Source organism: Suricata suricatta, chromosome 8, assembly GCF_006229205.1.
Source record: "Suricata suricatta isolate VVHF042 chromosome 8, meerkat_22Aug2017_6uvM2_HiC, whole genome shotgun sequence".
Taxonomy (NCBI): Eukaryota; Metazoa; Chordata; class Mammalia; order Carnivora; family Herpestidae; genus Suricata; species Suricata suricatta.
In genome coordinates this window covers 115,175,695-115,247,783 of record NC_043707.1, presented here as the reverse complement: position 1 = coordinate 115,247,783, position 72,089 = coordinate 115,175,695, and the positions used below count along the sequence as shown (strand labels likewise).

The 72,089-nt window shown below is 43.5% G+C and overlaps 2 protein-coding genes across 2 annotated transcripts in view; one reads left to right on the top strand and one right to left on the bottom strand.

Moving 5' to 3' along the window:
* Positions 1-16,830, top strand: part of TFAP2E (transcription factor AP-2 epsilon) — a 17,765-nt gene extending 935 nt beyond the window's left edge. Inside the window, 5 exon segments of the mRNA XM_029948825.1 lie at positions 429-480; positions 11,873-12,095; positions 13,448-13,566; positions 14,100-14,241; positions 15,911-16,830. Of these exon segments, the coding sequence (XP_029804685.1) occupies positions 429-480; positions 11,873-12,095; positions 13,448-13,566; positions 14,100-14,241; positions 15,911-16,193 (819 nt within the window). The 3' untranslated portion in view covers positions 16,194-16,830.
* Positions 16,831-23,999: 7,169 nt separating this feature from the next.
* On the bottom strand, positions 24,000-54,931 carry PSMB2 (proteasome subunit beta 2). Its single transcript, XM_029947674.1, has 6 exons — positions 54,737-54,931; positions 50,139-50,261; positions 47,881-47,951; positions 27,616-27,778; positions 26,076-26,125; positions 24,000-24,234 (listed from the first exon to the last, which is right to left on the bottom strand). Exons 1-6 carry the CDS (start codon positions 54,825-54,827, stop codon positions 24,127-24,129), a joined length of 606 nt encoding a protein of 201 aa, XP_029803534.1. The 5' UTR covers positions 54,828-54,931; the 3' UTR covers positions 24,000-24,126.
* Positions 54,932-72,089: the final 17,158 nt, after the last annotated feature.

The following is a 72,089-nucleotide window of genomic DNA, read 5'->3' as shown; positions in this document are numbered from 1 at the left end:
CGAGGTTTAGTCCCACGTCTGGGTCAGATGCTGCCTGGCCATTAAGGCGGCCTGGCACCGACTCAGTGCACGGTGCCGGGATGGCGGCAACCCTCGGTGTAGTAAATGGGCAGGGGTCCGACCACTCCCCTAGCTCTCCACTGGGCTGTGTGGGGCAACCATGTCCCCACTGGGACAGCCTGTGCGTGGAGCGAAGAGAGGCGAAAGAGTTGTCTGTCCAAGGTTCAAAACTCCCTTTTCACACGGCATGGCGAGGTATCTAGGGCTCCAGCCGCAGGGCGGCCCTGATCCTGCAGGTGACCACCCCAAGCGTAAGTGGTGAGCAGAGGGCAGAACAGACAGGACCAGGACCGGGGACTGTGGCGGCTTAAGAAGTGACAGGAGAATAGGTCCACAAGCACCCTTACCACTGCCTCTACTATTTGCAGGCCATGGATGAACCGGGAATGAGCCTTCTGGACCAGTCCGTAATCAAGAAAGGTAAGGGACAGAGTGCATCTGCCCAGGGCAGAACTGGGCGAGGCGGTGCAGGCGCCCCAGCCCCACCCCTTCTCCTCCTGCAGGGACCCATTTCGTTCCCCATCGAGCTTGCCTCCTGTGTGCCGCTGGGTTCAATGGCCAGCGGACCTTCTTACTAGTCCGTTAGAGGGGCAGCAAAGGCTGGGGTTCTGGCCAGAGCCTGGGCAGCTGGGCAGGTTGGTGTGTTGGCCCCAAAGCCTGCGGCCTGGGGTGGGCTGAGCCCGTCTTGCCCACTCTGCTCCTTGGGCCAGCCAAGCCATGCAGAAGAGCTTGGTCTCTTCCTACGGAGGGGAGGGCGCTCTCGTGGATCTGGAGTTAATTTGCAGAACAAGTTAAACTACTTTCCTGTTTCCTAAGAGGTGGGAATAGGGGTGCCATTCCCATGGATTTCATTAAACAATTTCCACACTACAGAACCTTACCATTTCCTAGCCTGGCCAGCTTTCCTTTCCAGCACCGCCTCGGGGTCCATTAGGGGGTGGGAGAAACTCCAGTTTCCCTGGAGAATCTTCTCTTCTTTCGGGAGCTTCTTTCCACGTTTAGGGTTATAGGAGTTGGGGTGTGAATATTAGTCTGAGTGCGGGAAGGCCAGGGCTGCCTGCTCCTGGATGTCCCATGTGAGTTCTGGATCCTGTACGAATCTATATGTTTCTTTTCTAGGCGTCTTTCTGGTATTTCTTGGTGTGTGTCTCTGTTGCTGAGTGTGTGATGTGTGTCTACTAGGTTGGTGTATATTTCTGAGTGTTTGGGGGTCTTTATGTGTGTATCAGTGTTTTTGTTGTGGCCAGGAATTGGTTTGTTTCTTTGTTTGTTTTTGGTCCTGAGGATCTCTAAGCATGTGAGGATCACTCCCTGTGTGTTTGGGGGGAAGGGGGGGTTGGTATCTCTGTACTAGTAAAAGACGGGATTGAGAACTGCCCTCCAGTGGATTTTCCAGCTTGGGGAACCGAGTTCTGGACATGCCAGGAAAAGGTGAGAAAGAGAGAAAAAAAGACACAGAGAGTCAGAGGGGTATAGGCTTTGGGCAGGCTCCTTAGATTTGGGGTGGGTGCCCTGGGAGGAATTCCATGAAGCCTGTAGTGCCTGGGGCTGCTCCTGTGGGATTTGGCTCCAGTTGTTTTTCAAAAGAGGGGAAAAAGAGTTAGGGAGAGAGAGGGAAGCAAATCATGATTGACTCTTGAATACTGAAAACAAACTGAGGACTAAAGCGGGAGGGGGAAAGGGGAAGGAGGTGATGGTCATGGAGGAGGGCACTTGTGGGGAAGGGCACTGGGTGTTATATGGAAACCAACTTGACAATAAACTATTAAAAAAAGAGAGAGTGAATTCAAGCCAGGAATTGTTTGCCCTCCCGTATTCTCAGGGGAGGCTGGGGCTGGGGCTGGGGTGGGGTTGGGGGCTGGACTTCCAGGACCTGGAACTGGGTTACCAGGGGCTGGGAGTTCTTTGGACAGCCTAGAGTGTGTGGGGGGTAAGATGAAGGGATAGGCTTCCTGGAACTTAGGGGAAAGGGGCCTCCAGGTATTGGGCTAAGTCACTTGGAGATAGGAATGTGGAGAGGACGCTGGGAACCGGCTTCCTGGAGTAGGTAGCTGAGGTGGCAGGCAGTGTGTTGGTTTAGTGGATTTTTGGAACCCGTCGTTAGGAAGAGCTCAGTCTGCAGTTGGCAAGAGCGTGCCGCTGGACCTCCAGTTCCCGACTTCTGCCCAGGCTAGGCTCCCCGAACCCCTCGGGGAGGCAGACCCCAGCGTTTGGGGAAGGAGCTTGGGACCCTCTGCTCTGGGGAAGGGTAAAAGGATCAGCTGGGGGCTCTGAGTACTTTAAACCCCAGTCTCCAAGCCAGAGCCAGGTCAGGAAACTGGCTGCAAGGAGCAACTGGAATTGCCCCGAGTTGGTTTCTCTCAAAGGACGTCAGCTGCCCTAAATTGCGGGTCCTAGATGTGCGCCGGAATCCCCAAGGGCGGTTTTAAGACTGCAGTAAGTGCGGCCAGGATCGTCCAGAGGGCTCACCGCTGGGAGGGTGTGGGCGCCGGTGCAGCGCGGGACGTCCCGGCCGCGGGAGCGCACAGCCGCCGCACCGCAGTGCCAGCCTGTCGGTGGGCGAGCGCAGCGAGGTGGAGCGCGGCTGCCTGGGCGCCCCAATCCGGACGACAAGTCACACAACCCGGAGCGCTGCAGCAAAGGGGTGAGAGCCCGGGACCCCTGCGGAGCGGAGGGCTCTGTTCCTTAGCCTCGAGCGTGGCCTTCCTCCCGCGCGCCGCGCCTTTGGAGAGGAGAGACCGTCAATGCCCGCGCTTTCGAGCTTTGCAAACGCCGAGGAGGCAGAGCTGGTCCCGGAGGTCCTGACCTGAGGGGCTGCCGGGGCAGGCGATGGCGCGGAGCCGCTATGGCTAAGCAGACGGCAGGGTTTAGAGCCTTGCGCGGAGCGGGCACTTTTCGCCTGGGCCTTCCGCTGTAGCTGCGGACTCCGGGGGGGTGGGGGAGGCGTGCATTAGCGTCCTTCTACGCCCTCAGGCCCTATGGATGACATCGAGGGCCCCAGTAATATCATAAAGACCTCTGACACCCGCCAAAGGCGGTGGGGGTCCCACCGGCCCGCCTGGGCCCTGGAATTACAGAAAGTCATTCTTGGCTAGCTGAAGCATCCGATTCCTCCAGCTCCTCCCAGCCCTGGAGGGAGCGGCAGCTGTGTCGCGGGCGGTTGAGATCCTGGGTGCGAAACGGAGGCAGCCCCAGCCCTACCCCAGAAGCAGCCTTCCTACCGTAGGGTGTCTCCGGGGGAGGGGGAGGGGTGTCTGGAACCTCTGGAGAGCCCAGACCTTGGTTGTAAAACTGTCTCTACTCTAGGCACTTGTCCTGGAGGGGAGGGGAAGCGAAGCCTCCGCCCCCACCACACACTTCCCCGTCCGCTGCCCCTTGCTGAGCGGTGTAAGTCCGGAGATGGCAGGTGGAGCCGAGGCCGAACCAAGGAGAGGCGAGGAGCCCTCCATTTTCTGCCCACGTTTGTTACCTACAGTTTTGCCATCTGTCCTAGGGGCACAGATAGCAGGCGGGAATGGTGGGGAAGACGGACCTGGATGGGAATATTTTCTAGCCAAGAAAGGTAGTGAGGAGGAATCTATACTGGCCGCTTGGGAGCTCAGAGGAAGAGCACTAAGTGCCTGAGGCTGGGGAGGTTAGGATGAGTCTCTCCAGGTGCATGGGTGTTCGTTGAATGAATAAGTGATGGGTTTTGAAGTCTGAGTGCACTGGGAGAGAGGGTATAGAAAGGATATTTGATATTTCACCGCACTAGGCATAGCATGTGCAAATGCCCTCCACTGTGGAAAATCCAGACAGGTTAAAAAGGTTAAAATCTGCAGGGTTTCTACAGCCATAGCTGGAGGGGAGTGGTTAAAATGAGAATTAAGATAAATACCTCCTCTCCACCAGTTGAGGGTGGGCTCCGTGGTCCAATCTCACTCAGGGTCTCCAGGGCAGGGGCTGAGGTAAATAGCCACCCTGTCCTCTGCTCTCCTGGGCTCTGGGGAAGAAAAGGGAGAGGAAGGGTCTGGATTTCTAAGTGAATCTCCACATGCTCAGGCCTAGGGTGAGGTAAGTGCACCACTCACCTCTGAGGCAAGGTTTAGATAAATAATATATTTTAAAATAAGAGGTACTGTCAAAAATCCATGATAAAACAAAAATCCAGGTTTTGCACAAAGACAGGGTCTGATCTGGCACTTCTACCTGCCTTCCAGGCTTCTGCCCCAGAAAGAAACTGAAAAACCAGTGCCCCTGCAGACAGAGTTTGGATGGCAGCTGAGGGCCACATGGGGCAGGGGAGTGAAGGTTAGCCAGAAGGAAACTTAGCCAGCAGGTCCCTCGAGGGGAGATGAGGAGGCTCTAGTGGGCTGGGAAGAGTGTTGATACCCCTCCTGTCTGCCTTTCTCCAGCTGCATCCGGCCTCCATGGGGACCAGTGTACCCTAAGTGTGGGCTAAGGAGCCACATACATCAGAATCCCTTCGTAGTGCTTATGTAAAATGCAGATTTCCGGGGCGCCTGGGTGGCTCAGTCGGTTAAGCCTCCGACTTCGGCTCAGGTCAGATCTCACGTTTGTGGGTTTGAGCCCGGCGTCAGGCTCTGTGCTGACAGCTAGCTCAGAGCCTGGAGCCTGCTTCCAGTTCTGTGTCTCCTTCTCTCCCTGCCCCTCCCCCTCTCATGCTCTGTCTCTCTCTGTATCAAAAATAAATAAAACATTAAAAAAATTAAAATGCAGATTTCCATGGCACCTGGGGGCTCCTCAGTTAAGTGGTTAAGTGTCCAACTTTGGCTCAGATCGTGATCTCACAGTTTGTGAGTTCAAGCCCTACGTCAGGCTCTGTGCTGACAACTCAGAGCCTGGAGCCTGTTTCAGATTCTATCTCCCTCCCACTCTGCCCCTCCCCCACTTGCGGTCTATCTCTCTCAAAAACAAATAAACATTAAAAAAATTTTAATGCAGATTTCCTGGGTACCACTCCATACCTACTGAGTGAGAATCCTTGGAAATATGGCTCTGAAACTTGCATTTTTTTTAAAAAAACAAATTTGTTGAAGTAAAACTTACATGCCTAAAATTCACCCATTTAAGAGTATAATTTGATGATTTTTTAGTAAATTTATAGACTTGTGTAGCCATTACCACAATCTGCCTTTTTTTAAGTATTCATTTATTTTTTGAGAGAGAAAAAGAGAGAGAGAGAGAGAGAGAGAGAGAGAGACTGTGAGTGGGGGAGGGGCAGAAAGAGGGGGACAGAGAAGATACGAAGTGAGCTCTGTGCTGACAGCAGGAAGCCTGCATGACGAGGGACTTGAACTCAACTAACTTAGCCACCCAGGTGGCCCCGCAATTTGTCTTAAGACATTTCCATCACCCCTCCCCCAAATTCCCTCATTCCCATTTGTAGTTAATTCTTATTCTTACTCCAAGCCTTAGATAACCACTGATCTATGTTCTTTCTATAAATTTGCCTATCCTGGACATTATATCAATGGAATATATAAATATGCAGACAGTGCACCAAGCTTCTTTTACTAAATATCATGTTTTTGAGGTTCATCCGTGTCATAGCAGGTGTGAGTTAGTTGGTTTCTTCCCGCATTGCTGAGCAGTACTCTGCTGCATGGAGGAAACACATTTCTTGTATCCATTCATCAGATGACACTTGGATTGTTTCCACTTTTTGGCTACTATGAATAATGCTGCTGTGATCATTCATATGCATGTCTTTGTGTGGACATATGTTTTCGTCCCTCTTAGGTAAATTCCTAGGAATGAAATTGCTGGGTGTTATGGTAAGTTTGTGTTTCATTTCTTAAGAGACTGGCATGCCATTTTCTAAAGGGGCTCTTTTCTTCTACATTTCCACTAGCAATGTAGGAGGGTTCCAGTTTCTCCACACCTTCACCTACACCTGACTGATTTATAATAGCCATCCTAGTGTGCCTCAGTATAGTTTTAATTTGAATTTCCCTAATGATTAACGATGTCGAGCACTTTTTCATGTGCTTATTGGCCATTCATGTATCATTTTTAGTGATATCTATTCACATATTTTGACCATTTTCCAATTGGGTTGTTTATATTATTATGGAGTTACAAGGCTTCTTTACATATTCTGGATACTCATCCTTGATCAGATATGTGATTTGCAAATATTTTCTTCAAGTTCATGGTTTGTCTTTTAATTTTCCTAAAAGTGTCTCTTTTTTATTTTTAAAAAATGTTTTATGGGAAGACAGGTGGTGGTGATGGTGGAGGGCACTTGAGGGGAAGAGCACTGGGTGTTGTATGGAAAACAATTTGACAATAAAATATTATGGAAAAAATGTTTTATGTATTTTTGAGAGAGAGAAACAGAGTACAAGTTGGAGGTGAGCAAAGAGAGAGAGAGGGAGACACGGAATCCGAAGCAGGATCCAGGCTCTGAGCTGTCAGCACAGCGCCCGACGCAGGGCTTGAAACCATGAACTGTGAGATATAACCTGAGCCAACGTCAGATGCTTACCCGACTGAGCCACCTAGGTGCCCCCCTTTAATAGTGTCTTTTGAGGTGCAAAAGTTTATAATTTTACTGAGTCCACTTTCTTTTATGGATCATGCTTTTAGGGTTGTATCCAGGAACTCGTTTCCTAGCAAAACAAAATTTTCTCCTATGTCTTCTTCTAGACAGAACTGAAATCTTACCCAGCCTTCTGGGGGAATCTGTTGCATAGTCTCCACATTCAGTGGTCAGCCAGTATCTACCACCCGTGGATGGAGTGTGTAGACAAGGTGTGAGTTTTTTCTGACAGGCTGAACAACGAGGAGCTCTTGTGTCTGTAGTAGGAGTGTGCATATGTAAGTGACTTCTGCCTGTGTGACAGGGGTGGGAGTTGGAGGGTGGGGAGGACACCATGAATAGACCACTTCAGCCTCAGAAGTCACTGTGGTGCGGGAGGCAAACTCCAGTGTCCCTGTTTTGCAGTCTGTGCTAGTTCAATTCCTACCTCCATGATGGTCCGTTTCTCATGCAACCCTTCCTAACTATGGGTTCCATCCCTCTTGCCATTAAAAAAATTTTTTTAATGCTTTTTATTTATTTTTGAGAGACAGAGAGAGACAGCATGAGCAGGGGAGGGTCAGAGAGAGAGGGAGACACAGAATCCAAAGCAGGCTCCAGGCTCTGAGCTAACTGTCAGCACGGAGCCCGACGTGGGGCTCGAACCCATGAACTGTGAGATCATGACCTGAGCCGAAGCCGGAAGCCGGACGCTTAACCAACTGAGCCACCCAGGCGCCCCTCTCTTGCCATTTTTGAAGGAAGAGGCTCTGAGGACGGGTGGGGGAAGCAGCAAAGTCTGTCATTCACATACACAAATACACGTCCACCTCTCACGCACCTACACTGGGCAACACCTGTATTTGCATAAACCCGGCATACACTGTATGTTTATATGGGGAGGAGCAAAAGCACTTGCAGATATCCATGTGCTGCCACATTCCTGCAACACCCACGAGGGCAGAAACTATGTCTGTGTACAGCTGGGGATCAGCGCTCCTTCGGTGAGTAAGTGTGCACATGAGCAACCTTGCTCGCTGCTCTGTCCATGACAGGCATCATGGTTTGTGTAGAGTCATTTTTGTGCCACACGTATGCTCACATATGTCCCTGTTTGCACATGCACAAACAGTCCCACATAGCCTCAGTCTCCCTCCCCTCTTATGGGGGCCTGGCCTCAGGGAGCTTTTGGTTGAATAGAAGTTGGGATGGAGGAGGTTGCTGGAGGAGAGAATTATCTGTTCTTCTGGCTACTCCCTCTGGCTAGGGGTCACAGGAGGAAGGATAGTCATTCTGCCCTTCTTTTTATTTTTAATTTATTAATTTGTAGGGGGTTTTAAAGTTAAGCTTGAGGCATAAGTAACCTTATGTGTGCATTTCTCTGAATTTTAACAAATATAAACATATAGTCATGTAACTACCACAGTCCAATATAGAATAGTTCCATTACCCCTAAAAAAGTCCCCTGAAGGCAGAGGGACAGAGATGAAGAGGGAGCCTGTGCACAGGAATGGGAGACACTGGGGTGGGAGGTGGAGATGGCTCCAATTGCCTGTCCAGTGTCCGTGTGTCTGTTGAGTTAGGGCATCTTTGCTCTGCACTCTGGGAGGGGGCTGGGATGAGGGAAAGGTCAACAAGGCAGGATCAGAGCCTTTTCTAATTAAAATGTTGATATTTTGTCACCAGGTATTTTTTACATTAATTCTTATTTTTAAAAAGATTGGATTAAGAAAAAAAGATTGGAGGGGCACCTGGGTGGCTCAGGCAGTTAAGCATCCAACTTTGGCCCAGGTCATGATCTCACAGTTCATGGGTTCGAGACCCGCGTCGGGCGCTGTGCTGACAGCTAGCTCAGACCCTGGAGTCTGCTTCCAATTCTGTGTGTGTCCCTCTCTCTCTGCCCCTCCCCTGCTCATGATCTGTCTCTGTCTCTCAAAAATAAATAAGTGTTAAAAATTTTTTTTAAAGATTGGATTAAACTACTGTTTATGGTGCTTGCTGAGTTTTTGGTGCCCCCTTAAATTTTGCTCTTGCAAATTTGCACTTGCCTCACCCTGGTTGGTCCTGCTCTGGGGACAGGGAACTTGCTTGGGGTAGGGTGTGTCCTGTTCATTCTCCCTACATTCTGCCGCCTCCCCTCCCCAGCCCTTTTCCACCTCTCCCATTCACCTCTTGGCCCCTCTCTAGTGCCTGAAAGGGGACCCCAGGAGGAAGGACAATTTTACCACTCATCACTAACAAAGGGATGAGGCTCTCCCGAAGCCCACCCTCTCCCCCAATCTGGGCAGTGGGCCATCACTCTTTTTCCCATTTCAGGTTTCAAGGGCCCTTGCTTCACTCATTTATCCCACATTCACTGATGCCCACTTACGCCAAGACCCTGCCCTCAAGGCATGCTAGCTGGGAGGGAAGCCTGCTGTGGAAGCAGACGCGAAGGTTCAGTGTGGTCAGGTCAGGGCTGGAGGGAGAGAGGGGGCTCGGGTCATGGAGCCAGGAAGCTTTGCCCTGGAACGGTGGCTGCACTGACACTTGGGAAGGAGGAGACCTGCTGGTGGTGGGGGATGGAGATGGACAGTGAGCTATTCTGTGGGGCTCAAAGAGCTCACACGCTGTGGTCCCCCATCCCAGGTGGCACTTCACTATGTACCATGTGGCCTGTGCTGGGTTTTTTTAATTTTTGGATTGGTCGTTAGGGTTCAAAGATCCAGAGATCCCACATAGAAATCCAGAATCCTGGTTTCATCAGCAAACAAACCAACCCGGAGTTCTGGCACTGTTGGTGTGTCCTGAGGGGTAACCCTCAGCCAAGTAGCGGCTTTCCATAGGGGGGCCCAGTCCCCCACACCTTGCTTACTTGTTACCTGTTGTGTTCCCCACTTTGAAGTCTAGAGCTGTGCTGTGTGGGAGCCACTAGGCACACGTGGTTATCGGGCACCTGAAATGTGGCTAGTCCAAATTAAGATGGTCTATAAATGCAAAGCATGCACTGAATTTTGAAGACTAAGTACAAGGAAAGAAGGTAAAGTGGCTCATTAATAATCTTTTAAATAGTGATTACATGTTTCCGTGAGAGTATTTTTGACACAAGGGGGAAAATAAAATATATTAAAATTAATCTCACATGTTTTTTAACTTAAAAATTTTTTTTTAATTTATTCATTTTTTAGAGACAGAGAGTGTGAGCAGGGGAGGGGCAGAGAGAGAGGGGGAGACACAGAATCCAAAGCAGGCTCCAGGCTCTGAGCTGTCAGCACAGAGCTCAACATGGGACTCGGAATCCATGAACCGTGAGATCATGACCTGAGCCTAAGTCAGAAGCCTAACTGCCTGAGCCACCCAGGCACCCCTTTTTTCACTCTTTTTAAGTGGGTACTAGAAAACTTGAATTTATATATGTGTCTCACAGTATATTTCTGCTGATCATTGTGGATCAAGAGCCTAGCGGACAAGTGCAGAACCAGGCAAGAGGGGCAGGCAGCGGCCAGAATACAAAGTGGGCGAAGGAGGGCATTATATGGAAGGCACTATGATGGCTAAGGATGTGAACTTTGGAGTCCGTGATCAGAGTTCAAGACCCATTTCTGCTCCCTACTTGCTGTAGCATCCATCCGACCCTCCCTGAACTTTTAGTTTCTTCAGTTTGGCATGGGGATGGATAAGACCTGTTCATGTAAAGCATTTGGTATACAGTTGGCACTCACCAAAGGATAGATGACATCATTCTGCCCAGCTATGACGCTGGGATTTGATTCACAGGGAAGTGATGGGCACCGATGGGTTCTAGTCTGTAGATTGATGTGTTTCAGAAAGATCCCTCTGAAGCAGGGGAGGGAGACCAGAACAGAGCTGTACCGAATTTCGGGCAGGAAGTGAGTGAGTGTCTGTGCACCTGTGGAGAAGTGACTGCATCCAGGGCCCAGTAGGAAAAATGAGAGCCTTAGGACATAGTGATGGACAGAGGGAGGTGGGAGAGGGCAGTGTGGAGGGCGACATTGGGGCTTCCAGCTGGGGGACCTGGTGGAGGGTGGGAATGCACATCCAGAGACGGAAAAGCTAGAGGGGCTCTGCCAGGCTGGGAACTGGTCAGCCTTCCTTATCTCTGCATTCCCTGGCACCCGGGGTTCAGCAAATAGTTGCTGAATGGCTGAGGGGTAAGAGTGCTTGCTGCCTTTGAGACCACAGTCCAGGGCTTGCTACTAGTTAGTCTAGCAGCTGTGTGATCCCAGGCATACTGCTTCACCTATCTGGGCTTCAGTCTCCCCATCTATAAAATGGGAATAGTAAACATAGCCCCCCTCATGGATTATTCTGAGGCTTCAGTGAAGCTATTCAAGTAAGCACAAAGCATAATGAGTGCTCAATTAACTGTTGGCCTCAGGCTTCCCACTAATCCTCACCCCCCATACCCACACACAAGGACGACCTTCTCTTCCAAGGTTCTCACTTCCTTGGAGGAAGAGAAGCCCAAATGGAACCATGTACTTCGATTATTCTCCCTTCCCCTTGAGGCCAAGCAGGAGGATGGAGGTTAGACCACTGGAAGAGCTTTCTTTCTGAGCCAAGAGTATCTAAGTGGGTTTGAGAAAAGAGATCCTTCCTTGCCCTACATAGCTTAGTAGATAGTTTTTGGGAAAAGGGCTGTGGAGTGTATCTCTTTATTCCCATATCCTTGAGCATCCCATAGTGACTTGTCAGGGAGGGGTCAGTGTCAGAGGCCATTAGAGCCTATAACCTTCCTGCCCTCAGCAGGTGGGACTCCAGAGTCTCTAGACCTTCACTGATCCGGGTGTGGAATGTGGAGATCACAAGAAGACAGGAAAAGTGGGGACTCCTTGCATTTGTGCAGACCTAGCTGGGTCCTGCTGCAGTGACTCGGGGATCCTGCTCTGTATTTCCAACCTTCTCTTTGGTTGCACCTGCCCAGACTCCAGGACTCTGCAGAAGCTTTCTGAGTTTTAACAAGGAGCCAGCCTCGCTCACCAAAGGGAATGCAGGTGCAGGAGCCATACAGCTCCAGGTTCCATTTTCACCACCCATTAGCTGAGTGGACTCGAGTGAGTCTGTTAACCTCAATGTGCCTCAGTCTCTTCTTTGGGAAGCAGGGACAGTAGGAGAGCTCTCAAGCGCTGGGATGCTTAGATGCGGCTGTGTGCCCCTGCGTGTGGCACAGTGCCCAGCACAGGTCAGTGCTCCCTCGATGCTCCCTCCACACAGCTGGCTAGTGCCTGTATCCTGTGGTCCCTGGCTCAGTGTTGTCTCTCTCTCCCTTGCTCTTGCTTTGTTCTGCAGTCCCCATCCCCTCCAAAGCCAGCAGCCTCTCAGCCCTCTCATTGGCTAAAGACAGCCTGGTTGGTGGCATCACAAACCCCAGTGAGGTCTTCTGCTCCGTGCCAGGCCGGCTCTCACTGCTCAGCTCAACGTCCAAGTACAAGGTGACGGTGGGGGAGGTCCAGCGGCGACTCTCACCTCCCGAGTGCCTCAATGCCTCCCTTCTGGGCGGTGTCCTTCGCAGGTAGGATGGCCAGCCCACAGTTCCCTGCCCAAATCCGTGGCCATTTGAGACTTTCTTAGGGGAGCAGAGAGGGGCCAGCCTCACCCCAGGCCACAGCCTCATCTCCATCTATGCCTCCTTGGGGAACTGTGCATGTTCTGGGGGGAAGTCCTGGGTCTTCATCAGCTCTTACAGGTCTGTGGGCTTGGGGGTGGGTATGGAGAAAGAAGCCTGGTCACAGAGAAGGGATGAAGAGCTTACCTTTGTTGGGCAGAATGGACAAGGCCTGATCTAGGGAAGAGAAAGTGCCATCTTCATCCCCTGCCCCAAGAGAGGGACCCCCAGACCCAAGGCCCATTTCCTTTGGAGCACAGACCTCTCTGGTGTGTTTGTGTTTTGAAGTCCATGGTCTGTCTTCAGAGTTGGGTGTCTGTCCCTCTCTGTGCACGTCCTTGTGCCTGTGTAGTATTTGTGCTTCAGGGCTGGGAGTTTTGATGTGACTGAGGACAGTGTGGGCGTGTGTGTGTGTGTGTGTGTAGTACGGGGGACAGCCAGAAGTGTATGTTTCCATGAGTGTGGGTTTCCTGTGTTACGTCTAGTGGGGTGTGTTGGCTGGAGTGTGTCCTGCTCTGTGTGTGACTGCATGGGCTCCTGGAGGTAGACGCATGTGTGGTTATAGGTCTGTAGCTCTGTGTGGAGGCTGCATTTGTACAGATGTGAGGGCATCTCTATTCCTGGTGTCTTTGAGCACCCCAGAGGGGCTTGTATGAGTCCATGACTGTCGGTACATATGTCCCTGGGACCCTGGTTTTGTGTGAACATGTGTTTCTGTGTCCTTGAGTGTCTGAGTCTGCGTGTGCCTGCACATGCCTGACTCTGGGTATGTGTGTGTGTCCTTATTGCCCTAGGTGTGTGTTCCTCTGTGTGCATGTTCATATATGTGTCCCTGGGTGACTGTGTGTGTACCACATGTGTCTCTCTGTGTGCATGTTCTGGCATGTTCTGCACATAGGTCTGTGTGTCCCTGGGTATCTGTGTATGGCTCAGCTGGTATGCTACAATGGGGAAAAAGGACCCCAAGATTCTGGCCTACCCTTCCCCACCCCAGGTTGTCCCTGCTGCTGAGAGGATTAGAGGGAAATGAATGGTTCTTGGAGCTGGGTGCTAGGTCCCCACCCCCACCTTGGCTGCAAAGCCAGTGAGGCCAGGAAGCTATTGACTGGGAACAGGTTGAAACAGGACCCTGAGCCGGGCCAGACCCAGGCCTTGGCACAGGCTGGTGGAGGCAGTAAGGCCCTGTTGGGGTTACTTAGCCATACACTTCTTTCTTGTCTTCATTGTTTATGTCTGTCTCTCTCTCGGTGCATGTCCAGGGCCAAGTCCAAGAATGGGGGCCGCTGCCTGCGGGAACGGCTAGAGAAGATTGGCCTCAATTTGCCAGCTGGCCGTCGCAAGGCCGCCAACGTAACACTTCTGACTTCACTCGTGGAGGGTGAGTGAGGCCTGAGGGCAGGTGTGAGTGTGAGCATGAGGGGAACTGTGTCACCCAGTGTGACGGTGTGTGACTGTCCCTGACACAAGAGAGTGGGTCGTATGTAAGTAAGCAGTGTGTGTGATACATGTGTATGGTCTTTATGTGCATGGGCATGCATACACATGCAGGTGCAAAGAGGTTATGAGGGATGGGGGGGCGTGGCCAGTGTTTGGAGGTGGTAAAGGGATGACTGGGTAAGAGTCCCTTTCCTGGAGTTTGAGAACTCAGTCATTTTGAGCCCAGGCTCTGGGATACATGGTGGCCTCAGCTGCCACCCCTGAGCTCAGAGCCCATCCCCTGTGGCCCCAAGGAAGGGCAATGGGATGAGGTCTGGGGCTGCTCCTGGAGGGAAACCATAGGAAGGTATCTATAGAAGTGGCATGGGGCGGAATGGCCCCTGGCCAGGGATCTGAGGTTCAAGGCTGTGCTCCAGGCTTAAAGGTACACCTGGCTGTAGTGACAGCTCATCACTCTGCCTCTCCTCCCCCCAGGAGAGGCCGTGCATCTGGCCCGAGACTTTGGCTATGTCTGTGAGACTGAGTTCCCAGCCAAAGCAGCTGCCGAGTACCTGTGCCGACAGCACGCTGACCCTGGGGAACTGCACAGCCGCAAGAGCATGCTGCTGGCCGCCAAGTGAGTGAGGGTGCCACGCATGGGTGCTTTGGGGCACCGTGCACAGGCTATCATGGGCGCCATGCACAGACACATGTAGGTGCAATGCAGACACAAACACCAAGCATGGGTACAATGGACACCACTCACGTGCACACGTGATGTGCAAGTGGCACCACAGGGCTACACATGGACACATGAACATATCTGGGTTCCATGCATCAGCAAAAATGGTGTCACAGACAGGCTTACGTAGGCCCATGTGTGGGTCCCACACCTCCATACACTGCCCCATGGCATCACCGGCCCCAGTCCCAACATGGTAGTCTTGCTTCCCCTGCCTGATCCTTGTGCATAGGCCCGTTTGCTCCAGTGATTTCCATCAGGGCACCAACACACACCCAGCTGCAAGTTGACCCTCCCTTGTCCTTGCTTCGCACTTTGCCCCTCTGCAAGTCCCCTCACTCAACCCTGGTCTCCTAGTGTCACTCCTAGACCTTCATCCCAGTGCCCCACCATTCCCTCAGCCTTCCTGCACTGCCCCTTTGCCCAAGAACCTTCAATGGCCCCCCAGCTACTGCCCTGATTTTCAAACTAGGTTCTATGCTATGCCTTAGAGTCTGTTTAATGAACTGGTATTCCATTCAGATTTAATTTTTTAAAGGGTCCCATTGCAAGAAGAGACAGAAAGAGAGAGGGAATGAGGGTTAAGTCCGGGCTCCATTGAGGACCCTACAATCTGGCCAGCACAAACCCTACCCACCGCAACTGACTTTCTCACTCTCTCTGCCCTCACACCTCCTGCTTAAAACAACATCCAGTCCCCCACCTAACATAGTCCTAAATACAGTCAGATCTTACCTCCACCTTTCTTTGGGGCTTCCTACACAGAAATGGAGTCACAGACTCAAGGGACTGCTATGTCTCCTGGGACCTTGGAGTTGATACCTTAGCTGGAGAAACATATCCAGGGCAGGGCCTCCCCTCAATCATTAACTCTTCCTGTGGCCCATTCATGTGTAAAATGCTGACCCAGTTCCATGGTGATGCAAAGGTGAGACAGGAGTTATGTTCTCCTGCCTGGCCACATGCAGGATGCAAAGAAATGAATAGTGGCCACAAACTGGAGCTAGAGTCAAGTCCCAGCTTAGTCACTTGGGCAGGTCACCAAACCTATCTGAAACCAGTTTTCTTATGTGATGAGGATGATAATAACAGTATGTATTTGTTGTGAGGATTAAGTGAGATGATGCATACAGTGTTCTTGGCATAGCATCTAGGCCTCAATTCATGTTCACTGCTATTATTTTAGTTCTTTGGCAGACTCTGGATTGTTCCCTACTTATTTCAAAGACAAACTTCTGTGAAGCACTGGGTGTTTGGGATGGGAGTCGGGGAGGGGATCAAGGAAAGCTTCCTGGATAAGGTGCTAGAGCTGGACTGTGAATGTGAGCAGGACATTCACAGGAAGAGGTTGTAGGGTCTTGGCACATGCCATTTACTAGCCGTGTGATATTGGGCAAGTCAGTTAATGTCTCTGAACTCATTTCCTTTCCAGTAAAATGGGTATGACCATCATTTACAGACTACTGACAGAGTCAGCAATCATGAAAATTGCCCTGCACACACTAGGTCCTCCTCTAGGCTCAGATATTTGTCCTCTAACCTCCACCCCCTCTTCCTCCACCAGGCAGATCTGCAAGGAGTTTGCAGATTTGATGGCTCAGGACCGCTCCCCGCTGGGCAACAGCCACCCAGCACTCATCCTGGAGCCCGGAGTACAGAGTTGCCTGACACACTTCAGCCTTATCACCCATGGCTTTGGTGGGCCCGCCATCTGTGCTGCCCTTACTGCCTTCCAGAACTACTTGCTGGAGTCACTCAAGGGGCTGGACAAGATGTTTCTAAGTGGTGTGGGCAGTGGGCATGGTGACACCAAGGCTTCAGAGAAGGATGCCAAGCACCGGAAATAACTGCTTCTTTCACTGCCTCATCCCGAAGGGTTTCCCAAGGCCTGAAATGAGGCCTTCGTTCCTGGAGGTGGGTCTGAAAGGATTAACAGGTGGAGTTCGAGTCAGGCCAGAAAGTGAACCTTCATCCAGAGACCAGGAGTGAGAGGTTGGAGAAGGGGAGGTGGCCTCTCTGTGGTGGTTTGTTGATAAGTTAAGGGCCCGGATGTCTGCCGCATGGGTGCAATTTTCTGACCCTTGATTTCTGAGAAGTTCTTGGACAGGAAATTGGCAAGGAGAAGCCTGGTCTTGGGGCTGAGCCCTGGGCCTCAGAGTGCCTGGGCAACGGTGGATTCTCTTAGGAGCCAAAATCTTGCTTTTTTTTACTGATGGCAGGAGGGAAATTGTTAAGAAGCCAGAGGTGCTAAGGAGTTGGTGCCCCTCATCCCAGAATCTCCTACCCCCAGAAAAGGGGTGCTGCCAGGAGTCCCCCAAGGTTCCTTGGAACCTTCCCACTCTTGGAAAGAAGTGGGCAGGAGGAACCCCCAAGGAGCAAAGATAGAGCACAAATTACAGAACTTGAATCCAGGCTGCACTTCACAGCCCTGTTGCTGTCTGTCCTATTTATTTATGTATGTTGTAATTAAATTTGAAAGTTTAAGAATGTTGAGTGCAACTTATTTATCCCAATGAGTGGAGGACTCAGTTCACTGTTTTCTGCTTACTCACCAAGATGTCCAGCAGGACCAGGATGGAGAGGGTGTTTTTGCTCGCAAAGGGCTGTGGGTGGGCTGGGAGGGAAGAAAGATTGTATCAGGGACCCTGAGGTTGTCACAGAGATTTTGTATTTGCTGTGGTTTCTCTTGACCCCGCAGTCCATGTACCTCTTTGACTCTCTAATTGCTTTCTCATTCTTAATAAAACCTTTTCATTGGGTATAAAACCTCCCTGTCCTTCTTCAGCCCAGGCCTGGATTTGCTTCTCAAGAGGGCAAGGGGCCTTTAAGGGGGAATCATCAGAAGGGGCTGTGGGCACCTCTGTGTGAAGGGGTGCAGAGTGGGTCTGTTTGCTTTGTCAGTGTCTGTTGTTTCTGTGTGTGTGTGAAGTGAATCACAGGTCTGTACGTGTACTTCTATGACTGGGTGGCCTGTGTGTAAATGTGTCAGTCTGGCTGTTAGGCCTGTGTGATATGTTACTGCGACCACTGGTGGTGGGTCTGTATGTGTCAGCATGAATGCTGGTGACTATGCGCGCGCGCGCGCGCGCGCGTGTGTGTGTGTGTGTGTGTGTGTGTGTGGCTAATTCGGCTCTATCTTGAGGATTTCATCCACTAGGCATCTTTTCTTTCCTGCATCCATCAGTCTTTACACAATCATCTACTACATCACTCCCCAAAGCACTCACATTCTAGATCTCTTGCCTTACAGAACATAAATCTTTCCCCCATTTATTCCCCTTGCAGTTAAAGTTTTTGAAAGATCACTACCTCTACCTCCACTTCCTCCCCACAATTCACTCTTCAACCCACTTCAATCTGGCTTGTACCCCCACCAGTCTCTCGAAATCCACTCAGCAGGGTCATCAATAGCCACAATGTCGAATCCAAAGGCCTTTTTCTCTGGACTTAGCAGTACTTGATACAGCTAACCACTTTCTCTTTTTTGAAACACTCTTCTCTGTGGCTTCCAACTTCCGGTTTTCTCTGACCTTCATGGTTCCAACTCGGGCTCCCTCTCTACTTGACCTCTGTTGGCCTTCCCAGGGGACTTCTGCCTGAACTTCAGGCTTGCATGTATATCAGGATGTCTGTCTAATGTCTCTACTGGATTGTCTAATAGGCATCTCAAATTATGTCCAAAGTGGAGCATGTGACTCAGGTTCTCAAATCTTGACCTCTTCCACACTTTCCCTCTCAGTAACCACTCCCCACTCGGCTGATCAAGCTGGAAACAAAGGAGTCCTATTTCTTTCCCTACACCCAATCCATCGGAAGGTCCATCCTCCTCTCTCTCTTCTGCCACTACCCTCATCCTCAGGACTACTGAAGTAATCTTTCAACTGGACTATTTTTACTGGTACACCTGCATACTAAGCCCTGCAATGACCTGGGTTTAGTCTGCCTCCAACATTATCTTAAACTATTCTCTTCATCATTCCCTTTGCTCTAGCCACACTAGTTTCCTTTTTGCTCCTGCAATCACCTCTTAGTTTTGTGCCCAGGGTCATCGCATTCACTGTTCTTTTTGCCTGGAAAACTCTTCCCCCAGTTCTTTGCAGGTGTGTGGTCAGAGAAAGATGCTGAGTGTTTGGCAGAGGTGAATGGAACATAAAGTCTAGGCAGCATCTCCTAGAGAAAGGGCCACAGATGTGATTTCTTTTCCCAAGAAGGTTCACTGCTTCATCCCACCCATATGAAAGGAGGAATGGAGGAAAGGCTGGAAGTATGTATCCTCTGCTTTAACCAAAGCCCTGGGCCTGGCAAGAGATACTTAACTACTAAAGCTGCTTGAGACTACAGGAAGTTAAGGGGATTAAATGAGATAACAGACATTTGGCACTTAAACAATGCTCAGCACATGGTAATAAACCAATAAAAGGATGTAAATATCTCTGAAGTGAACATGGAGGGAACCAGTTTATCATGAACTGTTCAGTGCTGGACAACTTTCCCTCAGTTAACCATGTAGTCCTCACCAAGTCCTATTTTAGAGATAAGAAAATTCTAGCTCAGAGCAACTTGACAAGGTCACACAGCAAGTAAGAGAGGCTCATACAGGTCTGTCTCCTCCACCCCTGCACTCCCAAGGCTCCACAAGCCCTCTGCAGAGGTGTTCTCAGGTCTGAGTAGAGCAAAAGTAGGTTCTCCAGCCCTTTGGGCCCTAAGGCTCTTGTCCTTGGTCAAGATGGTAACAGTGCAGAGGCAGGAGTATAGTGTGGAGAACATAAGTGGCATAAGAACCTTCTAATGAGGTCTCAGTATTTGATTCTTCCCAGTTAAATTTTGTTTGTTGTTTATTCCACAGCAAAACAAATTGTGTTTTAGCCCCTGACAAACTGGGTTTACCCCTAAGGAAAAGTAGATGATGATTAAAGAAAAAGTATATACCTGATGAGTGGATCAAGAAGACGTGGTATATATACACAATGGAGTACTACATGGCAATGAGGAAGAATGAAATATGGCCATTTGTAGCAAAGTGGATGGACCTCGAGGGTGTCATGCTAAGTGAAATAAGTCAGGCAGAGAAGGACAGATACCATATGTTTGCACTCATAGGTCTAACAGGACAAACCTAACAGAGGACCATGGGGAGGGGAAGGGGGAAAGAGAGCTGGGGAGAGTGAGGGACACAAACCATGAGAAACTATTGAATACTGAAAATGAACTGAGGGCTGAAGGGGGAGGGGGGGGCAGGGAAGGGGGTGATGGTCATGGTGCGAGGCACTTGTGGGGAGAAGCACTGGGTGTTATATGGAAACCAATTTGACAATAAATTATTATTTAAAAAAGCATATACAGATTACATGACTTTTTTGCAATGCAAGTAGCTGTGAATTAAACAGAGTATTTAGATTAGGTAAGCATCAGTGTTTTGAGGTCATATTCATTTCTTTAAACATTAAAAAAAATGTTTTTTGAGAGAGCACAAGCAGGGGAGGGACAGAGAGAGGGAAACAGAGGATCCGAAGCATGCTCCACGCTGATAGCAGTGAGCCTGATAAGGGGCTTGATCCAAAGAACCACGAGATCACGACATGAGCCAAAATCAGATGCTCAACTGAGCCATCCTAAGTGCCTCCATATTCATTTCTCTTAAAGGATCATGGTGCTGCAGAAGGAGTAAGAGTAGCCTTCGGCCACCTTCCCTCTTTCAAACCTCATGAAGTTAGGAGAGGCTGTGCAGCAGGCCTTTCTCCTGCCAAACACAAACTCCTAACACACACAGGAGCTAAGTGAGCAGCAGACAATTAGGATACTGAGAACATCCTCCTTTTGCCTGCTTCAGGCAAAGAGCCAGGCAGAAAGCAGTGAAAGGACTCTGGGCTTCAGGCAGAGCAGGCTCAGCCATTGTGGCTGAGCTGGGAAGCCATTCCTCATGCACCCTCCTCTCCACCGCTCAGAGGTTCCTGGTCCGTTGCCCCAAACTCTTCGCTAGTCAGGGCTCAGCTTCCCTATCCTGAGGCAAACCAGCTGTTTTCTTCTCCCACCTATCTCCTCTCCCCCTCAACGGAATAGAGTGTTTTCTGTGTATTAATCACCTGAGAGCAGATGGGAACCAATTGGAAGACCAATCTGAGCAGTTTGGGCACTAGTGTTAAACAGTGAATTCCCAGTGTTTCAACGGCAGGAAATCAAGTTAGAGGGAGACAGCTGGCATTAAAAAAAATTAAGTCTGGTAGAAGGAAACAAATGAGGGAACAGCGTATTGCATTACTCAATCACACACATACACATTATCCGTAAGAAAGGTTTCATGAAGCAATGCTTACCCCTCCAGTAGGTATATACATGTGTGAAGTCATACACGTATGCTGAGGCCATAGAAATTCAGTTGGATCATGGGCTTTATGAAGTATGAAAGAGACTGGGGAGCTAGTGTGGGAGAGGATTATGAAATCCCTCACGTGTCAAACTGAAGAACTGGGTTTTATTCTAGAAACAGTGGAAAGCCCTCAAAGTTTTAAGTGAAAAGGGGTATGGTCAAACTTGTAGAGTACAAAGAAAGAACTAGAAAGAGATTAAAAGTAGAGAAGGTAGGAGGCTGTTAAAAGAACCAGGAAAGAAGATGAAGGATAAACCAGATACTTGGGATAGAGTTTTACTAAAAGATTTTAGAAATAAAACTGCTACAACTTAGTGACTATGTGAAGGAAAGAGAAAAAGAAGGCACCAAAAAATGGTGCCTAGCTAAGTGCAATGTGGTATCCTGGACTGTATTCCAGAAAAAGGACATTCATGGGCAAACAGGTAAAGACTTTTGAATGCCGAGAACAAACTTAGGGCTGAGGAGGGAGGGGGGAAGGGTAAGGGGGTGATGGTCGTGGAGGGGGGCACTTGTGGGGAAGAGCACTGGGTGTTATATGGAAACCAACTTGGTAATAAGCTACTTAAATAAAAAAAAAAGAAAAAATCTGAATAAAAGTTGGAGTTAATACTAATGTTATCAAGCAATATCGGGTGTCTTAGTTTTTGACAAGCGCACAGTGGCTATGTAAGATGTTAACCTAAGGGGCAACCAGGGGAGAGGTGTAAGGAAACGTTGTATTATCTTGTCCAACTTTTCTGTAAAACCAAATTTATCCTAAATTAAGTTTATTAAAAACGCATGATGCCAGGGCGCCTGGCTGGCTCAGTTGGTAGAGCATCTGACACTGGAGGGTGAGATGCTTAGGAATAAGTTAATCTGGAGCTCAGGAAAGAGATTCAGAATTGGAGAAGAGACAGGGAGTTAGGGTGGGCTGGTGGGTTTACCCAGGTTGCCCCAGGGAACATTCAAAGGCAGAGAATCATTTCTTTCCTGGTGAGGCCTGGATACAGAGTAACAAGTTTATTCCTGGTGAGGCATGGATGCAGTATAACAATGATTATATACTTCATACCAGGCCCTGTTCAAAATGCTTCACATTACCTCATGGAATCCTCCAAACTATCCCCCATTGGAATACGTACAATTCTGACCATTTCACAGATGGGAACCATGAACCAGGACTGCCTAAATTTTAGTATAGATACTCAACTGGGGCAAGCATCAGAATCACCTGTGAAGCTTTAGATGTCTTAGAAAAAGGCTCAGGAATCCAGCCAAAGCCCAAACCTCCGCATGTTCATAGTGGTCGTAGAGGTTGAACCAGCTGTGGTGACACGAATCATCTCTTTTCCCCCATTTACCCAATGATTAAATTTCTTATGGTATAAAACATCTACCACTGGTGTCTCAAAAAGTATATGACATTCTAATCTGATGTTAACAAAGTACAGTTAGTACAAAGGTTCTTAACTGTAGACAGAATCTTAGAGAGATGGTATTTTACTTCAGACAAACAAAAAACTTACCTGTATATGGTATTAAGGCTAGCACAGAACTGGATAAAGTAGGGCTTATCTTAGTTCAAGTCCAAATGTGGTTCAAGGAAGCCTGGGTGGCTCAGCTGTTTAGCATCCAACTGGCTCAGGTCATATCCTGGTTTGTGAATTCAAGCTCAGAGCCTGGAGCCTGCTTCAGATTGTCTCCCTCTCTCTCTGCCCCTCCCCTAGTTGCACTCTCTTTCTCTCTCTCAAAAATAAATGAAACATTAAAACAAGCAAACAAAAGACCAAGGGTGTTTCCTGGACCAGCAGCAGCATCAACTGGAAATGTTAGGATGCAGACTCTCAGGCCACACCCCAAACACACAGAAGCTACAGGGGTAGGACCCGGCAAGCTGTGGTTCAGCAAGCCCTCCAGGAGATTGGGATTCATGCTGAAGCTTGAGGATCACGCTCTAAAAAACCTCCATCTAACGGTTCTGTCATGGTTGAAGATAAGAATTACTTAGGAAGCTTTAAAAAATATTTCAATGTCTAGGCCCCAAACCCTACTTAGAATCCGGGAGTGAGTGCAGCCTAATCACATGTAAAAAAGAACACTCCCCGGGGTTATTCTGATACATAAATCCAGTTAAGAACCACTGTTTTCAATGGCACTAATCAAAAACCATTTACATTATTCATTCCCTAAAATCTAGATTAGGAAGTAATACAGATATCTGGTTAATGACCTATCATACATCAATTTAATAGAATATTGCCCAACTGTCAACTAGAATAAAATAGGTATATGTATACTGATATAGAACAATCTCCAGTAAATGTAAATTTTTAAAAAAGCAACACGCAGAACATTTACAAATACTTTCAGGAGGGGACATGTGTGTGTATGCGTGCATGCATCTGTGTGCGTGCTGTATACAGGAACCACTTCTAAAAGGGTAGGTAAGAAATTAGCAGCTGAAGTTTCCTCTGGGAAGGGAAGCAGGTGATCAAATTACAAGGGCAAGAGAAAGATTGGTTTTTAAAAATATATTTTTTATGTTTTTTATTTATTTTTGAGAGACACAGACATCGCAAGCAGGGGAGCGTCAGAGAGAGAGGGAGACAGAGAATCTGAAACAGGCTCCAGGCTCTGAGCTGTCCGCACAGAGCCTGACGCAGGGCTCGAACCCACAAACTTTGAGATCATGACCTGAGCCAAAGCCAGACGCTTAACCGACTGAGGCACCCAGGCGTCCCAGGAGAAAGAATTTTTACCATGTGTCTTTGCAGTTTGTACTAAGTGTATGTATTACCTATTCAAAATAATTTTTATTTTTTAATGTTTATTTTTAAAAGAGAGAGACAGTGTGTGAGCAGGGGAGGATCAGAGACAGAGGGAGACACAGAATCTGAAACAGGCTCCAGGTTCTGAGCTGTCAGCAAAGAGCTTGATGTGGGGCTTGAACCCACAAACAGTGAGATCAGACCTAAGCTGAAGTCAGACACTCAACCAACTGAGCCACCCAGTCACCCCTCAAACTAATTTTTACAATGTTAAGCTGAGGGGCAAAAAGAACCACTGCTTTAGGGAAATGATACATTAGCAAGCAAGATATATGAAAGAAGCTGGACGGAAAGGCAGCTGGGCAGTAAACACAATGTGGGGCTGTCAGCTAAAGAAAGGGCTATGAGAGCATTAATGAAGGGAAAGGGGCAGAAGAAAAGGCAGTCCTGGCAAAAAGTCCAATGCAGACAATCCTTTCTCTGTTTCTGTCCTGAGGTGATGATAGGTAAATGGAGACTCAAACCAGAGAGGCTCAATTTATCCAGATTCAGCTTTATTCTGAATTAACCATCTATCAAGGATGCACGTCGAAAGAGTAGAAAAAGATGAAGGAGCCGGTCAAAAAAAGTTCCCTGGCAAGCTGGAGGGAGGGCATGAGGTTAGGACCCCTGCTTAGGGAAGGAAATGTTGTCCAAGTCATGGATGCCATTTTTGTCAATGATTCGAACACTGAAGGTTGGCAGATTCAGGATGAAGCGTTTCTGGAGCTGCAGAGAGAGATGAAGAAAAATCAGTCAAAAAATATTTATTGAGCACTAACTATAGGCCAGGCTCTCTTTGAGGCACTGGACATACAAGCAGATAAAAAAATCCTTGCTTTTGTGGCACTTATATTCTACTGGGGGCAGTCAGTACTCAGACACTGAAGAAATGCCAAACTGTAGCTGGAGGCTGGAAGGCAGTGAGGGAGAACCGGGAGATGCAGCTGGGAGCCGGTCTCCGGTCAGTCAGCTGATCAAAGAGTAAGAAAATCCAAAGCTCTAGTCCCCATAGTCTGCTACCCATGAGTCTGGTAAACACAGACTTCTTTTAAAAATGTCTCAAGGTAATCAGCCAACAAAGGAGTGACTGCCCTAGAGTAAGCTTTGGACCAAAGCAATGTTCTCCTGTGTCCCAAGAATTTAATCCAGTCATCACAGCCCCACCCACTGACATTATAAGGACTGACGTGTGTGTGTGTGTGTGTGTGTGTGTGTGTGTGTGGCCATAGGAATGGTGGAAGGGTGCTGGCAGGACTGCTCTTGGAACAACTCCTGCAATCCAATCTGACCTGTGGTTAAAATAACATCTCTGCACTGTCATTAAGACTCTGCTTGAGAGGCTGTTCCAAACAAGTCGTGCTCTGCTGTGCATGGAAGCAGGCGGCCCCACTAACCTGGCTGGAGATTATGGAGGAACACAGCTGGAGGAAATCTTGGCTTCTGTGGCCACCCTTCCTGAACACCTCACTTAGTCTCCAGAGAGAAGGTACAAAGCTCTCTACTTGCTCCCAAAGGAGCATATCCCAGAAATGTCCACCTCCCCATCTCCCCAGGCCTAAGCCCTCCCTCCTGTGATATTTCCCATTTCCTTCACAGCTGAGAACTGGGCATCAGCAACCCATTCTATTTCCAGAGTCCCCTCTGGCTGATGACTCCTATGTCCAAAAAAAAAACTCCAAAAATCAAGAAAAGGTGACAAGAAATGCAGGTTTCTAAAATGATTGTGTTTAGGGTCCACAGTGAATAAAGTCTCAAAGCATATGGTATGCCAGTGCTCTGTCTCAAAAATAAACATTAAAAAACATTTTTTAAAAAAAAGAGCAGACAGTATGGCAACCCCAGGTGGCACAAATACATCAAGTATAAAGTCTAAGGTGGTAGTTTTTTTTCTTAACATTTATGATTTATTTTTGAGAGAGAGAGACAGACAGACAGACACACAACATGAGCAGGGAAGGGGCAGAGAAGGAGGGAGACATAGAATCCGAGGCAGGCTCCAGGCTCTGAGCTGTCAGCACAGGGTCCAACACAGGGCCCGAACGCACGAACGGTGAGATCACAACCTGAGCTGAAGTTGCATGTTTAACCGACTGAGCCACCCAGGCGCCTCGACGGTAGGTCTTAAAAGTATGACCCAGTTACCGCCTACAGCAAAAGCACCTGGGACTGCTAATTAAATACTCAGACTCTACACCAGGACAACTGAATCAGAATGGGGGGGGGGGGGCAGGAGTAGGGTAGCCATGAATCTGCTTAAAAACCAACCAACCAACCAATAAACCAGATCCCAAGATAATTCTTATACATGCCAAATTCTAAAAATCACTAGACTGGATGAGCCCCCCAAAAAAGGTAACTAAATTATAAAACTGACATTGATAAGAAGGTAACCCATAAGAGTTTGTTACCCACCAAACTCTATCCCTGGTAGCAACTTCACATCTGGTTAGTGTGTATTTAATACAGTTTCTGGCAAAGATCAGGAAAAAAAAAAGCAACCAAGGAATGAAACAATATTGGCAAACAGAGATAAACACTCCTTTAAGGACCCTGTGGGAGCCACTCACCTCCTCTAGACACTTCCTAAGAAGCTCCACTGCCCTCTCACGAGAGATAGCTGAAAGAGAACACAGAGTCACATATTCAAGGTGTTGCCATTAAGTCCAACTCTGCCACTACTTTTAAGTTTCAACCTTCTTCAGGTCAGTATGCTACACAAACAGAAAAGGCAAAAAAAATGCCTAGCCTTCTAGCTTGCAACAAACTTATTCCATATGCAGTAGAGGGTGCCCCAGACCCAGTGCTCTGGCAGCTAGAAGCCATTGCGAATTGATTTGCTACACCGAAGGGTAAGCATGACGGAATTCTGCCTCCCATGGCCAGGGCCTGCCTCTAGAGAAGTCCAGCGGCTTGCCTCTTTTTTATAGCCCATCCCCCTCACCCCTACCCACCCCACCCTTTTAGACTAGGGCTTAAATAAGTTCCATCTGCCCTAGCCAGCTGCAAATCAGGGTAAGGGAGGATAGGGCCAGAGTTTTAGCCTCACTTTCCCAGCTGGGTCTCAGTTTAACAATGGAAAGAGAATTCATGGGATAGGGCTGCGACTCTCATAAAATAGGAACCAAAGCGACTGTCCACAGGCATGGCAAACTGGGATGACATATGCAGTGAGGCTTCAGGGGTGGTGAGTGGTGATTTTGGTGGGCAAGTCAGCTGTATTACTGACAGATGCCAAATCAAGAAACCGTCACGAGGAGGCCATGCTAATGCTTTTCAGGATGTGGCCTGGAGCTCTGGCATGGCTAAGGTTGAGTGAGAGGACAGCACCAAAAAAAGAGTAAAGAAGCCATATTTTTACTGCAATGATAGGGAAGAATGGAATTTAAGGAGAGAAATGGCTATCTGTGCTGCATCTACAGCCTGTAAAAGTGAACAATCCCAAGTGCCTACTGCTCACATTGGCTAAAGTCAAGGTTGGGATTGGAGTTGGAAGACAGAATTGAGGACAAAAGCATGTCCGTGCTGGAAGCTTTACCAAGCTAACAAACAGATTATTGACAAGCAGAGAGCCACCTCTTTCCTACAGGAGGGGCAGCCATTAGGTGATAAGAACCAAGGGAAGGGCCAAGGCTTGTGGTCTTAAAAGCTTTGATGCTTAAGCAAAGAAACCCTTAGTTGTCATGCTGGAGACCTGTTCATCCACCCCAGCTCAAAATTTACATGTACAAACCACTTGGTTTATTTGCTCATTCTTTATAGCTGAAATGCGAATAAGCATCTAAGCTGGGCAAAATGAATTAAAAAACTGAACTTTGTACCTGAAAAATTATAGTTTTACTCACTTCTGCAGCACCCTTTTAAACAAAACAAAACCCAGCTTGGGCATATGCAATTATCTCCTTTTGTCTGGTAAAAGAGGACTTCTATTAGCTTTTCAAGAACCCTACTGACCTGGAGGGGAGAGCAGCTTCCAGAAGGTACCTGGGTGTGCTTCCTAGGATCCATCCTCTATTCAAGCCCTGGCCACCCAACTCCAGGAGTAGTGTACAAAACCAGAAGGCAGCTCAGGACGGGACTCTATTCCCTACCTAGAGTGCTAGAACTTACTTGGAGTGTAGTATCGATCCAGGATACTGAGAGTCAGGAAGGCACCATAGCCATGGGCTGCAAAAGGGGCCTTGGCCAGAGCTGCCAGGTAGTCCATATAGTAGAGCGCTGGCCCCTCATGCTCATCATAGCCAGCCAGGAGGAGGTTGACATGATACGGGGTCTGCAAAGACATGGAGACAGACATGGTCAAAGCTGCAGCACCGTCTCTTTCCATGACAAATGTGATCATTCCAATTCTTGATTAATAAGAAAATAACAGCAGCTAAGTAAATCATGATGAAAGTAAAAATTGAGAGAAATCTAAAGGCCTGAGAGTATGGTAAGAGGTAAAGGGAAGCCAGCTTGTCTGAATGGAAGGGCACTGGGAGCACTTATAAGTATTCAAAAAAGCTGCTTTCTTCGTAAAGCCTGTGGACAAGAACCTGTTATAAAAGCAAAGCATAGGTGCTCTTACATCTTTCCTAACTGCTGAAACCAAAAAACACAGTTCTGAGACTGTCAGGCTACAGACTAAAGAAAGTGGCAGTTCCAACCACATCTTCCAAAATACACAGGTTCCATCTGGGCACCTGGACCAAAATTTCATGTGGTAGATCATATGCCACAGTATTAAAAAAACAACTTGTGGGTGCAGAAGGATAGTAGGTCTCAAAAATTTAAGTCAAATCACTAAACATTAAAAAGAATTTTTTTTATTTTAAGTAGGCTCCACCCCCATCATGGGGCTTGCATGCTTCACTGACTGAGCCAGCCAGGCACCCCTCAAATCACTAAACTTTAATGGAGAAGGTAATAATGGAAGTCCATAAATGCTCTAGAAGAACTGTGGAAACATAGCACACTAAAAGAACTGTAGATTTAGGTGAAATGCCTAACATTTTTCTTATATAACAAGGTTCTCCTAAGGTAACTAGAAAGTAATTTTTATCAATGAGACATATAAAAAGTAATTCACAGGTATTCTTTCTTTGTATTACCAGGAAATCTAAACATGCAAGTTTCTACAAAGAACCTTTACTAAGTTGGCCTTGCCCCTCATCTCCAAATGGATGATTATTTTTTTCTATACCAGCTGGGCCACATACCATGTTAAATCCAGCCTGTGTATGGCCCTAGGCATCAGTGGTGAGACTCCCATTTTACATGACTTCCTTTTTCTCTGCAAAATGTATTTCCCACCTTGCATTTGCCTCAGTGGGTAGTGAGCAGGCCTTGCTCAAGGCTATGTGTGCATCCTTAAACTTACATATCAATTAAATACACATTAAATTAAACTGAGTACATTTATGCACCCTTTTAAAGTAATAAAACTACTATATAAAAAAAACTACTATATATATACTATATATATAATAAAACTATACTATATATAGTAATAACAGCTAGTGGTCCTAAATGTGACACTTTATATTCTTTGAACAATGATTTAACATGGGCACTTGGGAAGCTTGAAGAAACCCATCTTAGAAGAACACATGAAAACATTATATACTACCTTAGAATTCCAAGCCAGTTGTCCTGAGTAACATTTCTTCAAGATTACAGTGTAGCCCTAACCTGCAAACAAGTTTCTGCCTTGGGTGGATGGGGGACAGTCTGAGAGGAGTAAGAACTGACCAGTAGTAGTCAAGTTTTCTGAGAAAATAATTACCTGCTTGTCACATTTCCCAGTGGGTAGTGTGCTACCCTCTGTCAGGCTCTGCAACTCTCTGCCACACTCTGCAACTACGTTCTTAGTAAGTCTGACCTTAGACAAGACACTTAACCCCTATGAGTTTCTGTTTCCTTATGTGTAAAACTGGGTCAATTAATCCTTCCCTTTTCTATCTTCTAGGGAGTATGGTGAGAAAAAATAATAGAGGTGAGGCATCCCAAACTCTGGAAGAAAAGATTTTACCAACATTTCCTAGTATATCAGCTATACCCCAGTCTCCTTTCGATAGCTTGCCACTTTAAACAACAAAACTGTTAAATTAGCTAAAGATAAAAAATATGTATCTAACAGATTTTTTTTCTGATAAAATTATTTTTAAGTGTGAAAACCGTACTGTAAAATCAGGCAGACATAGAATACCTTCGTGTTCTTACGGTTAAAATTAGAATAATAAAGAGGAAACAGAGAGAAGAATGGGGGAAAGAGGAAACAGAGATGGCAAGGAATTCGAACTGGTTTTCCTCCCCTAAGACATTTCACAATATAGTCTCTTACCAATCCAAGAAGAGTTCACCTTTTTGCTAAGAGGATAACTCTACCATTCTTTGTTCATCAGCGAAAACACCCATTGTATGGTTAACCAGAACAATTTTATCAAGCTGTAATGGCAAATTAAGGATCCACTCAGATACCGAAAGAGGTCTAAGCAACAGAACCTAGATGTTCTGCCTCTAATGAGGATCTTGCCCATACTATGAGATTACACTGTGTTTAAAACAATGTGATTTTAAAAGCCACCACCAAAAGATTTTACATGAAACTATGTCAAGAGAACTTCAAAAGCAAATGGTATTGCTTAATTGGTCTATATAATATCATTTATTTATGCTTAAGCATCTGATACAGACACTCATCAAAGTTGGTATTCAGAAGCCACAACACGTGGTAGAGAAGATAACTCACAAATTATTGTGTGACTTCGAATTACCAACTTTTGCAAGTGTGAGAAAGCATAAATAAATGGTGTTAGCTAGACTAATTAAATCAATACATCTGTGTAACAACTTGCAGTTTCTGAAAGTCTTCTGACAATACTCCATCAAAGATCTCTGGCTCACACTAGTTTTGTTTTCTTTTTTAAGTTTATTTATTTATATATTTTGAGAGAGAGAGGGAGAGAGAGAGAGAGAGAGGAGGGAGAGAACAAGTGGGGGAGAGGGAGGGGACAGAGATAGAGAGAAAGGGAGAGAGAATACCAAGCACGCCATCTGCTCTGAGCACAGAGCCCTACACGGAGCTCAAACCCATGAACTGTGACATCATGACCTGTGTTGAAACCAAGAATTGGAAGCTTAACCAACTGAGCCACCCAGGTGACCCTCATACTGGTGCTTTAAAGTTTCAAATAAAGTCTTCTGTACTGCCACTCTTGCCCCTCTAAGAATCATGGTGTTCAAGTGACAAAGCCATAGTTATGAATTTCTTGACTGTTACTGTCCCTCATATTCTTGATTCCTTACTGTTTTCCTGAAATGAGACCAGTTCTAAGCCCATCAATTTCGTGCTATTCTGACAGCATACACATGTGTGACTGCTGGTGGTATGCTTAGAAAAATACTTATGTGTAAGCTTACAGCCCACCTATCCAAATATTTATCCCAATTATAAGCTCCACGAAGGAAGGATTATGTCTGGTTTGGTCAATGATCTATAGCATATAATATATGCTCAATAAATATTTGCTGAATGAGTAATAATCATACCCGAAAGCATTATATGTTTTAATTTAGATGTGACTAATGTCTGGTATGACAAGGAGATGAAAATGACTAAACAAATATCAGAAAGTGATAGGTCCTACTCCCAAGAATCCACTCAAGTTTAAATCAGCTGTCAGCATCTCTCTGAATGCACATACATTGTTGCTTTTTGCTAGACTCCTGGGCCCTTCTCTTGCTACTCCCTTTTCTTATATTTCTTAATGTTTATTTTTGAGAGAGCACAGCAGGGGAGGGGTAGAGAGAGTGGGGGACAGAAGATCTGAAATGGGCTCCACACTGACTGCAGTGAGACTGATATGGGGCTCAAACTCAAGAACTGTGAGATCATGATATGAGCCAAAGTCGGACGCTCAACAGAGCCACCCAGGAATCCCTCTTACACCCTTCAGACATAGGGTGCTAAGTAAAGGAAAATTTGGGATACAGGTTAGGCATCAGAATTGAACAAAGGGGAGAATAACAGCATAAATAAGTATCTTAGGAAGAAATGTCTGGAAAAATTCTGTTCATGTCTTCTGCCCATTTCTTAAATGGATTATTTATTTTTTGGGGTGTTGAGTTTGATAAGTTCTTTATAGATTTTGGATACTAACCGTTTAACAGGTATTTCACTTGCAAATATATTCTCCAACATACAGACGGCCAACAGACACATGAAAAGATGCTCAACATCACCCGTTATCAAAAAAATACAAATCAAAACCATAATGAGATAACACCTCACACCTATCAGAATGGCTAAAATTAACAACACAGGAAACAATTGATGTTGGCCAGGATGTTGAGAAAAGGGACCCCTCTTACAGTGTTGGTAGGAATACAAACTGGTGCAACCACTCCGGAAAACAGTATGGAGGTTCCTCAAAAGTTAAAAACAGAACTACCCTTGGGGCGCCTGGGTGGTTCAGTTGGTTAAGCCTCCGCCTTTGACTCAGGTCATGATCTCAGAGTTCATGGGTTCGAGCCGGTTCTGTGGTAACAGCTCAGAGCCTGGAGCCTGCTTCAGATTCTGTGTCCCCCTTTCTTTCTGCCCCTCCCCTATTCATGCTCTCTGTCTCTCAAAAATAAACAAATGTTAATTTAAGAAAGAAAGAGAGAAAGAGAACTACCCTATGACCCAGCATTTGCACTACTAGGTATTTACCCAAAGGATACAAAAATATACAGATTCAAAAACGCACACACATCCTGATGTGTTTATAGCAGAATTATCAATAATAGCCAAACTGTGGAAAGAGCCCAAATGTTCAAACTGATGAATGGATATGGGGTGCCTGGGTGGCTCAGTCAGTTAAGCTTCAACTTTGGCTCAGGTCATGATCTCACAGTTCATGGGTTTGAGCCCCCCATCATGCTCTGTGCTGACAGCTCAGAGCCTGGAGCCTGCTTCAGATTCTGTGTCTGTCTGTCTGTCTCTCCTCCTCCCCTGCCCTCTCTCTCTCAAAAATAAACAAACATTAAAAAAAGAACTGATGAATAGATAAAGAGGATGTAGTGTGTGTGTACACATACATATGATGGAATATTACTCAGCTAACAAAAAACAAAATCTTGTCATTTGCAACGATGTGGATGGAGCTAGACTGTATTATGCTTAAGTGAAATAAGTCAGAGAAAGACAAATATGATATGATTTCACTCATATGTGGAGTTTAAGAAAGCATAGGGGAAGGGGAAAAAAAGAAAGAGGGAAGAAAGCCTAAGAGATTCTTAACTATAGAGAACAAACTGAAGGTTCATGGAGGGAAAGGGTGGGGGATGGGCTAAATGGGTGATGGGTATTAAGGAGGGCACTTGTTGGGATGAGCACTGGGTGTTATATGTAAGTGATGAGTCACTAAATTCTACACCTGAAACTAATTTTATCATATATGATAACTAATCAGAATTTAAATAAAAACTTAAAAGAAATAGCTTTGGTAAACTGTACAGTTCAAAACCTCACTGTCTTATCAATGTGTGGCTTTAGAAAAGTTAGTCACTTAACTTCTTTGAATTGTAGTGTTCTTACTGAAAATATGGGCTAAGTGGTGCCTGGGTGGCTCAGTCAGTAAAGCACTCGATTTCGGCTCAGCTCATGATCTCACGGTTGGTGGGTTCAAGCCCCGCGTTGGGCTCTGTACTGACAGCTAGTTCACAGCCTAGAGCCTGTCTTCAGATTCTGTGTCTCCCTCTCGCTCTGACCCTCCCTTGCTCACGCCGTCTCTCTCTCTCGCTCAAAAATAAAACATTAAAAAAATTATTAAAAAAAAAGACATAGGCTAATACCTACACAAAAGGGCTACAGTGAAGATTCAAAGAGATAATGCATATAAACAATAAGCACAGTGCCTAAAACATACTAAAGGATCAATAAATACTAGAATTATTACTAGAGAAACACAATCATCTATGAAGTTCACGGTGCCTATGAGACAGACATGGCAAGTACTCAGGAGAAGCCCACCTACTCCTAAGCACTGAAATACAATTCTGCATATAAGTCTTCATAAAGGACATGGAGGAATGTTCATGAAAAGTGCCTAGCACACTGCCTGACACAAAGAAATGCAGTTAATGACAGTTTCCTCCTTTCCCCTTCCCAGACTCTTTCAGGGGACCAACGTGATTGTATTCACTGTCCAAAGACATTCATAAGCAACTTCACTTAGAGCATATCCGCTTCACGTTCAACCTACCCTCACCTATCTTGAGACTGACACAAGCCTGAAGTCATAGATATATATAGATTTTCTGCAAGCCTGAAAAAAACAAAAACAAACCCTACAGCCAGTCTTGGAGAGTAAGTACCATTTACTAATTTATTAAGTACTTTCATGTTGTTTCTGCCACTATAGATATGTCCACTTGAAAGCCAAGCCTCATTTTCTAGCTACTTTTTCATCAATTCCCTTCTATCCCATGAGCAGCATTACATGTGAGAATCTGCTAATTATTCCAGGGAAATGGGAACATTAATCAATCATGACAGATCTGCCAGGAAACCTCTATCCTCTACAAAGTAATCACTGCCCTGTGCATGATATAATCTAGTCTTTGGTTGTCTCCACTATTCTAATTATTTAGATGGCAAATCGAGGTAATAAAACAAAGTTATGAGGTCCCCAAGGCAAGGAACTGGCATCCTTCACAACAAAGTCTAGGACTGAATATTATATACAATTTTGAACTAAACATCCAGATGATCAACAAAAGATCCAAATATTTAGATGATACATTCCCTGCCCAATAACAGCCTTGAGGATCACCATCAATGGTTTACAGTACAAATACCAAAATACTTTAGTTTTAAAGTTGTATCTAACTGATAGACAAAGAAAAAATTTTATGTGAACTATCCAGGGAACTCAAAATGAATTTTAGTTTCTAAAAAAAGGTACCACCAAAATTTTGCCTCTTTTTACAAGTGGGAAAAAAAAAAAAACACCACCACACAAATGTGGTTATCTTTTCCTCCCTTAGAAAGAACATCATACAAGCTTTTTTTTTTTTTTAATGTTTATTTACTTTTGAGACAGAGACAGGGAGAGAGAGAGAGAGAGAGAGAGAGAGAGAGAGAGAGAGAGAGAGAATGAGAATCCGAGCAGGGGAGGGGCAGAAAGCAAGGAAGGCACAGAATCCTAGGCAGGCTACAGGCTCCAAACTGTTAGCACAGAGCCTGATGTAGGGCTTGAACCCACGAACCATGAGATCATGACCTGAGCCAAAGTCAGATGCTTGACTGAGCCACCCAGGCACCCTGATATAAGTTTATTTTAAAGTGGAGAGCATTAGGAGTGTCTGGGTAGCTCAGTTGGTTAAGCATCCAACTCTAGACTTCAGCTCAAGTCATGATCATGGGTTATGGGATTGAGCCAGCCCCACGTCAGGCTCTGTGCTGGTAGTATGGAGCCTGCTTGAGATTCTCTCTCACTCTCTCTGCTGTTGCCCTGCTTATGCTCTCTCTCTCTCTCTTAAAATGAATGAACTTTAAAAATAAATAAATAGGGGTGCCTGGGTGGCTCAGTCGGTTAAGCGGCCTACTTTGGCTCAGTCATGATCTTGCAGTTCATGAGTTCAAGCCCTGCGTCAGGCTCTGGGCTGACAGCAAGGAGCCTGGAGCCTGCTTCAGATTCTGTGTCTCCCCCTCTCTCTACACTCCCTTGCTCATGCTCTGTCTCTCAAGGATAAATAAGTGTTAAAAAAAACTTAATAAAAAATAAAAATAAACAGAGTAGAGTGCTTTCAGTCATTTTAAAATTTCTTCACTATACAATGGGGATAATAACAGCATCCATTATTAGGGTTATATATTAGGAAGGTTTAAATAAATGTAAAGTGCTCAATGCAAATGCCTGTTAATAACAGTAATACAAATTAGTTATTATCATCATCACCACCACCATCTCTTTTAGGATCTGACCACATTATTAACAGATCTGACCAGATAATTAAGATCAAGATGTCCCACAAAGAGCCAATCAAATCATCCCTCTTTTTTTTGGTTGTGAAAAGGGATAAAATTTAAGCCAAGAAATTAGCCAATGAGCAAATCTCTTATACATTTCTGCCTGGGACTGAAATGGACTTCCTAAGTACCTGAGTCAGGCAGAACTGAGCTGTTTCACTTTGTACATTTGAGAGTGGGGGGGTGTACACGGTAAACACACACAAACTTTCCTCAAGTTAGGTGATGCATTTCCCTCCCTCCAACTCTTGTGCATACAACTCCTTGTATATTCCCTCTCTCATGAAAAAGAAACACTGTAGTGATTACGAAGAGTGTGAAATTCCATAAATTTTACAGCTAAAGAGAACAGTTGTGATAAATACACTGAAACAACAAAATCAGCGACGAGAGTCTGGGCGGTGACAAGCAGCGGTGTGACATCTGGCGGAAACCAAAGTCACAGCAAGGGGGAGAGAGGTGGGCGTGAGGAAGCATCCCGCCGAGCGTGGACACAGAAAAAGAGAGGAATTGACAGTCTTCCTTTGGAGCCAGGCCAGCCTTTGCCACCTCTAATTGAATAGGCCGATGTTGCTAGGAATGAGGTGCTTCGGAGGTGCGGTTTCTTTTGCACTGTGCTGTACCTTGGAACTTTAAGCAGTGTGTGAAGCATACTTCTATTCCTGGTGTAATGTGGAAGGAGACACAGAACCACCAATGGGACAAAGGAGTCTGTCTAGTGATGACAGTGTTTAATAAATAGACTTCTAAATACACTAAACAAGACTGGGCTCATGAGGGACAGAGCATGCGATTTCTTCTAGCCCAGTTGATTGTCAAGGCTTCTCTAAAATCCCATCTGTGTCACTGTGAATATTTCATAAAGATGCCATTTATAGACTAAGAAGAAAAGCTCAACTAGCTTGTCTAACGTCCCTTTCACCAATGTGAAGACTCAAGTCCAAAGAAGGGACAGTGATGTGCCCCTAAGTCACATGGATAATTAGTGTCAGGACCAGAATTTAGACTTCTAATTCCAAGTCTTGTATGTTTTTCTAGGAAACCATGCTGCCTCCGCAAAATGGAAATCAGTGTGAAAATATAATTCAATATGTAAATGTCAGTTTCACACTCAAATATTTCAGAGTATACTATTTTGCATACCAGTATCTATTGTTCTCTATTTCATGTATCACATCTTATGTGACCTATAACACTTTAAGTTTTAAAAGGGCAGATTTAATGTCAGACCATATGACTCTAAAGGATCTACAGCTACATAAAACATGTAGTAAGTACTCAACAAATAGCAGTTATGGTACTGATTTCTGTTTATCGTACAGAAATCAATACCATAACTGCTTTGCCAATGCCCAATTTTGCAAATTCATGAATAAACAAAATGGATCAGTTATTATTTTCTTATACTGGTGCTCTGAATCAGAAGTTTATTTCCAATACTCAACAGAATTCACTACCTACTTGCTTTGCATTAGTTTGATGGCATAATTTTCAATTTTCAATGTGAATTTTGCCATTTTAATTAAAGAAGGGCTTTGTACCTATGTTGGAATTGCATTGTTCGCTGAATACTTCAAAAAAATCTCAAAGATTTCTACAACTTCCAACAGTCTTCACAACCTATGTACCTTTTCTAGCTCTAAAAGACTGTGGCACTATGGATAAGGCTGGAGAAGAATATTTATCCCTAGCACCTAAAGAATATAGGACATATGTACTCTGGTTTTAATCCTCTCTGATACAGTCCTTTTTAAGGAAACCCATCAATCTCTTTTTCTAATAACAATGGTGATTATGCCTTAAGTGTAAATGTATACAATTTATAAAAGGCTTCAACTAAATCTTGCAAGAGCTGAGACTAGAACATAGGATAGTTATGGAATGGGCAGACACCCCAACCAACTTCACTTTTGCATTTGAAATGTGACTTTATTTGTTTATTTTAAAGTTCCATTTATTTATTTTTGAGGGAGAGAGAACAGGAGGGGCAGAAAGAGGAAGAGAGAGCGAATCCCAAGCAAGCTCTGCACTGTCAGCACCGAGCCCAAAGTGGGGCTCAAACTCATAAACTGCAAACCATGCCCTGAGCCAAAATCAAAAAACACTTAACTGACTGAGCCACCCAGGTACCCCTACTTTAAATTCAAAGTTATTTAGCATTTACTATGTGAGAAGCTTTATGCCAGGTGATGAAGATGGACGCCTAGGTCTGGAAGGAGCTCACAGGAGAGACGGGGTAGGAGGATTCCAGATTGAGGAAATAGCAGATGTGAAGGTAAAGAAACATGAGGAATGTGGAATGTTTGGGACATGTATACCTCATGAATTAGGTCATTTCAGCATGTAAACCAAAGGGAAGCCAGTGAAAACCACTCCTGTTCCTCTGCTGCGCCAAGCTTTTTTCATGCCATAGGATACTGAAGAAGCAGCAGGGATGGAGGGGGAGGGATGCAACATGAGATGTATTTAGAAGGTAGAATTGACAGGAACAACTAGTGGAATACAGAGATAAGATAAGAGAGAAAGAGGAGTTAAGAAGACTCTCAATAAGGGGAAAGATGACAGAGCAAATATAAAAAACTCTATTTGGATCCCAAGCAATGAAGACTCGGACAGTCCTTTGGCCCTGGAGCTACAAGTGCCCCATCTGAATATGGGGATAGTACTGCTTACCCAACAGATGTGAGGAAGGAAAAGTACTCATCTGTGTTAAAGCTCCTGAAAGAATACCTAGTGGGGCACCTGGGTGGCTCAGTTGGTTAAGTGTCTGCCTCTTGATTTCGGCTCAGGTCACGAGTGCATAGTTTGAGAGATCCAGCATCGCACTGGGCTGTGTGTTGTCAGTGTGGAGCCTGCTTGGGGTTCTCTCTCTCTCTCTCTCTCTCTCTCTCTCTCTCTCTGCCCTTCCCCCATTCACGCGCATGCACTCTCTCTCAAAATAAATAAGTATTGTTTTTAAAAGGTCTAGTAAGTAGTAGATGCTCAATAAATGCCAACTGAATCTGAATTCTAGGAGCAAAAAAAGTTAAATACTGTGCATATTTCAACTTTTAGCAAAACTAGATTTTAAAGTTCCCCTTCAATAAGTCCAAAATCTCTGTACATTTTACTTCTCTAAAGCCATCATTAACCCCAAGTTTGAACCATTCTCCTATTAAGGTTGTAATCTTACCGTAATTAGAAGTTTAGAAATTTAATGAGTTGAAATGCAACATGGCACAGATGCCTTATTATACCAACTAGTTAACACGGTATTTGTTTTCTACATTAATTTTACTTGCTAATCAAAAATACTGCTTTCTCCCAAATAACATCAAAATAAAATTGCTGATTGTGCAATGGGAAAACCAACGCCACCACATCTGCAACAAGGCCACCTGAGCTGTTTTTCATGAGCTGGCAGTTCCCAGGGAAAACTGAAGATTCCATATACCTTTAAGCCAGTTCTCAAAAATTTAAATGCAGAAGCCATGCTTTGTATACTACTAGGCAAATATTAAGGTGGACATGCTAAGGACGCCCATGAATATCTATGAATGTTGAACATCATAGCTGGCTCACCTTCCTGAGTTAATAAATCACTCTGTCGGAAAAGACTATTTAGGACTATATATGGCTATGTATGTTTCTGGATGTCCACAGCAACCAGATACAGAACACTAAGGAAATCCTGGGGAAAAGGATGTTTCAGAACCCTTCTATTAGAACAGCCTAGGTTCAAAATAAGTTACTCTTACCTCTTCAACTGACCTGGAAGCTCCTCACTGGTCTCCCTGTTTCTCTCTTCTTTCCCTAAACAGGAGCCAATGTTTAACCAAATCTCATCTGTTTGTGCTAACCCCCACTTAGCCAACAAGCTGCCGGAGAGGCCCACTGCTTTTAGCATAAAGCTTTTTCATCAAAATCTTCCTAACAGGGGCTCTCTGGTTTCAATCTTTTACCATTCCCCTAAATATCTCAGCCATATTTAACAAACTATTTAGATTGCAGATTTTATAATATATGTACATATGTAGTAAAACTATATAAAGGTATTTATTTATATATTTTTTCAATCAGTAGAGCACTAATTTGTATATAGCTCCCACTAGTTAACACAGGTAAAAAAATTAGGAGGAGACTCAGAGTACATAAATCATTAGAAAACCCTGTATCTGACTTAACACCTTCTTTTGGTCTGTGCTTCTGGTTTTCCTTTTGGCTTCACCTTTGCCTTTAATGGCAGCCGGTCCTTTTAGGGTCAAGTTAGGTTCTGTTCCCAGAGCACCTATCTATCTGTATGGCCATTGTGGCACTAGTCACTCTGCAATGCAAGTTCTCCATCTAAAGGCACACACTGAGCTTCGAGCCTGTTTCCCTGGCCCCAAGGACAATGCAGATTGTAGATCTGCCGAATGAATGACTATCAGCACTTTTGGAACTTCTCAGCTATAGAATGCACACATTAGGAGGTATCAAAAAGGCACTGTGGAGTTTTGGCAGATTACTTTATAATGATTCAGAGATTATTTCCTCTTCCTTCCTCTTTTCTTTTCAATCTAATTAATGCTATTTGCTCTGCTGTCCTTGCTCAAAAGCAATGGTAAATCTGAACTTATTTTCTTCAACTTTTCAAAAAATGTGTTATACTTTGTTACTCTTTTACCCTTTTTATTTTCATAAGCTTTTTGTAAAATAACACATACATATAAAGGTGCACAAAATATATACATACAGTTTAATGAATACATGTGTAACTAGCTCCCAGGTCAAAAAACAGAACCCCTTCCTTCAAAGACTTCTCACTGTCCTTCATTTTAGGACACTGTTATTGAAAAGAGTATGGGACAATCTCACAGAGTTTTAGGAATCAGTCCCTGAATTAATATCCCTGCATGATCGTGGGCCGGGGCAAAAAAACGCATCAAGTTGAATCACTATATTGTATACCTGAAATGAATATAACACTATATGTTTATATGAGAATTAAAATAAAATAAAATAAATTAATTAAAATACAGGCATTAGGGGGAAGCACCAAGATGTCAGAGTGTATGTGTATGTGTATCTGTGAGTGTGAGGGAGTGCCCACACAGGTCAGGGCACTGGTTTAAAGCGATCCGAAAAGTACAGGTAAACCTGCACTTCTAATGGTAAACATTTTCAAAGTAAAGCATGTTTCTACTAAGCAGACACAGTACTCTGCTGCTCCCGACTTGCACCAAACCTTAATGGGAAATCACATAATTTCGGGACCTAAGTTTCAAAACAGTATGAATTTAGACCAATTACCTTCAACCCCATCGTGGGTAGGAAAGATGCTCTAAGTGAAAAATTGGCATTATGTGGCTGCACAATCCCAGCCACCCAATAAGCTCATTCCATTCACCCAGAACAGGGGTTCTCTCTGCTCACAGCAGGCATCCAACAGGGTAGCACATATATGCTCTCTGAGTGAGAAAGCAACACCTTCTCACATACAACCCCCTGGAGAGAGATGGGGAGGGGGAGAGGGGAGGACTTTACACCTGCAAACTCCTAACTCTATCAGCACTAGGGCTGGGAAAAACAGCACATATTAAAAAAAAGGGGGGGCGGTGGGGAGTGGGGGGGGAAGGATTCCTGATAAAGCCAGTAACTTTTGAAAAAGGATATTCTTAAGCCATTTTTTTCTTAGAAGATGAGTAATTTAATGATTCAATATCGAAGTCTTTATCTTCCTAATGGACTTTAGTCAAACCCTAGTGACTACAAATTCCTTCAAAGGGCAGCTGTCAGAACTCTTATTCTTCTTGGCAGAAAAACACTATATGCACAGTGTTGTCGTATTAAGGCATCTCAACATCAAGTATCTGTCCCTGGGCCTTTAGATAATCAATAAGACCACTAAAACTAGAACAGCAGCATCTCCAATGGGGCAGACATGAGCCACACCCAATCCTGAGACTCCTGTGAGATGTGACCTGAGATGCACATGTGTTTTGCAGTACCATTGAATCTCTCTCTAAATGTAGCCAAATGTTTTCAGTTTTTCTGTAGGTCCTATTCAGCCTAGGAAACAAAATAATTAACAGAACTATAACTCTTGGCTCAGCTCATCTTGAAACTCCAGTTAACTGACTAAATGACTGAGGTCTGGCAGGAAAGAACTGTTCTCCAAGTCTGAAAGAACTGCTGCTTACACCGAAATTCCGTGAGTTTCATGATGAACATCTTGATTTTTTTTCTTCAATTTCCTCCTCACCAAAAGTAAGCCAGCTCTGTCTGTCAAGATGCCCAGGCTGTGTGGCAGCGGTGTCAAAGGCTGCCATTTGCTTGAAGGCACTGCCATCTGCGGCAGCAAAACATTTTGTCTCCGGAAAATAAACACATCTGCCTTTGCCAGTGTCCTCCCACTGTGCCGCCCATCTGGAGCAGGTGAGCTGGAAGGCAAGCCTGGGCATGGTGAGACAGGGGTGAGCCGGGGAGGCACGGCCTCAAGGGAGATGGCACTTGGAGGAAGAACGTAGTGCTGTGTCATGTCACATCCTGCTAACCACATTCGCCAAAAAGCATGCGAAATTACCCTTGTTAGTGATATTTTAATCGTATGCAGCAAATGGTTGGTTGTGTGAGAGGACAAGACCTGTAAAGTCAAGGTTTCACCAGGGCCATCTGCTCACCAGGTCACATGACCTCACTGACACCAATAAACAGATGCCGTCTTTGTGGCAGCCACCAAAGGCAACGACAATAACTAGTGGTCAGATAGAGGCTCAAAGCAACAGTATTCTTTGAGGACAAGACCATACTGTATGCGCCTTCCTATAACCCAGACTAAACACACTCAAATTCAGGCCACGGTGCTAGGACAAGTCATGGTCACTTTTAGAAATGACGAATACCTGAAATTCTGTCCTACATACTCTTTACTTTTCCCTGAAAAAATAAATTCAAGTCTACTTATAGTCTTGACATTAGATCTTTAAATTATACTATTTGGGGGCTAGAAGAAACCATAAAAATTATCCAATCAAATTCTCTTTCTCCCAAGGTTTTTTAACTAGCTCACAAGAGAGCTAGTGCTAAAGCTCCTGAAGCAGGGCTCTTTCAATTATATATACCACTGGTTTTCAAACTTTGGTGGTAGGGGGACAGTGAAGCCATTTTTTTCAAATATAATTGTACATAGAATCCCAATATATAAAGTAGATAAAAGTTATGCTGACCTATATGAAACACAGCTAAAGTTTCACTATACTGGTCTTCCTTGGTGACTTTTCTAAGGCAACTTCATGGAATAGTTTGAAAACCACCACACCAGGCTGGCTGATATTTTTCTAACTTATTATTTCTATTTTTTAGGTGCTAAGCATTAACAAGTCTAGCCCTATAAAAAAAAATAAATTACCAAAAGCTCACCAAGTATTTGGCAGAAAGGTTCCATGACAACACTTTGGCCAGTGAGTAGCAGTGGTAAAGCCTGGAAAATTACATACCATGCAGGGCAGCATTCTACTCTAAGCCTTGCCGTGAAACTACACATTCCCCAAGGATATCAGATTTGGCTGGTTTATACCTAGGCCTCTATATATGTAAAATGAAGATCGGGGTGGATAATAACATAATTTTAGGGCATTCAAACAGGCTACACCAAACGTGCTACATAATTCATTTCAAGCAAGAAATAGCCCCATTACTTATCCCTCTCCCTTCTATAGCCCATTAATCAAACCATAAGGAGAATTTAAATAAGCATTGTGCAAACTATGCCTAGGAGTCATTATAAAAATTTCAAAATAATCCTATTAAAATCCAAATAGCACTTTCTTAACGATGAAGTCATTTATTAAATACTATTTTCTAGAAGCTATCATTCACTCATTCAAAATATATTTTACTAAACCAATGACTAATTCTCAGTTCTTATAATCTGCCACATTTGATTGTTCCTTACTTTTAAACAGATGAGGAAAGTGAGGCTCAGCAAACATAAGTGATTTAGTCAAGATCACACAAACCAGTACATACCAGAGAACACATCAGAACTCTGTGATTCCAAAACCTACACTCCAAGAAGCCTCTTAAGTATTTGAAACTGGGGAATCAAACCCATAGCAAAAAGGTTTAAATAAGCCCTTTTCCTGCTCTCTGGTATATGTGGAGGAGAAGACCAATTAAATATACACATGTATTTAAATAAAAGCTAGAATGAAGCCTCTCGATTCCGTCCCCTCAATCTGTGTGGTTTATTTTTTTCATCTTTTTCTACTGATCTCATCTTTAATTCTTACATAGTGAAGTAATACCCATTCATTAAAAATATTTTTCAGCTTATTTAATTTTTATTTAATTTTTTTTTTGAGAGAGAGAGTGAGCGAGACAGAGCAGAGGAGGGGCAAAGAGAGAGGGAGGCACAGAATCAGAAGCAGGTTCCAGGCTCTGAGCCGTCAGCACAGAGCCCAATGCGGGACTCAAACCCATGAAACGTGAGATCATGATCTAAGCCGAAGTCGGATGCTCAACTTACTAAGCCACCCAGGCGCCCTTATTTATTTATTTTTGAGAGAGGGAGGGAGAAAGGGAGACGGAAGAGGGGGGAAGGGCAGAAAGAGAAGGGGAGAGAATCCCAAGCAGCCTCTGTGTTATCAGCACGGAGCCTGAAATGGGGCTTGATCTCAACAAAGTGTGAGATCAAGACCTGAGCTGAAATCTGAAATCAAGAGTCAGACACTTAATCGACAGAGCTACCCAGGAGCCCCTCATTAAAAATATTTTAATGCAATTTCCTTCCAGTATATAAATGTACAATAACATTTTCAGTGGTATCTGTGGATGAACTGGATGACATTTATTCAGTAAATATTTACTGAACATCTACAATGGGCACCTATTTATACTTTATCTATATAATCCTATACAGAGATCTTGACACAGTTACTAGAACTGGAAATTTTATGCTTCCCCAAATGCACAAACACACTTATACAACAGTGCAGTAACTAACAAGGGAGACAGTATCAAAAAGCATGGTATTTGAAGTTAGAATCCTACCTCAGCCTTTTACTGGCTATATATGTGTCTTTGGTATACTTGGACACATAACAGAGACATATTTAACCTCTTTATTAACCAGTCTTAATAGCCTTATAAGTAAAATGGGGATAACATTCATCTTATGGTGTCACCATAAGCATTAAAGAAAGTCACATCTGTATCTAGAATAGCACTGTCCAAGAGAACTTCCCATGATGATGAAAATGTTCTCCATCGGTAGTGTCCAACATAGTAGACATCAGCCACATGTGGCGAAAAGTGGTGACTGTGACTGAGGAACAAATTTTTTTTTTTATATTCTCTTTACCAGCAAATCAGTTCAACTAAAACAGCACAACAAAGACTCTCCCACAAGAAACTGACATCTATTAAATTGCTTCTTCAACCAAGCAGCAATAGCAGCACAGAAACAAATGATTTATTAGTCAAACGTGCCACACACTGTGCTAACAGCTTTGCATGATTACTTCATTTAATCTTTATAATAATTCTGTAAAGTAGGTGCTATTATCTGTAAACAGAAATTAAGCTTAGAATCTGTCCAAAGACACACAGCTAGTAAGTCAGTGAGCACAGATTTATTATTTTTTTTAATGTTTTTATTTATTCTTGAGAGAGACAGCGTGAGCAGGGGAGGGTCAGAGAGATAGAGGAGACAGAGAATGTGAAGCAGAATCCAGGCTCTGAGCTAGCTGTCAGCACAGAGCCCGACGAGGGGCTTGAACCCACGAACCATGAGATCATGACCTGAGCTGAAGTCAGATGCTCAACTGAGCGAGCCACCCAGGCGCCCATGTGAGCACAGATTTAAACTCAAGCAGTGGAATTCCAGAGACGGTGCTTAACCACAATGCTTAAACCTACCTGTATCTTAAACAGCCAGTTTACATAAAAGTCATCATATACTTTGCAGTAAATAAATGTCCTCCCAACCAAATACCACCCCCAGACAGACACAGACACACACACAGACACAGCAACTTAGAAATCAGACAATCTGAGGTACAGACACAAAGTTATATACATGGTAACTGGCTGACCCAAAATAAGTCTCGTGGGCCAACTGGTGTGACTGTATAAATATACTAAATCTAGTGACTTTGCACTTATTAGAAAGACTGAAAAAAATATCATCATCTTTCTCCCCAGGACAAAATGACTAAACATAAACTTGTATTTTAGAACAATCTAATTCAATAGAAGGGTGGGGAGCAGAGATTGGACTCAGAACCACAGGCAGAGTCAGTCAATACTTACTAGAGCCCTAAGTCACTGTCTACAAGGGATATTCATTTGTTAAGACATCAAACAGGTCTGCTAGGAGATTAACCGGATTCACTGCATTTGCATGAAGCACACTGCCACTCTTATCTTAGTTCGAAAAGGAGCTTAATTATTTATTTATTTATTTATTTATTTATTTATTTATTTTTGATACAGAGAGAGACAGAGCATGAGAGGAGGAGGGGCAGAGAGAGAAGAAGACACAGAACCGGAAACAGGCTCCAGGTTCTGAGCTAGCGGTCAGCACAGAGCCTGACGTGGGGCTCGAACCCACCAACGTGAGATCTGACCTGAGCCGAAGTCGGAGGCTTAACCGACTGAGCCACCCAGGCGCCCCAGGAGCTTAATTATTTAATGTCTGCTGTACTTATGACACAGTATTTATTGTGCCCAATGCTGGAATTCTTGTCCCAGTTCTGCCTGACAAGTCGCAGGAATATTTCACACAGCAAGCCACAGTATACTCTTTACCAAATACCACAGGAACTTCTGAGTGGCAGAAAAGGTCGATCTGACCCATTTTCCTCTCTCACAGAGCAGTGAACAAGAAAAGGCCAATGACCTTTTACCCAGACCAAAACAATGTAGGTAAATTTGTCTCCTTCCCACCATCATATCTCTAGTTTCTCTTCAAATCTCATGATCCTTATATTGTACAAGTCCCTGGGCCAAAGATAGCACTGAGAAAAAGGCAGTCTACTTGTTGAGAAGTTCTCAATCCAAGGTTATTGGGCACTGAACCTAACCCAGAAGATGAACTCCTTTAAAGACCTGTAATAAGTAACTTCAAAAAAACCTGTACTGTTTAGACTTCTGTCATAACTCAGCTTAAGCAAATGCCAATGAAACTAAAACCATAATAAAAACATGAATAGCGCTGATGTTCTAGAAACACTACCGAAAAACCAAGGAGCTGATGTAAGGCAGAACAGTCAAGTAATTACGGCACCATTAGCATAGCTCTGTCTGACCTGCTGTGTGACCTGGAGCTAGTCCCTTTGCCACTTTATGCCACTCATTCTGTATCAGTGACAGAGAATTAACTACTATATATCTCAGTGGAACAGTGAGTAGATTAAATTATTAAGCAAAATGCTTTGGGCAAAAGTCATATGAATGTTAAATATTATGATTTACAAGCATTCATTTTCCTAGCACTCCTGTGGGGTTAGGAAGTTATTGCGGTTTCATAGATGAGTACATAGGCATGGCGGTAAGGTCACATGGTGAGGCTCCATTTACTTAGTCCCTGTGGGAAGGGAATAATACACACCTTTAGCAATCACAGGAACTTTCTTGGCACATCCTACACAATCTTTAATACATTTGGCCTTTAACTTGAGATTGCCATGCTGTTGCTGGAACCAAAACAGTTCTCAGATAGCAACAAGGCCAAAGTAAGTGAAGATGAATACTTCTGTGTGCTATGGCAAGAATCATCACAGAAAGACAATCTCAAGATGAAATGTGCATTGTTATTTTCAAGGGTTTACCTCCACTACCACGTAAGAACCTTTGAGAGCTTGTTTGGAGGTTCTAGCAGGGGAGCACAGCTACTCGTATACCCTTGACCGAAGAACGGTCCTCCTCTATCGGGGATGGTCGTCCTCTTCTACTGAACACGCAGCTTCGGGAGGGATGCACATGGAGCGGTGAGGGAGGAAGGAGACACCCGCCTAGCCAGCCAGATCAGCCGAATCAACCCTGGCGATCAATGGGGTGACAGATGTCGCAGCCAGATCGCCCTCATATCCTACCATGTAAGAACCTTTAGTCATCGGAATTAAGAATCATGGTTTGCTATGAAAACACTGAAAAAAATTTTTAAAGGCTATCGCAGGCCTTCAGGTTGGTGTGCCCCATCCAAATTCTCTGTGAATGTGTGTTTGCCCTTCAGGTTTTAATTAGCAAATATGCAGAAAAAGAAAACAAATCCAAAGAGCTTGAAGAATGAACAAGTGCCAATAATGAGAAGGGCTCAGGAGGTCCAAAAAACGGCAAAATTACTACTGTATAATAAGCATACAGAAGCATAGAAGATTTTTCTGCTCTCACAGAAGGCTGCTTGCTATCCTGCTTACCCGACTCCGAAGACAGTCAGCCAGGTTTCGGCGTGTGAAATTAGCTGCTGCTGTGGGAGACAATTCATAACCTGGTCCAAGAGAGAAACAGGCATAAGCAGTAGAAATAACAGCACCACAAATCATCCCACTACTCCTCTTCTTACATCCTTCCACCCTCTGTACACCCAGAGTACATAAAGTACACAGAACGGGGAGTACAATCCTACTTCTTCTCCTATTACCCACACAACAGTTGTGACATATCTGGTTAGTACCGAGACTGATTCCTGGCTACAACACAGAACGAAAGCAACTATTCTATGGTGAGATCCAATGCACGGCCATGCTTAAGCTGTTCATTCGTCAACAGACGGTGGTTTCCTCTACAGAAAGGGGTACGTAACACAAGTATGGGGGGGGGAAGAACGAGGTCTCAAGATGCTGACTTTTTAAATTTATTTACAAAGGATATTGAGAAAAGAGAGGCTACAAGTTAGGACTGCCTCAGAGTCATACTTCATAAGGTTTTCTTTTAAAAAATAAATAACTTTATTAAACATGATTTTCAAAAGTACAAGCCACAGAAAAACACATTTCCACCATCTGCAACATTTTTAAAAAAAGAGTATCTCAAGCATAAAACCTCTAAAAAGTAAGTTGTAATGACAACAGAACTACAGCCCAAAGGAATGCCATCAGGTGTGTGTTTAATAATGCACTCATTATTTGGAACTTAACCCCTCAGGAAAATGGGACTAGTGCCAAAACCCAAGAATGACCCACAACAGAGGGACCCTATGCAGGAAATGCCAGTCTAGAAGGACAGACAGCATGTGATCAAGTTATTCCCTACAATTCAAACACCAGTGCTATAGCAGGTAAAATTGAGATTAAAATTCTAACAAATATTTACTGACTAGCAACTATGTTTCAGGGTCTATGCTATGTGCTTTCATATTTTATTGGATTTCATTCTCACAAGCCTCTCAGTACATATTAAATCATAAGGGGAGCAACTTTGAACAAGCAGGAATACTGTTCAATTCTCCCCTAATCCCCTAAATACCACTAAGAATTTCACAGTTATTTTAAAGGCAGAAAGGTCTGATGCCTATTTATATATAGATTTGTCTTCTTTTCCCTTATTTTATCTCAGTTCTTGAACTTTAATAAGCCTAAGAATTACTGTGTCAGCACAGAGCCTGAAGCTGGGCTTGAACTCATGCACCATGAGATCATAACCTGAGCTGAAGTCGAATGCTTAACCAACTGAGCCACCCAGGCATCCCCCCAAAAATAATTCTTAAAATAAAACCTAAGTGCCACGTGCTTTGGGTTCCTTTTTCATCTTTGAATTCTCTTTGGTACCAGCCAGAGTGCTAAGACAGAGGAGGCCCTCAAAAATACTCATGGAACTGGATGCATGATGCTAAATTTACTGCCTAAAAAACTATATAAATGGGTCATATGTAGCCATTTTATACACTGATATTCAAATTAAGTTCTTTCACAGTTCCATATTATACCAGTGCTGTGTCTAAGTGTATTAAACTGTGAAATAACTGAATGAAGTAAGGTCTTTTCTGCTAGTGACACTACGAACTTTCCCAGATAATAGGGCTAGTGGCTAGTATTATTTTATAATAACGCTTTCCTTAATAAGGAAATCCTTCTAAGAAATCCTCTAACAAGGATTAGAGCTCATTAGCCCCAGAGGAAACTCACAAAAATCCTAATTATCTTCCTATCATGAATCTACCAGAAAGGCAAGGCAGAACTCTTTTTGACAGTAAATCTCCCACAGTCACACAGAGCTTTAAGTTTACAAACATTTTATATATTGTTCATTAATATTATTATTATTCCATTTTAGAGATGAGGAAAATAAAAGGCCTCGAGAGGATAAGTGACTTGTCACATTAAAAAAAAAATAGTAAAACCAACTTTAACTGAGGTCTTTTAGCCCTGAGGTTCAGATATACTTTAGCTCAAATAACATCCTCTGAAATACCTAACACTTAAAAAGACTGATACTACCATGTTCATCTCCAAGGTGGCCCTCAAGTATCAGTGTTATGATGGTTCTCTTTTCTGCTCTAGGATTTTTATAGAAATTCTTTAGGATCAGACAGAGGGTCTAGATAAGGTTTTAAAATTAGGAAGATTCAAATAAAAATATGGCCACATTGGTCTGCTCATGTATAGAATTGCCATTAGAGAATATTCTTGTTTAGTTCAAATTTAAAGACAAATCAACCAAAGTAAGTATTACCCACCATTTCTCATCTTATAAAGTTGCACATTTTTCTGAATATATTCTGCAAATTGTACAGTGTCTCCAGCCTCTCCAACACACAGGAGTAAGATTTTTTCACTCATCTTAAACATCTTGTCATGATCTGCTCAAAGGAAAAAAATAGTGTTAAAAATTACCTCATCAGAAATTTACTGGTATCATACACATAGGCAGCCATAAATATAGTTTATCAATCACTATGTTTAATAATTTTGCTACTCACTGTTTTTAGAAGACTTAGAAAATGTTTTAAGTTTATTAATTTATTTTGAGAGAAAAAAACAGTCTGTGTAATAAGCAGGGGAGGAGCAGAGACAGAGAGAAAGAGAACCCCAAGCAGAGTCAGACATGAGTCCTTGAACTGCAAAATCATGACCAAAATCAAGAGCAGACACTCAACTGAGCTACCCAGGCAGCCCCTGTTTTTAAAAGACTTTAATGGACAACTATAATAATTACTCTCTTTCACTCTCCATGTTAAACCCACTGGTGTATTTTATTAAGGTAAACCTCAGTTGGAGAATATATTTGAAAGCTGACCATTGAAAATATAGTTAAATACATTTTTAAGGCATTTAAAATCCAAGAAACAGAACTTTCAAAGAAACTGAAGGAATCAAGCCAATGGCCATTATTACCTTTAGGTTCATGATTACAAAGCCCTGCAATGTCTCTACAAATACAAATGTTAGTTATTTTGTTTATACACACACAAAAGCATAGATGAAGAACCTGTGCTACAATGAAAATTAAGAAGCCCTCTTGAGAAAGAACAAAAAAATCAACTGAGAATATAAATCACCTTTAGAAGTAAATCAACACCATTTCCAAAGCAAAGAGAAAATTAAAATGACTGCCAGAGCAAAAATTCTAACGAATATTTTAATACTAAGCTATTTAAAAACAACCTCAAAAAAAATCCCAAAAGTCTAATCTTATCTAGTTGAACCAGACTCATTCAGATTACACAAATAAATACTCATATAGCAATTAGTGCCTGAGGAAGAAAACCCTACGTTTAGCATGTAGCTTCAGAGAAGGCCCAAATGTCTCTATCTCGCTCTCACTTTCACTTTCCATTTTTCAAACAGTGCTGAATAATCTTCCCTGGGAGACAGGTTTCTTGTTTGAAAGCTTCTGAAATGCCAAAATCCCTTAATAAGATTTAAAGAACAAAATGCTACAGTCAAATATTTTACAGATGTTTGAGTTATAGAACCGTAAGAAGACTTCTTAAACTAAAAAATAATCACACAAAATGTACCTGCAGATAGTATCAAACCGCCTTGAAACCAATCCACACTTTTATTTGTTATAGGCTACAGAAGACTTAAAGACACTTTGCAAACTTGATCATAAAATTTTAAAAAAAGTTACAATGGATATATTCGCTTCTCAAAGAAAAAGGACCAGAAGAGAATTAGATGCCACTGGCATCTAGGTTCTTGCCAGTGGCAAGAGTATGGGCATTTCTTATTTCTTTCCTTGTGCTTATTACCATTTCTTAAAATGCTTATATTAAACCTACATCATTTTTATGAAAAAACATTAATAAGTGTGCATATTTTTTTAATGAGAAAAAAAGATGTTCTTATTCTGGAAAGATGAAAGCTTGTTCACAAAGAATTAATGCCACATTTAGAAGAAATGCTACAATTCTAGGCAGTAAACTGTACAATTTTTAAATGAACTTAATATAAAGCCAAAAGTATTTTTTAAACATTTATTGTGTGTCCAGTGAGTAGTAAAGGGAGATGTTATAGATGCTAATCACTCCCTGAGGAAACAGCCTATGTAGCACACTAGGGAATTTCTAATCCTTGACAAAGGACTTACAAGATCCACATACATGAAACAAATGTACAACAAAATGAAGAATATCAGTATACAATACTGAGAAAAGCCAACTGTACTAGAACCCAACAAACCTTGGATTTATTTATGTATATGTAAAGTAGGGTCCACGCTCAATGTGGGGCTTGAACTCATTACCCAGAGATCAAGAGTAGTATCTTGCTCCACCAACTGAATCAGCCAGGTGCCCCAATAGACCCTGGTTATAATCTGGGCTCAGGGCTCTGAACTTGGGCCCTGGTTTTCAAGTGTACAAAATGCTTACACTATCACTTACCCCTACCTAACTCATAGTGTAGGTAAAACTGTACATGCACAATATTATTATACTCAGTATTACACAATGTAGTTCAGATTGCACATGCTTTATGAATTCAGGAAAAAAAAGCATTCTGTGTGGAATGAAGTGCTCTGAGTAATTCTATACAGACCATGAGACAAGTGACATGAAATGTGGCATATAACTGAACCGAAGACTTGGGGCATTTCCATAAGCAAACAATCTCTGAAAAACATCTTCTCTATATCAATTTACCACAAAGTGACAAACCAAGAAAAAAAAACATGATTGGAAGTATCATTCTTATTTTATACTTGGAGAAAAATAAATCCCAAAAGGCTACTAACTTTCAGCATTCTTGCTTACCCTATATAAGTTCCTTCAAGAAATGAAAAATGGGAAAAAGTCCTCATAGAATTCCAAAGCTCCTATCATAAAACATTTTATACCAGAAAAGACTATAGGGTAAATTAGAATTAAGTGCAATTACTTCCAACTATTTTTCAAAAAACTAATTCAAATTCACCTTTCCTCCATGCCACAGTGATCTTTCTTTTTTCTGAATACCCTTAGGCTTTACTCCTAAAATCCTTAATTTAAAAACTAACCTAATATTGACTAGTTATACTTCTTTTATCATAAAAATCATCTTGTAGTACTTATTTTGTTTTCTTAATGTCTTAGACCTCTGTGCGGATTGTACAGAATACCTGTACTCACTTGGCTACTGTTCTACTTAGACACTACTTCATGCTAAAATCACCTGTATACCAAACATCTTAGTATTCAAAATATTGGAAAGATTTACTCCCAAAACAAGCTGACTCCTTTAGAAAGCATGATTTACAAATAAAACTTCTACAAACTGATTATGGAATTTCATAAGTCATTTGACTTGAAGAATATCCAATCCATACCATACGTGTCTAACAAATCACTTTTAGGTCTCTCTTCTTCAGAAAGAACAGAACTCAAGCAAAGTCCCTCAGAGTTTTTTCCATCTCCCCAACCGGTGACAACCTGACAATCAGATGCCTGCCACCTATAAAAGCAGTGATGGACACACTTCCCAATTTAATCATTTTTCTTTCCTGAAATCAAAGACTAACTACAGCCTGCTTCAAACCTTTTCCTGATCTCCACAACCAGAAAGAATCCCTTCTTCTGAATTACCTAAAAACAATTTCTTCTCCCTCTGCGTTATAGGGGAAGTTTGTATTTTTATTTACACAGCATAATTTTCTAGCTTGTACTAGAATTATTGTACACACATCTGAGTCCCTTATTAAATTGTAACTTCTTTTAAGATACAGGCCACATCTTATTCTTCTTTGCATCCCTTCAACACCTAGCACTTTAATGGGCAACACAGGTGCCCAAAACCTATTTGTCAAATGCCATCTGAGCCAAAGCATAATACTCTTTCAACAGTAGCATGTCTATGATCAATCATGAAAACACACTCTTAGATTCAACAGATCAACAACCCAAATCTTTAAAAAATTTTTAAGTAGTGACTATGGGGAGACAGTACAGTACAGTAATTATGGACAAAAGATCTGAGTCACATTGCATTGGTTTGAACCTGGGTTCTGCCTCTTGTGGCCTTAGGCAAGTTTCTTAACCTCTAGGCCTCAGCACAAATATCTGTTAAGTGGTGATATAACAGTGCCTATCTTAAAAGTTTAAATGAATTAATGTAAATTATTACTTAAGTGCTTAGTATTATTACTACCAATTTGTCATTGCGCTAAGCATTTGCACAAACTTTTTCACTCAGTTCTCCCAACAAGCTTGTGAGTTGGCATTACTAACCTGATTTAACAGATGAGGAAATCTGGGGACTGCGAAATAACGTGTACAAAGTCACAGAGCAAAGTAAGTCAAAAGGCTCCAAACTCCGAACGTCACTAACTACTTAATGCTAAAATACAAGGAAAACTTGGCCGCCAGTGCCCTAGAAAGCTGGAAAAGGAGAATCAGGGCTGAGAAATAGAAAGGAACAGGCAGCGGGAGGGAAATGCCAAAGTTTCTAGTCCCACACACAGTCTCAGTCTCCCCAGGATCTCGCCTTACACCGCCAGGAAACTAACCTCATTAGTAGCGACAACAGCAGGAAAACTTTGTCAATGATTCGGGGGTCTAGGGACCCTGGTGCACGGCAGGCGCCTGAACACGTAAAAACTGAATTCCCACAGGCAACTCGCCCGCAAGCATTTAGCGAAGCCCAGAGCAGAGAACTGACCTAGGAGCCCTAGGAGGAGCGAATGCCAAGGTCCTAAGCTAGTTTGCCCCTCTCCTCGTTCCAAAAACTAAGCAAGTGCGGAGCAGGGCACACGGGGTTCCACCTCCCAACCCTCCCTGGTGCTCGCCCAACCCCCTACGAACTCCGTCCGACTGCACCCATAGCCAGGCCGGGCCGGGCCTCGCCTGCTTCCTCTTACCGTCCTTCATCTGGACAATGCTGCTAGCGGCCACTTGGTCGGAGGCGACAAGGACATAGTCGGGGCCCTGGATGCCGATGAGGTACTCCATAGTAGCGGGAGGCCGAGAGGACAGAGCGTGGGATTCGCCGGCTTCTCGGCCTCACCAGTGAGACAGCACAGCCAAGCGAAGATTTCGCGCGACCGCCGGGACCTCCGGCGCGGTTGGATGACGTCTCTTTGTCGCGAGAGGCTGTAAAGTGGGCGAGGCTTTGGGCGTCTTAACCTCTGTGCTCGCCTTTTGGCCTGGGTCTCTTGGAAATCCGGTATGCTCGTTGCTTCCCTTATGTAACACCCAGTTTCTTTATTTATAAATTGAGTTTAAAATTTGATTGGGGATGAAATCATGCGCTGTATATAAAGCTCGGAGCATGTGTGGGGGAAATGGTGTGCGTCCTTGAATGACTCCGTTCGCTCTGCAAAATATCTCCAGAAATTCCCCTCCCCGAAAGCCCGGTTGCAGAAAAATTAACTTGACGAGACCCCCTACCTACGTGTTTCATAAAAATAAAATATGGTTGAGTTAAAGCTCTAAGCATGAAGACTAATTATCAAAGATCTATTTACAGATGTTCCAACTTCAAATTGCTACTTCTGGTAAGAGCGACTTGAAGGGAGGAATTTCCCATTTAATTTTAATTGTATCTGTATTGTTTGAATGCTTTGCACTACTCATGTATTACTAATTTCTTTTGAATATGAACAAGCATGGCCATCCCTTGAAATCTTGCAGCCTTTCTGGGAAAAGCCGAGATATTTTATGATTCGTTTCTGACATTCACAATTTGGTCTTCATGCTACCCCTACTAGCTTCCTGAGAAATGACAAAAACAATTCCAATTCTGTTCCCAAGACAACTGTGCAATTCATTTGCTTCTGCAGATATATGTAGTCCGTACTCCCTTCAGAATATTTCTTCCAGCTCTCTGCCTGTGAAGGAATATAGAGCCTGAGGAGTTCGGGGCAGCCCATCTATCATGGGATGGATGCCAGGGGCAAGTGAGGTCATTAAGTCAACTCTACTGCTGAGAACACAGATACATCCATCATCCTAGAAAGATTCTTTTCTAAAACACCACTGTGGAAGAAGTCCCTGAAGTCTATCTCCCAACCCCCTCTCTCTTTGTGTGTGTTTGTGTATTTTTTTAATTGCAAAGAGTACACTGTTATACTATATAAACAAATCATACAGAAGAAACGGAGACTTAAATATCTCTCCTCCCACCAGAGATAAATACCCAGTAGATGTCTGTATCCTTCCAGACCTTTTTTCCTTTATACATAACAATATTCATTCATTCATTTACAAAAACAGCATTCTGAATCGGAAAATCCAATTAAAAAATTTTTTAATGTTTATTTATTTTTGAGAGAGAAAGAGAGAGACAGAGCACAAGCAGGGGAGGGGCAGAGAGAGAGAAGGAGACACAGAATCCACAGCAGGCTCCAGGCTCTGAGCTGTCAGCACAGAGCCCGATGCAGGGCTTGAACCCACAGACCGTAAGATCATGACCTGAGCCAAAGTCGGACACTTAACTAACTGACTGAGTCACCTAGGAGCCCCGGAAAATCCAATTTTAAAAAAGGAACCCATCCCCCCAAAAAGCTCCAAGGATCTTTTAAGTTGTATTTTTCTTCTTCCTCCCAGGACATCTCCTCTAATTAAGTCACACTAGAGATTCACAGATTTCTTCTTGGTATAGAAGAAAATAGATTTTCAAGACCTAACTTGTGTTATCTCATGAAGAATTGGGGAGGATCCTTTCTCCACTTAAAGCCTTAGAATAACTGAGTCTTAGAGTTAAAAAAAAATGTCTATGGAGATTCCAGAAACAGTATGATATAGCCAACTTCGGTAAATATCTTCAAATTTGTAGGTGAAGCAGTATCCATCACAACTACTCAATGATGCCAATGTCGTGTGAAAATAGCCATAGCCAATACATAAATGAGCAAACATGGCTATAATCCAATAACACTTTATTTGCAAAAATAAAAGATGAGGGGGAAGAGGAGAGGTGGATTCAGCCCATGGGCTACAGTTTGTAGAACCGCCATGTAGTGGGAGGCCTGTAAATCAACACGTAACTCTGGTCCCAGCTCTACCTCTTCCAACCTTGGTGCAAAATTCGAGCCTCAATTTCCTTATTTATAAAAGGGACCTTTAGAGAGAAATTTGCTTTGTATTTCTCTTGAGATGAGAAGGAGATGCAGGTTTGGCTGGTTCTATGAGTATAAGGGACCATATCTAGATCTAGTTCCTTTGTGAACCCTGAGGAGTCTGGCAGGATCTTAAAGAAGAATGACTGCAGTGTACCTAGAGAACATGACCATAATATGGTAGGCTATCAGCTTTGCAAGACTCCCAAGTCCAAGTTTGATCTGGAAGCCCACAGTCAAAAACCCTGTTAGCTTAGACAACAGAGTTGGGACAATGGAGAGAGGAGAGTAGAGGCCTACTCCCAAATATTCAGGAATGTTAATGTATTTGATATTGTTGATGCCCTGCCAATATCCCCTTTTACCTATCCATGGTAGTTGCTACCCCACAGCTGCTATAAATGTTGGTTGATAACAACTCACAACTGTCCCTCTCTTCAGAGAATTTCCCTCAACCATATTGGAGGCATCTTTGCCTGGGAGGCTAGACACTCATTCCCACCCCCTAACAAATGATTGATGGACACAGGTTAAAAGGTCAATTCTTATAATTTAAAATGGGATATAGTTTGTCCTCCAGAGTTTCCCCCATGGATCAGTCTAAAGCCAGTCTCCAGTCAAAACCCCATTCTTGCTTAGGTTCCCCACCTCCCTGCCCCAGCCCAAGCTTGCTTCTGTTACTCCCTTTCTCCTGAGAGCAGTTCTTCAATAAATGACTTGAAAAAACATCATCATTCTGACTCTGCTTCTAGGAATTAAAACTAAAATATTTGTTACCAAAAGTGACCCTAGAAAGCAGTCTCCAGGGGGTTTGGGAGTGGGGACACTCACCAGGTAGATGACAATGAAGCCACCAACACTGGCAGTCGAAGGAATATTCACAGTCCCAGACCAGGTACCCAGTGGTAACACTGCAATTCCTAGGACTTCCACCTGTGTTGAACTGGGATGGGCTATGTCAAAGACATTTTCAGTCATAGACAAGCTGAAAAAAATCCATCACTAGAAGATCTACACTATAAGAAATATTAAAGGAAGTCCTTCAAGTGGAAATGAAATTATACCGGATGAAAACCTATATCTACACAAAGGAATGAAGAGCTCTGGAAATGGTTAACTCTGTGGACAAATAAAAAGGCTTTGTTTCTTATGATTTTTTTGTTTCTTATGGTTTAAATGTCTTTAAAGGAGATGTTTTAAGGGAAAAATAATAGCAAAGTATTACGGGGTTTGTAGCATATTTGGAAGAAACCCCAAGGCCAGGAGGGAAGAAATTGGGTGTAAGGTTCTTATATTATACACAAGGTATAGACAATGATAAGTAAAAGATATATGCAATAAACCCCAAGCAAACAATAAAATAACACAGAGTTCTAGTTAATAAGCCAACAAAAAACCCAGAAAAGGGACAAAATAGAATAAGAAAAAAGAACCAAAAAGCACATGGGAAAAATAGAAAACAAATAGCAAGATGGTAGATTTAAATCCAGTGATATAAATTATCACATAAGTGATCCAAACACTTTAATTGAAAGCTAGAAATTGTAAGATTAGATGAAAAAGCAAGACCAAACTATATGCTGTCTAAAAAATACCCACTTAAAAAATTTTTTTATGATTGTATTTTCAGGGCACCTGGGTGGCTCAGTTGGTTGAGTGCCTGACTCTTGATTTTGGCTCAGGTCATTATCTCATGGTTTGTGAGATCAAGCCCCAGATCAGACTCCACGCTGAGCATGGAGACTTCTTGAGATTCTCTCTCTCTCTTTCCTCTGCCCACTCTCCCACATTCACTTGTGTGCCCTCTCCCTCTCTCTCTCAAATAAAAAAATTAAGTAAAAATAAAAATAAAATAAGACAAGATTGGATCCATTCCAATGAACATACTCCTGAATGCCAACCAATGAACAGTTATATCCACATAACCACACTTCTGAAGATTATGTTAACATGTTCACATTTCTGAACATCCACCAGTCTCTGAATTCTATGCTTTCCCAAAACTCTAAGATCAGCAGTCTGTTCTTCTTAGAGAAACTGTGCCTGGTCAACCTATACTTCAGTAAGTAATTAATTAAGCTTTGTATTTTTTGTTTGAGATATTGAGTGGTGGTCTCATCTATTGACATATGGAAACTTTGACTGGGCCAAGAAGAAGAAAGGATTTTGATATAGCATCAGGCTACAATATATGCGTCCCTGCCACTTGGGCCATTTGACCTAGCTGACTGCATGTTACTAGAGATGCTTTTAGTAAAGGATTATGCCATATGGATCTGGTAATCCACAATGGGAGAGTTGCAACTCAGACTTCTATAAATCTAGAATAGGGGCATACCATCTTGGTAGAAACTGAGTGTGTGAACATAGGATATCAAATGACGATATAACTTGAACTTCCCATTATGAGCAGGGTTCTGTCAAACCCACCAGGTTATAAGGTCATGTGGCCTCAGCAGTAATACATCATAAAATAGAAGTGGTACATTTGGAATCAAGTTTGAGCAAGTCCAAAGAGTACAAGCAAACTGCAGTCTGTCAGAGGTAATGAATCCTAACCATCATAAGGAGAGAGGACTGCTGCTACATAATGAGGGCATAGAGGAATGTGTTTGGCACTCAGATGACCCACTGGGGCATCTTTCAGTACACATGTGCTCAGTTGACTTGTAAATGTACAATTATAGCCACCACAGCCTGAAAAGTGTCTGGACCAGGAGAACTTACTCCTTAGAAATAAGAGTATAAATATATATCGAATCATCACATTGTACACCTTAAACTTACACAATGTTATGTCAATTATATCTCAATAAATCTGGGGGAAAAAAGAAATGAAGGTACGGATCAACTCACCAAGCAACCCAAAAGGGAAAGAGATCTAAAATGGGTAGTGCCTGAGGGAGATGATGAGTGTGAGTCAGAGCTCATGAACCAAATACAACAACAGAGGCCAAAGTGCATTCCACTAACCCTTCTCAGGGTTAGTTTCCTCAGAAAGTATGACCAGTCAGGATCCTGGAGAAACGATGCCTAGATGAAGTGAATTTAATGAGAGTAGTAAGTGGGGATTATTGGTACAGGGATAGACTGCAGAGAACCTATCAGTGCACACACACCGCAGTCAAGTTGGTTGATAACTCACACCTGCTGTATTTGTCATCTTGGGCTACCACAAAAAAATGCCATAGACTAGGTGGCTTAAACAACAAATATTTATCTTCTATCATTTCTGGGGGCTAGAAAGTCCAAGATCAAGGGACCAGCAAGATTCCGTTCCTGGTAAAAGCTTTATTCCAGGCTTCCAGATGGCTGACTTCTCACTATGTCCTCATATGGCCTTTCTTCAGTGCATGCGCACTGAGAGAGAGAGAGAGAGAGAGAGAGAGCGAGCGAGAGCGCGAGCACGTGCACACAAGAGAGAGCTTTCTTCCTTTTTAAACATTGAGATACAATTGAATTGCATTCGTTTTAAGTGTACAGCATAATGGTTTGATATATGTATACATTGTAAAATAATTGCCATAAGTTTAGTTAACATCCATCACCCACACATAAATTATAATTTTTTCTTGTGATGGGAACTTTTAAGATCTACTCTTTTAGCAATTTTCAAATATACAATATGGGATTATCAACCATAGCTGCCATGTTGTACATTATATCCCCAGGACTTACTTTTCTTATATCTCTTCCTATTCATATAAGGCCCACTCATCCCATCCTGAGGGCCAAACCTTTATGACCTAATCCAATCCTTTGGAAAGGTAATTACCTTTCCAAATCCCATCTCTAAATAGCATCAATTTGGGGGGGTAGGGTTTCAACATATAAATTTGGGGAGACACAGCACTCATTCTCTAAAAACTACCCTTTCTTCTGGAGAACTGTCATCTCCCTCAAATGGGAGGCTGCACTCCACCTGAGTAATAACTAATTGACACAGGGATACGAAACACTGGCTCTTTTACTTCAACAGGGAACTAATTCTGAGATCTAATTCATGCTCCAGAGCTTTCTTGCAGAATCAGCTGAGACCACATCCTCACCAGCTTTTTACTCTCTATCTCGTCCTCCTTCTCTCACCCTTCCTCCAGAAATGACTCCCCAAATGAATCACTTGAACAAGAATCCATCTCAGCCACTGCTTCTCAGGAACCTAGAATTTTTAAGTAACCTTAGGGAGAAGGAGAGTCCCCTAAAACATTTCTGAAATAGAATTTCTTGTTAACCAGAGTGAGGGCTTAACTAATGTTAATCTAATGTAGAAAAATGTTCCATGTCTTACATGTGAGTGTAAAATTCACACCCATTTTGAGTGTATATCTTGTTGTCATATGGTTTATATCACACTTCTTCCAGTAAGTGGATTTATTTTAGAAAAGGTGCTTCTTCCATTGCCAGATGCAAGTCAGCATTTTTAAAATTATTCTTTATCTCACTTGTTTTTTAAATTCCAGTATAGTTAACATACAGGGTTGTATTAGCTTCAGATGTACAGTATACTGATTCAACAATTCCATACATCACCCAGTGCTCATCACAAGTGCACTCCTTAATTCCCATCACGTATTTCCCCTATCAGCCCACTGACCTCCCCTCTGGTAAGCATCCATTTGTTCTCTACAGTTATGAGTCTCTTTCTTAGTTTGTTTTTCTCCCCATACCCACCCTTTGCTCATTTGTTTTGTTTCTTAAGTTCCACTTATGAATGAAATTATATGGTATTTGTCTTTTTCTGACTGACTTATTTGGCTTAGTATTATACCTTTAGAGCAGTCCACACTTGACAGGTAGCAATCTCATGCTAGCAAGGGACCTTATGCCAGAACCATGGTTAATTGAATGACCATTCCCCCACTCAAGCTTCTGGGTCTCCTGTTTCATTTACTCTGCCAGTCATAGCCACTCACTTGGCACATTCTGACCGAACCCTCAGCGATGATAACTTCACCTTTGGTTCTACCTTTGCCTTATAGACTAGCCATGATAGCCAATCACTTGCCTTCATCAGTTGTTCTTGGCTTCACCTCTCAATGCTACCTTTGTGTCCTTGGTTGCATCTGACTTGCCCCTCTGTAACAGACCCTGATACTCCCAAAGTTTTGGCCTTCTCAGGCCCTCTTTGTACAAAACACCATTCTCTATATGCAAGTCAGATGTTCCATTCTACTCAGCCTTGGTGGAACCTCTGGGGTTATCCACCCCAACTGGGTAAATATTTCAAGTTCACTTTTTCGTCATCCTATTCTACTGAGGATCAGACACTTGAAGTCATAAGCAGCATTTCTAAATCACCTTTATAGGTGTGTGTGTGTGTGTGTGTGTGTGTGTGTGTGTGTGTGTGTGTAATACCAGCCTCTTCCTTTTATGCAAAGTACCTTTCTATATCCTTTCTTTGGCCTTCATGGTATCTACTTTTACTTTAGTTTGGAAGTTCACCTTTTCTCATCACATTTCTATCTAGCACTTCCTGCATCAGGTCAGGAAGATTCCTTCCAAACACATATTTCTTAAATGTCTAGAAAATGGTCTCTGCACTTACCACTGATGTGTATCTTGTTCCAGAAAACCCTGTTCCTCCAACTTGGATATCCAGTGCAACATGGTTGTTAAAAGTTTATATTCTGAAATAAAACAAACCTGAGTTTGAATGCTGGCTCTACCACTCAGGAGCCAGGGGACTTTGACCAAGATGCTCAACTTTTTGGAGTCTGTTTTATTTTCTAGAAAATCGGCAATGAACATTACTTACCTCATAGAGTTGTGAGGATAAAATGAGATCCACTAGGTCTGGAGCCTAGTGTGCAGTAATCATTTCTTAAATGATATTATTATTTATTCACCATCTTCAAAGGCAGCTGTTCAGTCCCAGAGCTGTTCACCAGTTTTGCAGAGGGCTAAGCAATGTCCAGTAAGAACTGTCCATCAGAGCCTTCACCATGGTGGGAGGTGGATGTACAAGCACTCCACCAGGAGTTCATTACAGAAGAGGTTGGGCCAGAGGGGACCCAGACCAGATGGAACACAAAGTGCCAAACCAAAGAGGAAAGGGGGGAAGGCCTGGAGAGGACAGGGAGAAAGGCCAGGGGTAGATGAGGGTGTGTTTGGGGTAAGCAGAGGAAGGTGAAAATACAAATGGGTGAACTGTGCAGATTTGGAACAAATATCCTGAAAGGCAATATCCTTCCTGGCCCAAATTACCCCGAGGTAATAGAAGCAGAGCAGAGGAAAAGAGCCAGGACATATAAGGACCTTCTTAAATTTCAAATTTCCTCTCCTCCTTCCCAACTATGCACCTGGGAAAAAAGAAGTTTGGCTTTTAGTTAGAAGACTTTGAGATGAATCTAGTTCTAGGGAAGAGGCTAAATTGAAAATCAGAGACCCAGAGTTTGGGCAAACTCTGTGACTGAATCTTGCACTCCCGGCCTTAGTTTCTCTACTGAAAAGGAAAAATTTCCCTGAAAAATGCTTCCAGTTTCCCCCTCTCATCCCTAGGGTGTGTGATTGGCCTAAAACCCAAACACAAGGGCTGGCTGGTGTTTTCAGCAGCAGGATCCAGCATCTCAGAGAAATGACACTTTCCTGCTCCACTCTCATTGCCCCCAGAGACCAGAATGGTCACATCTGTATTTCTTAAATGTCTAGAAAATGGTCTCTGCACTTACCACTGATGTGTATCTTGTTCCAGAAAACCCTGTTCCTCCAACTTGGATATCCAGTGCAACATGGTTGTTAAAAGTTTATATTCTGAAATAAAACAAACCTGAGTTTGAATCCTGGCTCTACCACTCAGTAGCCAGGGGACTTTGACCAAGATGCTCAACTTTTTGGAGTCTATTTTACTTTCTAGAAAATTGGCAATGAACATAGCAGTACTTATCTCATAGAGTTGTGAGGATGAAATGAGCCTTGCTGATGGCCAAAAACACAACTCTTCCTGTAGGTCCCACAGAAGCTGACACAGCCTCAGTAGATTTGAAGTGGTCATGATCAGAGACCTGCTGCTGCCTTGTACATCTGAATTTGACAGCACCATGCACATCACTGGTAAACAATTGTTATTTACAGACTATAATTGTTTCAAACTCTTGCCCAGAGGCAAGGGAATGGATCTAATGTCATTTAGAGAATCCCAGCGACCCAAGAATCCTGTAATATTCAATACAGTGATTCTGGGATCCTAGAAGAAAAATTATAGAAGGCTTTCTAGGATTCTGCCCACACATTATGTGTACCACTGAACCTCTGGCCCCCAAGGAGATTCTACAGAATCAGGAAGCCCAGTGAGCCTCTTTCCGGGACTTGGAACTTTAAGCAATTAGGACCATGTTAAGTGCTGCCTTACCTGTCCCTTGCCCCTATTATCACCCCAAATCCAACTTCCATGTAGAACTCATCACTAACTACCCCATCACCTATTCATGATCCAATGAAAGATGATGAGCCCTCTTGCTTAGGGCCTTTTAATCTGATGTTTTCTGCTCCATAGTACCCCTCCTATACATCCCTACTTCCTAACAGATCTAGGTCTTTGGACTGTGAAGAATTGAGTAAGATGCAAATGTGCCCTGACCCAAGCCACCCAAAACTGATGTTTGGATTTCTAAGACTCTGGACTGAAAGCCCATCATGAGCCTGCTCCTCCTGGCTGCTTATCCTCCAAGATATTTGCTTTCCTGATGCTTCTCCTGCCATGAGGAAGTGTAGCAGGCCAGTTTGCTGCTGGCATCTGCCACACTGTAGCATAACACCAACACTAATAGCAGAAATAATCATAGTGACAACAACGGCTTGATCTACATGCATAAGGTACTTGTCATCTCTCCAGGAGCCTCCTGGCCTGGGGCTCAGTTGTGACAATGTACCTGGCCTCTGGCCCACACTGTCGCAAATGCACACCAGATTTATCCAAACAATTGACATTATCATTACTGTCATCACCATTCTTGATAACTATAATTTATTCCTGCAAAACACATTTACTGAGGACAAACTGCATGCCAGGTACTGTGCAAGATGCTCAAGGAGTTTCAAAGATCAACATCTTGGAGAAGTCCACAGGGAGTGAGAAAGATCAAAAAGAATTCCAATATAGTATTATACAGACTGTTGTACGAGCACCTGGGTGGCTCAGTCGGTTAAGTGGCTGACTTTAGCTCAGGTCATGATCTCACAGTTCGTGGGTTCGAGCCCCATATGGGGCTCTCTGCTGACAGCTCAGACCCTGGAGCCTGCTTCGGATTCTGTGTCTCCCTCTCTCTCTTCCCCTCCCCCACTCACACTCTGTGTCTATCTCAAAAATAAATAAATGTTAAAAATATATACAGACTGTTGTATATGCATATATTCCCAGTGCCTAGAAGAATATTAACCTTAGTGAGTGCTCAATAAATGTTTCAATGAATATTGAATGAAGGAGTGAGTGGATGAATGAATGAATATTTAAGAGGCTATAGGATATGAGAGTGGAGGAAGAGTAACTTTGTTGGAAAGAACTCAAGGGAAGATTCCAGAGGAGCTGACGTTTGAGCTGAACTCTGAAAGCTGAAAAGGCAATAAAGTATACTGGTCAAGAGCTTGAAGTCTGGATCTAGAATGCCTGGGTTTGAACCCCAACTCCATGTTTTGAGACATGTTACTTAAGTTCTCTGTGTCTCAGTTTCCCCATCTATAAAATGCATTAATAATAGTACTTCCCTTATGAGGTTATTGTAAAGATTATGTGAGTTAGTATTTGTACAGTGCCTAGAACATGACCATAAGTAGCACTCAAGAGATTGGTAAATATAAACAACTGGCTAGGAACTCATCAGACTGACAGAGTGGAAAGTTAAGGGTGTGAAGAAGAAGAACATTCCAGACAATGTAATGGTATTGAGGTTTCCAAAAGAATGTCATCCTTAAGAAATGGTGGGAAGGCCATGGGGGCAGGAGTTTGCCAGAGGATCTTAAATATCAGGGTAAGAGGTGTGATGAGTCACGAATTTATTCAATTTATTTTATTTTATAATGTTTATTTTTGACAGAAAGAGAGAGAGACAGACAGACAGACAGACAGACAGATTGGAGAAGGAACAGAGAAAGAGGGAGACACAGAATCTGAAGCAAGCTCCAGGCTCCAAGCTGTCAACACAGAGCCTGATGTGGGTTGAGATCATAACCTGAGCCAAAATTGGATGCTTAACCAACTGGGCCAACCAGGTGCCCTGAGCCATGACTTTAAAAAAAAATTTTTATGTTTTTTATTTAGTTTTGAGAGACAGAGAGAGACAGCATGAGCAGGGGAGGGCCAGAGAGAGAAGGATACACAGAATCCGAAGCAGGCTCCAGGCTCTGAGCTAGCTGTCAGCACAGAGCCCGATGCGGGGCTCGAACCCATGAACTGTGAGATCATGACCTGAGCCAAAGCCAGACACTTAACTGACTGAGCCACCCAGGTGCCCCAAGCCATGACTTTTTAAGAGAAACTTTTCATTTTAGAATAATTCTAGATTTACAGAAGAGGTGCAAGGTAGTACCAGAATATCCTTTACTCAGTTTCCCCTAATGGTAATATCTTCAAGGGAGCTACAGCTGCTAAAGCAAGAGTATAACAAAGTCAGACACAAATTTTAGAAAAGTTGCCGTGGCAGTTGTGAGGAGGAGGAATTGGAGGGAGAGAGATTTGGGGCCAGCAGATTAATGAGGGGATATTAGCACTATCCACTGGACTATCATGCAGTCAAGACAGTGATAGGGAGAGCATGGATGTGAGAAAACTTCAGACTATGAATGCTCTAGAAGAGGAAAAACCAAGAGCACGGTCAGGAGCTGCAAGGCCTGGAGTGGGCATCCCTCTGTCTGAGGCATTTGCCAAGTAGCTTTCCCTGTCATTGGACCAGCATCTCTCACCAAGAATCTCCATGGAGAGCTCAACAGGCTGGCAGGTCTGGGGGAGTTTAGATGTAAGTGCAAAGCCCAGGGTGGAAGAGGCAGTGGCCAGAACTCCTTCCCACTGCCCTGGGCTCAAGTTCTGTGCACTGTTCTTGTTCAAGAGGTGATTGATGGGGCTATTATTCTTAGTGACTATTTAGATCTGCTCAGCTTCCGGCCCTCATTCAAGGAAATGGGCCCAGATGAGACAAGAGCAATTGATGCAGAGCCATCCCTAACCTAGGATGTTATTAGTTTGTACCAAGATCAGTATGATATGATGGTTAAGTATACGGATCATGGTATCAAATAGATTGGGTTCAAATCCAACCTCTATCACCTACCAATTGCATAACCTTAGGCATGTTACTTAACTTCTCTATGCCTCAATTTTCTAATCTGTAAGACAGAGATTGTAATAGTATCTGCCTCATAAGGATTATATGAGAATTAAATAAGATAATTAATACATGAAAAGAGTGTATAACAGCTCATAGGACATATTAGGTCTTATAGATTTAATTTGTTTGATTAATATGTTTAAATGTTTCAATTAATGATTAATAATGCTGCTTTTATTTTCATTTTTTTATTAATGTTTTTTATTTATTTTTGATACAGAGAGAGACAGAGCATGAGAGGGGGAGGGGCAGAAAGAGGAGACACAGAATTGGAAGTAGGCGCCAGTCTCTGAGCTGTCAGCACAGAGCCTGACGCAGGGCTCGAACCCACACATGTGAGATCTGACCTGAGCTGAAGTTGGAGGCTTAACCGACTGGGCCACCCAGGCGCCCCTATTTTCACTTTTATATATGAGCAGATATTAATTTAGAAGCGCTTTGAAAAACCCTCTCTGTGACCAAACAGCTTCTGTGTTTGGTAATTGTCCCACTTAGTATGTCAATATTTACACTAAGTGATTTTAAAAAAGTTAAAGCAACAGTTGCACACAAGGTCTGCTCTAGGTAGAGGGCTGTTTGGCAGCAAGAAACAGAAATGCACCCAAGCCAACTTAATAAAGGGTTGTTTATACTGTAAGGGCATAGGGGAAACTCTCTGAACCTCATTCCAGAAAGTAAAGTTGATATACTACAGAACTAGAAACTCATCAGACAACAACTCCCCACATTGTTCTCTCAAGGGGCCTCATGATTTCTTGCCTCTGCGTTTTTCTGCTTATCTGCTCCATTCTTCTCTAAGGAAACTGTCTTTCTCTGATTCCACATACACAACAATTGCTGTCTCCCAATACATGCAAAGTAAGAAAAAATCTGATTGGCCCAGGGAGTAGGCATACATTCCTTTCCTAGTCCCACCTAATCTCTATGACCAGTGGATAGGATTGAGGGATACACAAGGATCCTCCTTCTGGAGGAAGATATGCATGGGAAGAATGTGAAGGGCACCTTTAGAAAATTGTCTTCTTTCCTGAAATTAAATAAAACAGATAATTACTGAAAAATATTTGTCAACATTGGTGGGATTTTAATGTAGAAGATAAACCCAGAAACTTACCTGGAGCCCTAGAAACACCCTTTTCCCCGGTGACTTGCCTGAGTCTAGCCCCTGCCTGCCTTCCACTATTTCTACGCTCATTTTCCAGAACTCAGAGCCCCCCCTCCCCGCCACAGAAGGTCTTAAGCATGCGGGGAGAGTAAGGTTCCAAGAACACTTGCTGGCTATTTAACATAACCTGAGACAGGAGAAAACCTCTCCAAGGTCTATGTCAACAGAACTCCCTTCCAGAATTGTCCAACCTCACAGACAGGGCCTGAGGCGAAGGTGGATGGCCATGCTTGAAGAAAGAACCTATTCCTCTAGAAGCAGCAGTCCATCCTTTGTATTAGCTGCATTTTGCAGTGTTACCCAACTTTGCATTCACTAGATGTTCACAGAGATCCTGCAGAGCTGATATTTTTGTCCCCACTATGCAGCTAAGATAATTAGATGAGGTGAAGTGACTTGTCCAAGGTCACACCATTTGCTGTTGATCTGAGACTGGAACCTAGGCTTATTGGACTCCCAGCCCAGAATTCCACTGTATTGCTCTGGCTGACAATGGCTTGGGGAGTGAGATTGTAATCTGGAGAGAATATATAGAAGACTAAAGCTTGCAGGAGGCCAGAGGTGCAGAGTTAACCAGCTTCTCAGCCCCTCAAGGACAAATGGCCTGATGAGGCTGATTGAGGACTGTAGAGAATGAGGAATCGATCTGCCATCCCATGTGAAAATGGATTGTAGCCCCAGCCTGTGTGTGTCAATGGAGCTGATTAGCACTTGTGTGAGTCTCTAGCCATCAATTGGCAGGTGAGAATCGTTCTGGGACCAGCAGGGAGCCAGTCCTCTCCCACTTCCATCCCTACCAGCTTCCTCCCTCCACAGAGGTTTCCTCCCCCTCCTTGCCACCTTAAGTCTCCAGTAATTCTCCAACTTCCAGACCCAAATGGTGCTCAGAGGAGGGCATGGTTGGTACCCATGTCATCCAGCCATGCTAGGTGCAGCTGTAGAAGGATATATGGCCTTTCTAAAAGGCATTGCCTGCTTGGAGGTGTCAGTGTGAGTGAGTGGGTGCAGGGTTTAGCTTGGAGTTTATAACACGCTATGGAAAAAGCAAGGGCTGTGCCACATATTGACAATGTGACCTTGGGCAAGTCATTTGCCCCCTCTGGGCCCCAGTTCTCCCTGTGTATGTGTGATGGTTGATTTTCCATGTCAACTCAAGTAGGCTAAGAGATGTCCAGATAGCTGATAAAATGTTATTTCTTAGTGTGTCTGTAAAGATGTTTCTAGAAGAGATTAGGATTTTAATCAGTAGACTGAGTAAAGAAGATCCACCCTCAACAATGTAAGCAGGCATCATCCAATCTGTTGATGGGGCCAAATAGAACACAATGGCTAAGGAAGGGCGAGTTCTCTTTTTCTCTTCTTGAGCTAAGATATCCATCTTCCCTGCCTGTAGACATCAGAGCTTCTGGTTCTCAGGCCTTCAGATTCAGGCTGAATTATACCACCCGCTTTTTTGGTTCTCCAGCTTGTAAATGGTATATCGTGGGACTTCTCAGCCTCCATAACCATGTGAGCCAATTCCTATAATAAATTTCCATATATACATGTCTAAATATATATCCTATTGGTTCTGCTTCTCTGGAGAATCCTGAATAATATAGTATGGCATTAAAAATAACCTTTCTCACTGGATTGTTTGGATTAAATAAGGAAGTGTATATAAAAGTACTTTGCAGTCCCTGGCACATAGTAGTTACTTGGAATTGATTCTCCATTCTCCTCAAGAGGCACCCATTCTGGGAAGCTTTCTCTAGATAATCCCAGTTCTCTCTCTCTTTTCATCTTTTGAGTGTCATGTGCAAGTCACAGCAAGAACCTCAGTGTTTACCATGACCTGGAGAAGTTCTGTCTCTAAGAGAGCTCAGCCCATAGTATTGGGTTGCCTTTGGGGGAGTGAATTGTTATATTCCAGCAAAGGAACCAGGTAGGCTCAGATTCATCAGATTCTCAAATTTCATCTGGGCTTTGAGGTTCTAACCCAAGCTTGTTACGTGGTGTCTAGGGGTACCCAGAGTATTTGTGTGCCTGTCAGGGAGTGACCTCTCTCATTACTCTCAACTGTACCTAGTCCACATGACAGGCATCCTTCACTAGTTTTTCTCTCCTGTCCCTCCAAGGCTGGAGCTCTGCCCGCTTGGTAGTAGCCTTGATTTCCTGACTTGAATTTGTCAGGAGTGTGGACTTACCTGCTGGTAGCTGGTCTTCTTTCACAAGAGTTTGGCCTCCCCCTTGCCTTAGTTGGCCACTGTAGGACCACTGAAATTCTTGGATGCTACAGCCAGAGGAAAGCACCTCCTTAATTCCCCAAATTTGGAGTGTGACTTAGAGTTATAAACTCATATTAACCCTTGGGCTATGGTGGTAAACGAGAGGATTTTGGTCAGAACCACGAATAGAAGCAACAGGTTTTGGGGTGCCTGGGTTGAGGATGAGTTCAGCAGCCCTGACTCCATGCTGTAGCAGTGACTAGAGGCACAAAGTCAGCACCATGGACAGATGCCATAGGCTGCATTATGCTAAAAGTGCCATCTTTAAGGTCCTGGACTATTCAAGGGGTACCTGGGTGACTCGGTAGGTTAAGCGTCTGACTTCAGCTCAGGTCATGATCTCATGGTTCTTGGGTTTGAGCCCCGCGTCAGGCTCTGTGCTGACAGCTAGCTCAGAGCCCCGAGGGTATTTTCAGATTCTGTGTTTCCCTCTCTCTGACCCTCCCCTGCTCACTCTGTCTCTCTCTCAAAAATAAATAAAAACATTAAAAAATTTTAAATAAGGTCCTGGACTATTCAAGATTCTTCTGATTATAAGAAATGGAAATCTACTTTAAACTAGCCTAAACTAGTCTTTGGCTGAGCTAGATGAGTGAGGTGGGGTGTGGGATGCCACTGAATGCCAAGACTTCTTGCAATGAGTAGTGGAATGTTATAGGCATATCGTCCTTTACCTTAAAGTAAGATGTGATTTCATTCTTTTTGTTACATATAATTTTATCTTTCTTCACTTTTTCAAATTTAAATCCAAGTTAGTTAACATATAGTGTAATATTGGTTTCAGAAGAATTTAGTGATTCATTGATTGCATATAACACCCAGTGCTCATCCCCCCTTAATGCCCATCACCCATTTAGCCCCTCTCCACACCCAACTCCCCTAGAGCAATCTTCAGTTTGTTCTGTTTTTAAAAATCTAATAGTTTGCCTCCCTCTCTGTTTTTGTCTCATTTTTGCTTCTCTTCTCCTTTGTGCATCTGTTTTGCTTCTTAAATTCCACATATGGGTGAAATCATGATATTTGGTTTTCTCTGACTTATTTCTCTTAGCATAATACATTCTAGTTCCATCCACATTGTTCCAATGGCAAGATTTCATTCTTTTTGATTGCCAAATAATATTCCATTGTATATATTTACCACATCTTCTTTATCCATGCATCTGTCACAGGACATTTGAGCTCTTTCCATAATGTGTTTATTGTTGACAGTGCTGCTATAAACATTGGGGTGTGTGTACTCCTTCAAGTTAGCATTTTTGTACCCTCTGGACATGTACCTAGTAGTGCAGTTCCTGGGGATCATAAGGTAGTTCTACTTTTAATTTTTTGAGGAACCTCTATACTGTTTTCAAGAATGGCTTTAACAGCCTCAGGGCTATTCTGGTTATCTATTTCTTCTCAAATGA

What these genes read in the sequence shown, in the direction of transcription:
- PSMB2 (XM_029947674.1), bottom strand. Translation starts at nt 54,827, where the DNA reads ATGGAGTACCTCATCGGCATCCAGGGCCCCGACTATGTCCTTGTCGCC. An exon ending in CATTGTCCAGATGAAGGACG is followed by an intron (nt 50,262 to 54,736) that starts GTAAGAGGAAGC and finishes TCCTTTGAGCAG; the next exon opens with ATCATGACAAGATGTTTAAG. An exon ending in ACTTTATAAGATGAGAAATG is followed by an intron (nt 47,952 to 50,138) that starts GTGGGTAATACT and finishes CTCTTGGACCAG; the next exon opens with GTTATGAATTGTCTCCCACA.